The sequence below is a fragment of the Rhyacophila brunnea genome, unplaced genomic scaffold (assembly GCF_057557595.1).
Source record: "Rhyacophila brunnea isolate RB1 unplaced genomic scaffold, BYU_Rbru_1.0 scaffold_24, whole genome shotgun sequence".
Taxonomy (NCBI): domain Eukaryota; kingdom Metazoa; phylum Arthropoda; class Insecta; order Trichoptera; family Rhyacophilidae; genus Rhyacophila; species Rhyacophila brunnea.
In genome coordinates, this window is record NW_028232904.1 from 2,874,907 (window position 1) to 2,945,909 (window position 71,003).

At 35.0% G+C, this 71,003-nt stretch overlaps 1 protein-coding gene across 1 annotated transcript; it reads left to right on the forward strand.

Moving 5' to 3' along the window:
- Positions 1–1,111: 1,111 nt before the first annotated feature.
- On the forward strand, positions 1,112–51,599 carry LOC147068882 (ATP-binding cassette sub-family C member 4-like). Its single transcript, XM_085951466.1, has 23 exons — positions 1,112–1,423; positions 6,757–6,891; positions 9,566–9,779; positions 11,528–11,753; positions 14,562–14,659; positions 22,650–22,847; positions 23,810–23,993; positions 25,701–25,939; positions 26,927–27,091; positions 27,260–27,397; positions 27,866–28,033; positions 30,116–30,283; positions 32,432–32,637; positions 33,154–33,827; positions 34,576–34,806; positions 40,442–40,548; positions 41,623–41,746; positions 42,718–42,888; positions 44,734–44,861; positions 45,804–45,926; positions 49,668–49,790; positions 50,510–50,670; positions 50,967–51,599. Exons 1-23 carry the CDS (start codon positions 1,254–1,256, stop codon positions 51,322–51,324), a joined length of 4,509 nt encoding a protein of 1,502 aa, XP_085807592.1. The 5' UTR covers positions 1,112–1,253; the 3' UTR covers positions 51,325–51,599.
- Positions 51,600–71,003: the final 19,404 nt, after the last annotated feature.

Consider the following 71,003-nt stretch of genomic DNA (forward strand, 5'->3'; position numbering starts at 1 on the left):
AATTCCGGAGTGGTGTAGGTCATGGCTGGGGAGGGCTGACAGGGCTCTAGCCTGGGGGCTGTGGGGGGCCCGGCGTGTCGGGTTGAGCAGATAAGTGAGATAAACACACATCATAAATTAGCTTTAATAGTAAAAAAAATACTTCATGGTCATGAACATTGTCAATTACTTATATAATTGTGCAATATTTTTTTTTGATTATTATGTGTCGATACTCGACAGCTCCATTATTAAAGTAGATGTATTAAAAATCGCCAATAATTCACTGTATAAGTACCCTTAATTTGAACTAAAACACAATTTAAAAAACGTTGATGTAGTGTTTCACACTGCCTTTAATTTTAGCGGTAGGTAGGGGGCCCGTCAAATATCCTAGCCTGAGGGCCCGTTTCAGGATGTGGGGACCATGGTGTAGGTACATCGAGTGGAGTGGTAGACAAAAGACCGAAATTAGGCTCTGAAGAAGAAAAAGAGCCTATGAGACTAATTTACATTCTCCTCCTTGGGCCCCCCCAATATTAAATCCTGGGTGCGCCACTGCCGATTTCTATATAGTTAAGTATACCTAATGATTCTTCTCGATTTGCCACCCTTCGAGTAACTCACCTGCACCCTAGTCACCTACCCAATTACGATGAAAATAACCAATAGTCATGTTACTAACTGAAGCGTTTGTCAAAATGATACTCGTAACCCACGGATTTACTATATCTGTTGTTCCAGCCATGTTGTCTTTTAAATACGTATTATAATTATTATTTAATATTGTATGACGTACTTATTTATTTAATATTCATATCGCAGTGATCATAGCAATAACCAGTTGTCAGAATTCTTCAGATGTTTTCTCGGAACCCGTTTTTTTGACAGGTGCCAATTATTTATTTTAAAAACACAATGCACTATTAATATATGTGAATTTAATATGAGACTTAATTCAGCTTATTTGTGTAATAGGATTTCGTCGTGTAAACAATAAAAAGATTGTGATTATTATCTCACTTTACCAAAATCTGGTGGATAAATAATTAGTGGTGTGATAAAAAAAAAACCAATTTGTGGTTGTGTAAAAGAACTCCTTGGTTTAAACTATAAAAATACTGTGATCAATATCTCATTTGAGATTTAAAAGAATACAATAATTCGTGGTTGTGTAACCTCGTGGTTGAGATCCTGCCGGAAAATCCCGTACCCTGGCAGTCATCGTCGAGAAATGCGTCGGGGCCAAGCAGGCCGAGGCCGGCGCCTCTATTATGACGAGGAAGGCGAACCTGAGGAAGAATGCCAACATTTTCTCCAAGATGTTCTTCTGCTGGATGCTGCCGCTCTTCTGGAAGGGCATGAAGAGGGATCTGGTCTCTCATGACCTTGGCTCACCGCTGGACTCGGATCTGTCTGAGCCGCTGGGAGATAAACTAGAGATGTAAGTTTATTTTTAATACCAATTATTAATATATTAAAACGGTTGGTAAACAATTGCTGTGGGGCCATGGTAATTTTAAACCAGGGGTAGTCAACATTTTTATACCTACCGCCCACTTTTGTATCTAAGTTAGTAGTAAAATTTTCTAACCGCCCACCGGTTTCACAGTAATGGTGATTTATAAAGTAGGGCAGTAACTTTACTGTATACAATTTATAAAACAAACATTAAAAAAAAGCAAAGAGTTACAGCAAGTTAAAGCATATAATAATAATTACGGGAATGGGACGACTGGCCTCCGGACAATTGGACGCCGCACTGTCGTAGACACTTGTAGAGGAGGTATTTTAATCAGTTTCTATCTACTACTTAGTAGATTGAATTCATTTTACTCTTAACATAATGTATTCTTTATCGCGGATTGAGAATTACCATGCCTAAGGCTTTATATTAAATAAAAAACTCTTTTTTCGTTGGAACTTAAACATATGCACGATTAAATCATTGTTTACGTCTGCATATTTACATTCTTACCAACTATTAAATCATAATATAATCATTGAAGTACCTATACATAATAATATTGAATATATTTTTTTAAAGTACGTGTAAGTACCTAACGTCTATTTATTTTCGAATTCCGTGGCGTCCAGTTGTCCGGTGCCAAATCGTCCTAGACCCGGTTTCTTTCTTTGGCCATAATATGATTCAGTACTAAAGCCTGATTCCACAAAATATGAAATGAAGATATGAAAATTTAAATTGTCACGGCGAGTTTTATGAAAGCATAATGAAAATGTTTTTAAAACCTCTACCGCCCACCATGAAAGCAGGAACGCTAACTAGTGGGCGGAAGGGACCAGGTTCACTACCCCTTGTCTAAACTCTAAATGCTAGTGACGAAGGAGGCTCTCACTTCGTCAGAAAGTTTTAAAACCATTAAAATATTCATATTGTTTACAAGTTGAGTGTTTTATTGCAACATAACACTATTAAAGTAGTTTTACGTGTCTCGTTAATTTGTACGTATGCAGTTCGCCGTATCAAACGTGAAATGTTGTATCGGAAATATATGGTGGTATATTAAAAACTATCCAACCTCTTTGAGTCGTATAGTATGTACTGAGATAAAATTCATGTCTAAATAAAACGTTGATAAATTGTCGGTTTACAGGAAGCCAGCGGCGAACAAATTTTGAAAATAGCCGATATACTGGATTATTATAGGTTAGGTTATGTTAGGTTAGGTACATTATTGTGTGCAATTCTACTCGAACACCGCGTATTTTTTTCATCCCGGTGCTATTACAGAGATGACCGTATATTATACGGTCATCTCTTTCCGATAAGAAAGCTCACAGCGAACTATGCTACGGTGATATGTAATACGTACAATTTACATGTAACCGCGTTTAGTATCGAGACAAAGCATGATGACACTGACAAATAAGTACAGATAACCGATTTTGCAACCAATGTCTGCATTTAGTTTTGATTAAAATTTGTCCATATGTCAGTACCAGTGTCAAGGGATGGATGTAGGCTGTTAAGATTCGACATACATAATGCATACTAAATTTTGTCATTTATACTTATTTGTTGCCAATGAATTGAGCTTATATTTTGCCCACGATGGCCGCACGGCTTAAGCGTCGTTCAGGTTCAAATCCTGGGTCTGGCAAGTACACATATTGTTTTTCAATTTGTGTATTAGTCAGAAGTCAGAGTATGGACCTAATAGGTTGAGCAAGTGGCTGACATCCATTTCTCGTAATAAAAAAACAGAATCTGTTAATACAAATCTCCACTCTGTGGAGACCCACATGATCTTGTTGGGATTGGACACGGTCGGAAAAATATATTTTGCAGATGGTGCTTGTTAGCTTTTAAAATTTAATTAAGCCCTGCCTAAACCAAACCGTAATAGTTTAGGTATAGTTTGGGCGATACGATGAACACTTTTTCATTCACACTTATTGTTTGTTTTCATCGGATTAAGAATACAATATAATGCGTCCACAGTATATCGTTGGTTCATTTTTGTTTAATTCATTATGCCATGCCTAAACCAAACTATAATAGATAAAACATATTATTATATCTATAAAATATCCAAAGTTATGTATGATTTAATTGCCAATTTTTAAACATTTTATAGATAGATGAGTATTTCTTGACTATTATTTATTATGGCTTGGTTTCGCAGGGTTTAATTGAGTTTTAAAAACTAACCAATGCCGTCTGTAAATTTTAGTCTTATTTCAATAAAAACAAATACCTACATATGACTAACAATGTTTAATATGCACTATTTATGGTGGATCTTAACAGCCTACCTCAACTTTTCGCTACTGTAATACGTATTTTCTAATACACAAAAAATATATTAATAATGTATGCTCTAAAACTTCATTTATTGTATTAAATCAATATACTTATATAAACAAACTATTAAACGTCAGAGTGACATTTGGTACTTTAAAAATAAAAACAACGATAAACCATGATATAATTTAGTAATATAAGTTAAAGTGTATAGAAATAAACCAACGGCGTTCCAATAAGCGGCCCGTTTTCTTACGTGTGTAATTTAACAAGATAATTAAGAGATAATCGAAGAATCTAGGGTAAACAACGTATGAGTGACAAATTTTAGTGTGCATTGTTTATGACTGATCTTAACGGCCTACCTCCACCCTTCACCTCTGGTATATGGTAAGATCGACCAAAATCAATCCCGCGATCTAAAATGTTGCACACCCGAAAAGGTTGATTAGCACTTGTCTAATATACCATATCAAACCATAGGTTTCACATATATTGCAATAGTGTTAACCAAGGATGTCGATATCTCTATTTGTATCATTTTTTGCGTAAAGACCTACAAATGCCATATTTAAAAAAAACACATTTTCACATATTACTCACTATGTAGATATCCAATTTTAAACATAGAATTTCGCAATTGACTGGCCTCAAAAATCAGTTAAGGCGAAATTGTTTCGCAAAGTACTTACCTATACCCTATTATTATAACGCGCTAACTTGGAACATGTCATAATCATTGAAAATTGAATCAATCTGTCAGAAGTAAAATGATCTAAATCACGTAGAATAAAAATGGCGAAATAACATATTGTAAGAAACCGATTGATACTGTATCTGTAACTCCCTTCTCCATGATATCTCCCCAATGACAATAAATTATTGTCTTTTGTTGAATTCATCGATACCCTAAGTTGCTAATTATGTACTATTATTAAGGTGACGCATCAGTGAAACGCCAAATAATTTTTAACTGACGTGACGAAATTTTGGACTCGCTCGCCATTCAGTGAGAGAATGTCGAGCCAGGAACACGTCACTTTGCTGCGTGATGGCGACGGGCCAATTAATTCTAAAATCGTGTAAAGATGACTAAAAACGTTACCCATTTACTTTAAAAAGAAAACATGTCAATGAATATATTATTATTGTTACTAATAGAACATACGTTAAAGTGCCCACCACCACCCGTCATATATGCACAACCGTGGATATGCACGGCCGCTTTCTATATAAACAGAACATAAAATGGACGTATGTTGGATTTATATGACAAATAATATTTCGTTTGACAGGCGTCATTTGCACCCGCGACCCGCAATCCGCGCATCGCCTAGCAACGATCTTTTTAGACCGTGCCTCAACTAATGCACGGCCTTAAGTATATTCGATCGGTGTGATTTCGACTATTGCAATGCACCTACTCATTGCCGAATCAAGTAGAAAGCCGATACATTCACAACGACTGGTCCTACTTTTTCCGCCCCTCCCGTTGTTGTCTATGTATGAACTGTCATTGCCTGTCATTGTTCTATAGAGTGCTCATACTGACGCGTCTGTCGTGTTCACACAGGGAATGGTTTGATTTGAATAGATAAGTTACATGATAAATAATACACTAAAATTAACACACCTTCTACAAATGTAATGCATAGATCAATGCTACATATTTTTTGGAAATCGAAATTACCACCGGTTTTTGTGTGAAGGACTAGTCTGACTTTGACAGCTGATGAATAACAGGCATGTTTATTATTTATTAATAACACTGATAGTTAATAAATTTGATTTGAGAATTTTTTATAATTCAATTTGAAACGAGAAAGGGAGAATCAATATGTCAAGCAATCTGGGATCTGATTTTGACAGCTGAAAAGTGGAACACTCGTTGCTTGTGCAAAAAGTTATGCTCAGGCTTTATTAATCTAAAGATGGCGGTGACCTACTCAATATTATATTATCGATCAACCCCAAGTCATCCACCCTATCTAGCTGTGTTACTACACACATATAAACCCTTGTACATGAACTAAGCGTCACTAATATAACTTACCTCCTCACTATGTCATATTTATACTAGGCATTGTAAATGAGTCTGATATCATTAAACTCGGACCATTCAACTTGTTCAAACTTAACTCAGCTCTGCTCACCGAGTTGTTTCACTCCGGATCGAACTCTATAGAGAGCTCATAAGCGTGAGGTTCGATAGTATTGGCAGAAAATATGACGTAGTTAGAGCGACGCCGAGCGAGAGAAAACGATTCAATAGGTTTCGTGTAAGAGCAGTCGGAAATGTCAATTCAATTTACCCTATGTAATTCGTGCGCAGTAGAAGAAATCGCAAATGCGCAATTTCAAGGTTATGATGTTCCATTATAATATATTATATGTTTCTGAGATGCTAAAAATTATTTATTTTCAATAAAAATAATTAATAAAAAGAACTTTTTATAGGTATACAACGTTTTTAAATTTTCTGTTGTGCTCGTATGCTGTATTATGCTCAATATGCTCAAACTTGTATTTGATATGAAGTAAATAAAAAACAAACAAATATAGAATACTGAAATGTCATTTTGACATTTCATTTTGATTTCCATAGTAACGCACGTATATATTAATAATTTAGTTGCTAGGACCCACTTAGCCACCAATAATAGTCTTTTTATAGATTTTTCTGAAATAACTTTCCATACAAAACAGAATTAACTGAAAATGAATTCAATTCTGCTTAAAGATGGCTAAGAGTATTGAAAAAATGCATTGGCATCGTGTTCTGATATATTCTAAAAGTTTCAAATGTCTAGCTAGTCGGGAAGTTAGTTAAAAATCGATTGCAAGATTTGTACTGGACAAACAAGAATACGAGCTAATAAAAACGTTGTAATAAATAAATTATACCAATACATAATTATCATTGAGTTTTATTGTATCCTGGTAAAAGTCAATAGCTGCAAGTAATTTCAAACTTATCTTAATGTGAATGCTCTCTTTGTGCTTTCCAGAAGCTGGTTTCAAGAAATCGAGAGATGCAAGAAGCTGAAGACAAAACCTCGTCTACTGAGGGCGATTGCGAAGACCTTCATCTGCCAGTATATCTTGGACGGCCTGCTGGTTCTTATACAATATGTATGCTGCAAGTTAGTATTCGCTTTACCGTAACGCGAACTGTGATTTTACTGCCATATGCAGTGAACAACTACAACTGAGTAGAGTTGGGTATTTTCCGAGAAAATCTCAATCTCGAGATTCGGCATTTCCAGAAAAGAGTTCTCGAGAATTCTCGACATATCGGAGAATTTTAAAAAACCGATAAAAATCCTAAAATCAGTGTAAAAATAGACAAATTCGAAAAAAATATGTTTTCTTTTTATTCATGTAAGAAGACAAACAAAATAGAAGTAGGAAAACAAAAATAATTCAAAACATTACTTATTAAGACAGAATTTCAAAAAACACAGACTGTCAATCGATGCGTCTGACAATCGCGTACGCTTTTGTGACTCAAAATTCCCTGATGTTGCAAAAATTGCGCTCATTTTGAGTCGACGTTGGCTTAATTATGTCAAATTTGCCCGGATCAGTCTTTGAACGTTTTGTGTTTTCTGTCCACTTTTTTCATATAGAAAATCGTTTTTTTTTTCAATAATATTTGATAATGAAGAAATCTCGAATACCGGGAAAAGATTCTCGAGATCCGGGATTTCCCGAAATGTTACAATTTTCAATTCTCGTGATTCGGGATGGAAAATCTCGAAAATTTCTCGAGAATTCCCGAAACCCAACTCTACACCTGAGCCCAGCCTCCAAATTTAATAATATTATTAAATGGTTAATTCGCGCTTGCACGAACTTGCACTTGGTTATTATAAAATTTCACTTTTGCTGTCTTTGCGTGTGCCAGTAGCGAAGGGTGGAGGTAGGCTATTATGATCCGCCATAAATAGTGCACATTAAACTTTGTTAGTCATACGCATTTGTTTTTATTGGACTAAGACAACAATTATTTACAGATCGTGTTGGTTAGTTTTTAAAAATCAATTAAACCCTGATAATATGTGTACACAGAATAATGTAAATAGGTACAAAAAATATAAATTAGATTCATGGAAGTACACCGAATGAGCTAAGTAGGTCCCTAATTTATAAAATAACGCCCACCTATACTCATTCTCACGTAGATGGAATATATCAACATCCGAAGCGATTTGGTTGAATAGAGTTATTACCCTCCCAATTGGTATCACCAATGGCAGATTAGTTCTGCGCCTCGGTAGAACAAACAACTCATGCTCCCGATTTCTAAAGCCTAGTACCCACGTACGTTCTTGCTCGACGGTTTTGCTCGATCGAGCATGTTGACTTGGAAGCATGCTCGTCGTTGCGTCCACACAGTCGAGCACTAGACGCTGTGAGGCCACCGTCGCACCGTCACGACTTCGACCACCAGTGAGAGCGAGGCCACACTAGCCTTGCCGGTGCGTCCTCACTCCCTCACTCAAATTACATCATGCACGAATTACAGACCTTCAATCTTTTTCGGATAGCGCAATTTGTTCGATGTCGAACAAAAAACCATCGAGCCAGATGGTACACACGTTGAGACATGTTGGAATCAGCGTAAAACCATCGAGCAAGAACGTGCGTGTGTACTTACTATATTATAGTTATCTATCTTACTATATTATATTATAGGTCTCCACACCCGTTATGTAGGCGTATACCGTGGCATTACGAACTTTAGGCGCCCTTCAAATAATTTGTGCCAAAAGTATCCCAGGAGTAACTTCCCAAGACCTTGGTTGGCGTGCACTAGAGTGTGCGTGATTCCTACTTCGATATAATGTATTACTGTCAATTATTCTAGACGAGAAATGACCTTCTCGCTCGCCGTAAAATATCGCAAACTTTTTAAAAGCTGAGAAATTTTCCACTCGAAATAGACGACCGGTCCAACTGAGGGTCGGACGAAGAATGGCAGAAGTCTCATTTACACGGCGTATACTTCGGAAAAAATACGTGACCAAATATAGACATTTTCTTCTGTTTAAACTACATTATTCGGGTTACATGTAAGTTGTACGTATGCAGTTCATCGTGGGACACTTATTCGTGCACCGCAGTACGTGAAACATGAGTTCGTATAACATTTTATCAAATGACGAGTTCTTCGTTGAACATTTCACCGTCAAATACATTTGTACGTATCTTACAAAATGCGGCGATAGTTTACAAATAGTACTGTTCCAATTAGATTAACCCTAACCTAACCTAACCTCACCTAGTAAAGACATCTCATAAAATTCGCCACATGTTGTAGCATACGTACAAATATACTCCACGGTGAAATGTTTAACGAAGAACTCGTCATTTGATTAAATGTTACACGAACTCATGTTTCACGTACTGCGGCGCACGAATAAGTGTCCTGCGGTGAACTGTTTACGTACAAATTTCCGGATACGCATTATTCGTGGGTATGGTGAGAGAAGACAATAAGTCAAAAATTGGTTGTTTTGAGTTACGAATGCAGATCGATACATTTTAACACACTCATAAGCATACAAACTGTTCTCACGACAGTTCTTTGAAACGACCTACTTATGTTATCAAAAATCATTTGACAAATATCTAGTCATACAATGGTACCGAAGAGCTCCAAAACCCTGCAAAAGGTAGAGCAAGAGGCAGCTGAATCAACTCCTACAGAAGAACGTATACTAAAGAGAGTAATGCTAACAGCTGAGATGAGAATCCTTCACCCAGCAATGGATTGATTATAACATGGTCATTCACACGTATTTTTTCTTGCAGGTCCTTCCAGCCACTTCTGCTTGCCCTGCTCCTTGGCTACTTCACAGCCGGTGGAGCCACAGCAGGTCAGAACAGAAACTACGCCCTGGCATACGCTGGAGGAGTCGTGGCTCTTTCGCTGGCCAACGTTTTCATCCAGCATCACACCACTCTCAGGCAACAGCAATTGGGCATGAGGATCAGAATCGCTTGCTGTTCTCTCATATATAGAAAGGTACTTAATTATATTTATCATAGCCTTGAAGAAAAACGTTTTTCTACATATATATTTATATAGCATTTAAATGTAACATAAATTTAATATTATTTAAAATTGTCGTTTATAATATAGGATACCACACAAGTACTTGCTTGTACGATTTTTATCAATAATTAACTTTTTTTTTATTAAAAACCTAATATATACATATTATTATATCTGGTTGAAAAATGTTACATTCTTTTTAATATGAAGATAAAATTTTGAGAGGCATAAAGAATAATTAATACATCCATTAAAAAATCCTAAAAACGATTGTGAAGAAGTGACTGAGGTAATAAGATCAGCTCAAGATTGTTCCAGATTGGATGAAATGACAACGCTTCTTTTTCTTCTTGGTCGTGCACTCATGGCTGAGGATCGTGACCACAATTGCCATCCTTTGAGCGACCAAGACTTTCCATCCTTCTCGATCTTCCGCTTCTCTCAGGGCAGAATGGATGGTGCCCCCAGTCAGCTCGTTCAATTGGTCGCTCCACGCTCTTCCTCTGCTTTGTCTTCCCTGGAGGCTACCCAAAACTACCAGTCTCTCCAGGTTGTCTGAATTGAAAAACTGCAGAATTCTTCTCAGACATATTGTCGAGAGCCGTTCTTTTATCTTCAATCTCTGGATGATTGACTGGTTTGTCCTGTGCTCCATCCAAGAAATACGAAGCATTCGGCGCCAACACCACATCTCAAAGGCATCAATTGCCTTCCGTTCCCTTGCCTTCAGGGTCCACGACTCGATATCGCTTCTAATATTTCAGTATTCATCATCCTCAGCAATGGGGTAAATTGTTTGAAGAAATCCATCATGGCTCAAGCACTAATTTTTGGTTCCTCATTTCCACCCGTCATGTATGTACAACCGTGGATATTCAGGGCCGCCTTCCATGACGCTTCAACATGTGTCAAATAAAAGCTTTTACGTGCTCACTTTGTATCCCGATACGGAGCCGCACGGGATTGATGTAACAACCATGCACCATGGTTTTTAAAGAAGAATTTAGAGAGAAAAGAAAGAGGTCGGACTGACTCAGCTAGTCTCGGTAACATTAAAGCGCGAAATATAATATTATGGTGCATGTGGCGGACTATCACGTGACGTCACAGTAAGCTGCCGCTACGGGAACAAAATGTGTAATGTCGTTTTTCTTGGTGTTTAAAATGTTATCAGTCTGATGCTCCCATCCCGTAGCACATTTTGAACCTTTAAACGAATATTGTCAGTTGGCAAAATCTGCCGAAATCGCCAAAACAACAATGAGGCCACCTCACGTTCAACTGCACTGCATCGACACCTGCATGACGTTTTGAACGTTTTTACCATATTATACATGCCTGCACATTTTCGACTCATGTCAAAATCGCGTTTTTTTGTGTTTAGTGGTTGTCACTATGTATTTTCTATAATAATATTGTCTATTATCTATGGTCTGCAGGTTGGTTCTGCCCACGTAGAAACTGTTAAAACTAATTTAAATTAGCATGAATAATTATAATAATTCAAAATACTAATACATTAGAGTTGGCACTCTCTATAATTGAATTTAGAGAGGTCGTGATCGCTCAAAATATTCTGCAAAATAACGAAACCATAGAATATATTAGTCGCTGTGACAGCGTGGCAGTGACGTGACATGCATCTCAATTTGATCACAACTTAAGTGTCCTCTGTATCTAATCCAACAAAATAATTACTATAGTATATATTGTTCCAGATTCTTCGGCTGAGTACAAGTTCCTTGGGAAAAACGACCGCTGGCCAAGTGGTAAACTTACTGTCAAACGACGTGAACCGGTTCGACTCCGTTCTCAAGTTCCTGCACATCATTTGGGTCGTTCCCATCCAGATTGCGTTATGCTGCTATCTCTACTATCACCGTGTCAGCTCAGTTGCTTTGCTAGGAGTCGCAGCCATACTCCTGCAGACGTTACCCGTTCAAAGTTTGTACATTTTTAAATGATTTTTGTTTTTAAAGTAGGTACATATTGAGTATATAGCTACAAGTAGCGTAAAATCTATTGAAGGTAATAAATACCATGTTCACACGTGCGTGGATTTACTATTGACAACAGTTGTGAAGGGTGGAGGTAGGCTGATTAGACATATGTCGCTTGATGCGGCTTTTAAGATCTGGCAGCGAAAGTGGGACGAATCTACCAAGGGCCGGCACACATACACGTTTTTTCCAGACATACAGTGGCGAATGGAGATAACCAAATATCTGACTCCAGACCATTACACCAGTCAATTTGTAACTGGCCATGGAGGATTCGCTGGCAAGCTCTTTGAGCTTGGACTTGTAAGCCAAGTCCATGCGGAGGGGAAATACAGGATGCCAACCACATCCTATGGGAGTGTCTGAGTATGTGCTCCGAACGGGAGGAAATGCTCAGGTCGGTCCAACCAGCTGTTGGACCCATCGGCCCGTCCTACCTGGTTGCTACAAAGGCCAATTATCTTGCTTTTAAAAAAATTGCGGCGTCTTACTACGGGCGTGAAGATCTCTTCACATAAATTTTGCTGTCCGTATGATTAGCTTCGTTCTTTTGATTTAACAAACAACGTAACTTCATTTTCTTTTTAGTAATTTCCATGTGCTTTTTCTCTCCCCGGCACTTTGCATTAGATTAAACTCAGTAAACTCAGTCAGAGCTCACTCTGAGCGTAGCAACCTAAGTCTTGGGCATCTTCTCCCAGGACACTCCCAGTCCAATTGTTTCAGATGCATCACATCACCAATTGAAGGGTCCTGTTAAACTCTCGATTAAGACCGAGGGTGGTACGGGACGGGTTTTGGTGGAGGGCTTTTAACTTTTGTTAAGACATACGGATGTTTGTTAGTCATACGGATTCCTCTTTATTTAACTAAGAATACAATTTATTTACAGATGGCATTGGTTGGTTTTTTTAAATCAGTTAAACCCTGCTTAAACGAAGCCAGTGTTGGCATATTTTAGGCTTTACGATACAATTGTGCACACTAGAGATGGGAAAACTGGTCGATTTTGAAGATTAAGTATACTTACTACCATTATAAAAAAATACTTAGTAAAGAAACTTGTTCCAAAATACTTAATAGTATTTGGAATACTATATAGAGCGTTTGGCGTGCGTATGCGACAAAAGTTTCATACTCAACTGAAACTAAAACCAACTCCATATTAGTATTTGAAATACGTATAGGCTCAGGGAACTCAGACTGTGTATCGGCATCAATAGAATCGCTAAAAATACGCTGATCTCCGCTTGTCGAAAAGTCCCATTTATTATAAAATTTTAAACACATTTTAAATTTATGAGTTGTTTTTCTGTTAGGTTACAATATTCTTGTTTACAAAAATGAATAATAGTGTTTTTTTATTATTTTAAACATGTTTTGATCGGTCATGTAACAAGCCTAAGCCTATGCGCCATCGCACCAGTGTGCTGCGACACAAAATTTATGACCTATTATTCATACATTCGAACGCAATCGACAAATAAATTTAAATATAGGTACCTATATTCAAGTGCTATCTCGTTCACGCGCATTTAATGTCAATAGTGTTAAAAGTCTACCAACTGGCGAGTGCACAGAACAGCGACTCGCGATGACATCATCACAAGTTTTTTGGAATAAGTTAATTGGGCCACACATACTGAGTATGGGTAGTTTCATCCGAAACTTGAGTACACAAACTGGTGACAGTATTTCCAACTCACCTCTAGTGTACATTTTTTCATTCATATGTAGATACTAAAGCAAGCTCATAAGCTCTAAGATACAAGCTTAAAAGCCTGCCAGCGAAGCCACCATGTCAAGTCAAGAATTGACTGGTATAATGATCTGGAGTCAAGGCAGCACTGAATTAGACGTATTATAATAATATATTGTAAGAAACACCTCCGTTTTATGTATCAGTAAGATGGGAGTTCTTTGATATTTTGTGAAACATTTCTAGGGTTCCGCCAGATAAGGATTGTTAAAAACGCATGTGCAATAAATAATGTGATTCTTTGTATAGATCTGTTAACAAGAGTTGAGGCGAAGCAATCCTCACACAGACGCATTGTTTACAAACAGGGTATTTCAAATTTTTAATTCGACATCAACGTATAGGTACGCATATTGTCCTATTCTCACTATAAGCGCAATAAGCAGGCGTAAACAAGATAAATGGCTGTTTCTCGTATGTTGTGCAATGCCCGTTGCCTCATAAATGCACCAATACACACAATCTTCCGTATCTGTGTTCGCCTCAACTTTTATTTCGCGACCTATACTGCAAAGGTCACCAGCGGGTCTATTCTATACACATGGCGACTATCGACCGCTAAAGTGATAGTATTTATTACATATTTGTAATGAGGTATTATAATTTTTACAATAAGTTAGCCGTCTAAGCAGTCAAAACTGTCTATCTCGCTCTGAATTTTATCACAGCCAAGAGAAGTTTGATAATATTTATCACTTTAGCGGTTGGTAAGTATAGAATAGACCCACAGGAAATGAACGAGTCATAAAGATAACATGAAGTTTTAAAGACCATCTCTTAATTTTATTAAACTTATTATTACAGATGTTATTTATTGCCGTTCAAAATAAAATTATAATTGTTAGGGTAACCACCCTCAATGGAACCCATATATTTGAAGTGCTGTTTTCTCGAATGAGTCATTCTAAATGGTTATATTTCCCTTTTGAGGAGTTCACTTTAAAGCCAACCTTTTCTGATTCAATAATGAACGGGTATACTATTTATTTTCAGGTTATATCAGCAGAATCTCGGCAAGACTTCGTTTCAAGATCGCTCGAAGAACTGACGAGAGGGTCCGACTCATGGATGAGATCATTTGCGGTATTCAAGTAAGGATATAGTGGAAATAAATAATTATCATGTATCTGCGCCATGTATTTTGGTACCCAGGATGGCTGCCACCTGGGTGCCAGGCGAAAATTACAGCCCTTCCCACCCACATATAAAAAAATCATTTTTTCACCATTCACACATGCCTGTCAAATATATCATTTCTGAACGATATCGTAGAGATATTTGAAATATCCAAATCGAGGACATAATTAAAAATATTCAATGAGACGAAAGACAATTGCGTCGCAGGCGATTTTTTTCTTCTTCTTTGACCATGTCCGATCTAATAAAATCATATGAGCCACGACAGAGTGGAGGTTTGTATTAACATATTTAGTTTTTCACGAGAAATGGATGTCAGCCACTAGCTCAACCTATTAGGTCCATACTCTGACTCATACACAAATTGAAAAACAATATATAAACTTGCCAGACCCAGGATTCGAACCTAGGACCCACGACGCTATAGGCCGACGCTTAAGCCGCGCGGCGATCGTGGATCCGTGAAAGAAACTTGTAAAACATTTCTTTTCTTTTAAAATGTTGTGCCTTTATTACTAAGTTCATTTCCTGACGCGCTGTCATTCAACCAATGAAATATTTGCAGAAACACTATGTTTATTATGCTATGTCACTCACCCCATCCTATTGAGACTTTGAAAGAATGCTTTTTGCTGTTTTTTAATACAATTGTGATGAATTAGTCATAGATCAGAGATTTTACACGCCTTAATACGAATAATGATAATATTATTAAAATTGTATCTATATTTTGATTTAATTCTTCGATTTACCGCTGCGTAGTAATTGTCGCCCTACGGTAGTCCACGATGTACGTATGTATAACTAGATAATATATTTCATCATAAAATTATTTTTAAATGTGTTTTTCGGCATGTCCGGAAATTTATACATATGCAGTTCGCCGTATCACACTTCACCGTGAAATGTTGTATCGGAAATATATGGTCGTACCTATATTAAAGACCGTCCAACCTCTTTGGGTCATATAGAATTGACATTAAATTCATCTCTAAATAAAACAAGGTTCTTGTCGGTTTACACTTTACAGGAAGCCAGCAGCAAATAAATTTTGAAAAGAGCCAATACCCATACTGGATTATGTGTTAGGTTAGGTTAGGTTTTCATTCTTGAATTCATGAATTTTACCAAAATCGGCTATGAAAATTGAATTAATGTTCATATTGAATCTAATAAAATTGGAGACCGTATACGGTCATACTATCTTTCCGATAGAAAGCTCACGGCAAACTGTGCTACGGTGAATTTTTTTACGTACAATTTACATGACGTAACCGTTTTTCGGACTTATACCGCCCTCTGAATCCTACCGCCCGGGTGTTTCGCACCCCCAACACTCCCGCTTGACGTGTCTCTGTATCTATCCCAACGTGCTACGATTTTCGTCGGTCTTAAACCCTACGTGACGTCACCACCGACAATTTTCCTTCGTATTCCAACGTTGTAGCCGAGCTTATTGTAGAAAGGTATTAGGTACGCCTATTATCGAAACACAGTTTCCAAAATGAGATTGTTATCAAATTTATTCGTGCGTTTATGACGTGTTTGATGATTGCCGAACAAAATGGCGAAATAATCACAACAAACACGTTGTGGTTGGCACAATCAGAAAGCGATTGATTTATTTTTACCTTTGCACAGATTGCAGGGCCGTATCTGTGTCAGAGGGCTAAATTAACCATTTAAAATTATCTCTAAATTTTTTTCACCGGACACTGAATATGTATTCCGCGATGTGGACATATCGTCACTGTTCTGGCAGAAGACACTAATTCGAAAAAATGACATATTGAGTTAGTTATACCAAAATATTCCTTATTTCAAACTTTACCGTCTGGAAACCTTCTTAATAAATAAACAGTCTTTATTATAAAGTCATCCTTTTTACGATTACTTAATAAACTCACATGATAGACCATTTCAAACATTTTAACAACTTCAAAGTCAAATTACTCAAAACTAGTATTCTCCAGTTAGTGTGTTCTGCCAGAACAGAGACGATATTATGTAAATAATTGAAAAGCCATCAAATTTAGGTACGATTTCGGTCGTTTTTTTTCTGGAATGCTCCACTCCAGAGTACATATCAACTTTAAAGTGCGATTTTATACACAAGTGTGTGTGAACATGGCAATCGTGTATCGTAAGGAAAGCATGGAAACTCATAAAATATAATAATACTAGTGTGTATGCTGAGCGCATGTGGTAGAAGTGAAACTTTGTGTTTTGTTTTTAATGAAATTACTATTCAGCTTCCATTTTCCACAAATTGATTCGAGTTTAAATTCAAATAATAAGATTTCAAAACATATTATATCTTAATGGGAACGGTGCATATATTTTTTTTTCGACCATGTCCGATCCTAATAGGATCATATGGGCCTCCACTGGGTAGAAGTTTGTATTAACAGATTTTGTTTTTTACGATAAATGGATGTCAGCCACTTACTCAACCTATTAGGTCCATACTCTGACTCATACACAAATTGAAAAACAATATGTGTAACTACTTGCTAGACCCAGGATTCGAACTGGAACCCATTCTATAACGAAGCACACCTACATATTATAACAACTGATAATACAGTCAATTTTACCTCCCTACTAGCAAGGTCGTAAAACGGTTTGTCCCTCTTGAAAAAATTAATGAACTAAGTAGTGGGTAACAAAAATGTGTGTAGCATTTCCACTTCTTAGAATTGACTTAAATTATCTGGCAAATTATTTAGTAATACTTCTGTATATAAGCACCACATCGGTTTATTTAACTTAATCTGAATATAATATATAGTTACCCACTACTGATATTATACTGATTGCTTACCGTAGATAAATAATAGTGTGCCTGTGAGATTCACTATATTCTGGAAAGTGCAAAAACCAAGACGTCGGCTGTATAGTTTGTTTATGTATTTAAAGAACACAACATTGTGTGCATATTAAATCAGGACATTCATAACATGACAATTAAATCGAAAAAGAGCTGGCTATAATCAAGCAAGATAAATAGGTACTTAATAAAAAAAGTAAACTTTACCAACAGAAGAGAGAAGAAAAAAAACATAAATAATATTAAACAATAAAATTTCAAAACTAAATACACGGTAAGTACATTACAGATATTAATATATTATATGTCTCTGGGAAGCGCATTGACTAGTCTCGCACCCACAGAACAGATTAATAAATATAATTCCTATAGACTATACCCCCAATACACCACATGTTGACGCAGGGTATTAAATGTGTGAGTGTCATATGAAAATGAATCACGCATTATAGACGTGCAGTGCGTGTTGCAACCTTCAAATACACCAATATTTAATGAGCGTCAGTGCATAAACCGAGAGCAGTTGTCAGAATGGAGAACAAGCATATTCTTGACATGTATTTAAGTTTATCCAATATTATTCCACACTCGAGATCAGTTGCCTGTTACTTCACACCTGTAAGGTATTTCAGTTACCTTTATTTATGAATTCCCTGGTCGCACCTCTCGCTAATGGTGCCTGATGTGGCTAAAACGAGAAAACAGTTTTGATTCATAGAACGTAGGTAATTGACAGGCGCATATTATAAATTCATATTATTATAAACCATTCCTCGTGGTGATACAAGCAATACCGTATACATACGATTAATGATTACACATATTATATTTGTATGTATGTAATAAATGCGTGTAATCATTGTGTAAAAAAATAATTGAATATTCGTTAAGTCATTTTCGGCATTGCATTAACTTAATTCACTCCTGCCTGTCACTTGACCATGTCTTCGGAGAAAATTGATTACGTCACATTTGACAAAAAATAGCACTGATTCGGTTGTTGAAATATTGGTCACAGTAAATTGTTTTCCTCGTAGTTTATTTTGTCTATGATCTCCATCTGCGCCAGCATTCTCCAAAGTGTGGGAATATTCAAGAAGGTGCTATTAGTAAACAGTGAAAGGTTTTTTGTTTTGATTATTTTAAAAAGTGAAAATGATTCGATTAGTACAATATTTTTTGATTGAAGATTGCTTCCTGTTTGTATTCGCAAAATTTGTATAAAAAAACTAGACAAGCTGCAAAATAGTTATAGGTCTGTTAACGAAAGTTGAGGCGATCACAGATACGAAAGATTGTGTGCACTGGTGTATTTTTGAAGAATACAGTTTTCTTTTACATGCTGTTCCTTTTTTAATTACTTCGATTTTTCCCCTAAATCAAAACAAAGAATCTCCTTTTTCAAAAGTCGATTTAAAAATTTCAAACATTCCTTTTGACATTCTTAAAGCAGCGTTTACATTCACATACCTACACTACATTTTCATCATAAAACATATCAACATATCATCTCTTGATGATGGCCTCTGCAACGAGCCCGAAACGTCGAGTAAAGAAGGAAGAAGGACACACGGTGGAAACCCAAAAATCTACTACGATGAAACATCCCTGTTTGTAAACAATGCGTCTGTGTGAGTATTCTGGTCACCTCAACTTTCGGTAACAGACATTTACTTATACTGGGCATATACTCAATTATGTCACAACCTTGCAAGTAGGGATTGCAATACCGGTATTCGGAAAACTGAGATTGCGCTAGTAAGTTATGTTGAAATACCGATTTTAAAACTCTAAAATACTGGTATTTTCAGTATTGAAGTAGAGAAATTAACAATACCATCTCTTAAACGATTGAATCATAGACACATATAAAACAATAACAAAAAAGTCACTAAAAATATAACAACTACTAGTTAAAATCGTCGTAATTTGGTAAGATGTCCGTAGCTTAATTGGAAAAGCATACTGGCGCGAATCCAGCAGATGCAGGATTGATTCCTGTAAATCCCTCGAAAACACATCACAAAACTATACAGACTTGATAAAATCGAGCCCGGTATGGAAAAACCAGTGCCTTACACTTTAGATCATATTCGTTCTTTCGTTTGCCGCCCCTAAACAACGCAGCGCCTGCATACCCCCACATGACGTCACTGAATCTATGTCCGATTAAAACCGGTTGGTTGGTGGCAATATTTAATTATACATACATACTTATTTTAAATCTTAAATTAAACATAAAAAATGTAACGCCTTGCGTTTAAAAAAGTTTGAGAAGCACTTTAGTTATGTTATTGTTTTGTCTATAGTTTTTCCCGCTCTTTTTTACCGTTAGCGGCGTTCATTCATGCGTTTGTGACGCAGTGTGTCACCCGTTATGACGTCAAAGAATAAATTAAATTTCACAAAATCTATTATTTGAAATGTGCATTACTAAATTTTCTTAATAATCTATTTTTCCTCTTTTCTATCGCATCAATAAAAGAATACTGTTTTTCTTTTCTTTAAGTCTATTGTGTATACCAAAAAACAAGTATTAGTACCAACTACAGCTTATAAACCAGACGAGGGTTTTTCGTGGAATGGCATTTTTTCTACGTACCTATCCGATAAATAATAAATTGTATGTATACAGTTCGCCGAATACATTATCGCCGTGAACTTTTGAACCGATAACAGATGACATAAGTACCTAATAAATAATAATTGTACAACTAATAACTCGTTTACATGTGCATGGATTTACTTATGACTACGTATTAAGGCCTGTTCGGACTGTTCCAGTGATTTAGTAGAGTGGCGAGTGATTTAGTGAATTAGTAACAGAAAAGTGTCCGAACACAGGGCATTAGCGAGTGACATGACAAAATGAAGAGAGCGACGGATATTTCAAAACGGACACCATTCGCGCGACACGAGAGTGCTGCCGTCTGCAGATAAACTTGTAACTTCAAAAATAATTCAGAATACAGAATAAACGGAATAATAAATGAATATAACTTATAAAATAATGTGTACCTCTTTACCTATCCTCAATAACAACAAGCTTTCTGTGAAATATTGCCATTTATCTACGGATCTATCAACACACGTTCGCGACGGTTTGTCGCATTGAAGTATAATAACTGTAAGTTATATTATTTCGAGTAGTATCTTCGCTCCAACGCTGTGCCATCTCTGCGGCAGTCGGCGACTAATGAACTCGCCTGTTCAGACTTGTTTTGTGGCTTGTTTAGTATTTAGTGAGGTGGTGGGGGTCGCTACTCGGCCGAAATAATAGAATAAAATGGATTGACTGGACTGGCGATTTTACTAAACTACTCGACTAAATTTGCACTCGCTACTCTACTAAATCACTGGAACAGTCCGAACAGGCCTTTATCGAGGCTATAACAATAAAATGCACGTATAAATACGTATTATCGTGCAATTTGCAATATTGCATGCATCATTCAAGAGTTCAGTTTTACTTCAGAATTTTCACGCGACAGTTGGAATTTTTCCGATATCTAGAACGATGTTGGCGAATCTGCAGGGAAAAAATACGAACTATACCGCGCAAAGCATTTTGTCTTTTCAGCGCTCGAAATGGGAAAGTTTACGAATCGGAGCGCTCAACAATTTTCTAAAAATATTAACATAGTTATCAAAATTGATGTGTATCTTACAAAAATAAGTGTGTTAGATTTTTTGACAACCCTTCTAGCTCAAGACGGTCAAATTATTTCTTCCACGAGACGGAGCGATAATATTACCGATTTTACAAACCGGAACGGGGTTCCGGTGCGCTCTGGTCCATTTCGAGCCCTGCTTTACCAATTTTCACAGTCTGTGAAATATCACCATAATAACAACAACGCGTCGAGCTAACGTTCGAAGAATGAGATTTGCGAGACAAACAGCACTTTTTCGTGTTAAGGCTATACCTCAGTTGAGGCACGGTCTAAACAAATCGTGGTTAGGCGATGCGCGGATCGCGGGTCGCGGGTGCAAATGACGCTTGCCAAACGAAATATAATTTGTCATATAAATCCAACATGCGTTCATTTAATGTTCTGTTTATTGTTCTATTAGTAACAATAATAATATATTCATTGACATGTTTTCTTTTTCAAGTAAATGGATAACGTTTTTAGTCATCTTTACACGATTTAAGAATTAATACCCCCGTCGCCATCACGAAACAAATTTACGTGTTCCCAGCTCGACGTTCTCTCTCCGAATGCCAGCGAGTCCAAAATTTCGTCGCGCCTATAGTTGAAAATTATTTGCCGTTTCACTGAAGTAGTATCGTCTATCACACTATTGGTGCCAGTGAGTTCATGCACATGTAGGTACTGACAATTTAACGCGTACCTACTGACTGGAATATAGACAATTTACATTAAAATATGTGTATTATAGGTGTAGTTTGACGTAGGTACAAAGTCGTTTATCCTTGTACCTTTGTCATCACTTCCCATTATTTTTATGTTCATTGATCCACAGAAATATATTATTACCTATCTACATATTATAATAATTACAAGATAAAAAGAAACTTTTTATATACCACGTTTTTAAATTATCTGTTGAATCATATAAACTTGATAATTCTATGTATTAATAATTTAGGACAAATAAGGCAATTTTCAACAAATCATTTTTTTGCTATTTTGCAACAAACAAACAAATAATATAGAATACTGAAATCTCATTTTGATTTCCATAGTAACGCACTTATATATTAATAATTTAGTTGCTAGGACCACCCCCTTAGCAACCAATAATAGTGGATTGGATTACGGATCTCTTCCGAAATAACTTTTCATACAAAACAGAATCAACTGAAAATGAATTCAATTCTACTTAAAGATGGCAAAAATATATAAAAAGAATGAATTGGCATCGTGTTCTGATATATTATTATAAAAGTTTCAAATGTCTAGCTAGTCGGGAAGTTAGTTAAAAATCGACTGCAAGAATTGTACTGTATAATCAACTACCGGACAAACAAGAATACGAGCTAAGAAAAACGTGGTAATAAAAAAAAATAAAAAGATTCATGTTTTAGACATTTGCAATTTGAAAAAATTCGTGGAAATCCTGATCAAAATCTTAATCATTGTTTCCAGGTGATAAAGATGTACGCTTGGGAGTGGCCCTTCGAGAAGGCGGTGAAGAATGCGAGGAAGACGGAGATGGCGAATGTCAGCAAGGCGTCCTGTCTGCGAGCAGTCAACGCCAGCTTCCTCATCTTCGCCGAGAGGACTTCGTTGTACGTCGCTCTCCTTGGCCATGCTCTTTTGGGACACGTGGTGGATGCCTCCACTGTAAGATTAAACTATTCACACATTATAATATAGATTCGTGGAGTTACTGCCAATAGTTGGTAAGTCTAGAAATCATGTTATGGAGTAATTATAATTTGAAGTTTGAGATGCCCTCTAAATCAAATTATTTGTGCTTTATGTGGATGTTCTATATATTGGATGACCTCATATTTATATAGTACGTATTTTTTTCGACTTATACGAGGTATAAATGAGAACTCTTCCATTTTGGGCAGTGTTGACCTGTGTGTCCCTGATAACTATTTTAGAAGTAGGGAGCATCAGTTGTTTATTCTCCCAAGGTGCAGAACCATCCTGCCACTGGTAATGCCAATTGGGAGGGCGATAACTATGTTCAACCAAATTGCTTCGGCTGTTGATATATTCCACTTGCGTGAGGTGAGTTTAGGTGGACGCTATTTTATAAATTCTTTAAATAGGGTCTCCTTAGCAAACTCGGTGTACTTCTTTAAACTTCTATATGTGTATAATTGTATTTTCACTGCTTTTGTATGCTTATATTATGTTCTCTTTTTATATATCCATTTTTATCGTTTTATTACTTTTTCTTTATAATTATGTTTCATGTCATGTTGTGAACGTCTTAAACGTATAAGTTGTAATGTCCACAATATGTTAAAAATAAATTGAATTGAATATAACACATAATACGTTGTTAACTCTAATTACCTAAATTATCGACTTACCAACTTTTGGCAGTAACCCATGAATTATTACACGATTTACTGAGAAATAAGCATCTTTTTAAATAAATATAAACATAGAATGTAATCATTATAACTTATTTCGAGGCCCGAATCGATTGCGTCAAGAAAATCCCAACCGGAACTGCACACCCAGTACCTATCCACCATAAGCATCTGTTACCAAAGCCCAGCTAAACTCCACATTGAATGTATGACTCAGTGCATTGCAGTGACTTCTTGTTTTTTCTTCCTCAGGTGTATTCTCTCGCCCAGTTATATAACATGCTGCAGACGATGCTGGCGTACGTCTACCCCAACGCCCTGACAGCCTCAGCGGAATGCCTTGTCAGCATCAGAAGAATCCAGGACTTCCTACTGCTCGAGGAAACCGACTCGCCAAACTTACGAATACCCAGAGACGCCGGCATTGAAAATCTGTGTGAGTTTACTAATTAGTTGAAAATAAATATTTATAATGAATAGAGAAATAAATAAATAAAGTACCTACTTAAATTATAGCACAACGTCACCTCACTAGTAAGACCTCGTAAGTCCGATATTCTGGAAAAATGAAATTTGTTCGATAAAATTTAAACAAAACTTTATTTTAAATTATTTTAAAACCTCGGTTCTCTCTCTAGACTAGTATGCTATCCATCTATCTACAAATTTGAAAAACTCGTAAGTCTCGTGGTTTCAAGCATGGTATTAAAACCTCGTATTTCACAACCAGTGTTAGCAGATTCATCGATTAGAGAGGTGTTTAAAATATGGTTTTTATTAAGTTTTTTCCTTCCCCTCAACATTCTTCTCAAACAGACTTACGAGGTTTTAATAGTAAAATGACGAAAATTCTTGGCGTCATACGGCGAGAGAGACTGTCTCCTCTTATCTAAGTTCGGCCGAAGAAAAACAGAATTGAAACTAGATATTATTATCCTGTGGATAAATAAACATTTTTTTCAATCAACGAATAATTCATAAGATAATACGAGTATTATAATGGTAACATTCTTTATTAAGGCGATATCTTTACCTACCAGAAGCACCTAGCGGAAAAATACGAAGCTTGCAATTTGAGACATTTTTTTAATAATTTACAGTTTTAACTGTATTAATTAACAAATATGTATCTGAAAACATTAAAAAGAAAAACGTCAAAGATAAACTTACAATTGTAAAAAAGTGTCCAAAAAAACCACATCTTATTATTACATAATATTATATTTTATGGTCATATTTATTATTAAAATTTAGTTTATTAAGTTTTCTATGCTTAACATAAAATATTTTTAACTAATTCATAGTTTTAATATTTTTTTTATATATTTTATTTTAAAAAACATCGATTTTTATAAAAATATAAATGTGTATAACTTGAAATCCAAGCAAAAAAAAAAAACAAATTGCAAACTTCGTATTTTTTCGCAAGGTGCCTCTGGTAAGTAAGACATCGCCTAAAACATACATAGTTTGAAAACACCTCAGAAAAAATCCATTGATGGGAGTTGAAGTTACCCGCCTGTGCCCTAGCTAATAGTCGTGCAACTGAAGCGCTTTATAATTATCGTTAATATTGGCGATAGGCTTTTGTGGTTTGAATCTAGATCCTACCTTGATGACCTTGGGTAACGTGTCGGCTTAAATATCGTTGGTCCCGAGTTCTAATCCCGGGTCTGGAAAATTCACACGTTGTTCTTTAATGTATGTGCAATCAGAGTAGACCTAATAGGTTGAGCAAGTGGCTAACACCCATTTCTCGTAAAAACAAAATCTATAAATAAATCTTCCACTCTGTAGAAGCTCATATGATCCAGTATCGGACATGATGAAGTAGGAAACTTAACTTGATTACTAAACACAAGTTAGCGTCAGGATTTCTCCAAATTTTAGTCATTAACTGACTAGCACTTTTATTCAAGTTTTTCTCTCCTTAAGCCTCTGAGTTGTTTTCAAAGTATGTATGTTCAATAAACTTGGTTTGGTTTAAATGTAATATATGGTATTATGATTACATACATACAGTTGCTTTGCTGAGGGATTACGGATCATTTGAGTAGGTACCTATTTGATGATATAATATCATGATATCGTGGTTGATGATTCAGTAGTATTAATGATACGACTTAATTTTTTTATTCAACAGCGTTCGAACCAAGTGATAAAGGTCCGTTACCAACCATGGGAACAGTAGGACGAGGTGACCTGAAGAGAAGCAGTCAATCGCAAGGACAGGTAACCGAATCTCTGGCCTTGGAGCTCCGAGGAGTCTACGCACGCTGGTCAGAAGTGGAAGGTGGCTACCAGGATGTCCTCAGTGACGTTTCTCTGAAGATACGGCATGGAAAACTGTACGCTATCATTGGATCTATTGGGGCAGGAAAGGTGTGTAAAAAGTATTAACTACAAAGGTTTTAACTGAAGAATAATACAATATAATGTATTATTGTAATAAATGTCTGCTACTCGTACCGTAAAGAAGTTCCATAAGTCAAGAAGTCGTTTATTAATGACTGACCGAATTCCTACAGTACATATTATGTTATATTGTTAAATATTATAGCAACTAATGTTTTTATATAAATAAATAATGAGTATCTTTAAAGTGCTGATTATACTAGATTAGGATTTATTGTGTAGTATCATGGATTGTGGCCACGGTGGCCGCGCGGCATAAGCGTTGGACTATAAAGCCGTGGGTCCCAGGTTCGAATCCTGGGTCTGGCAAGTACACATATTGTTTTTCAATTTGTGTGTGTCAGGGTATGGACCTAATAGGTTGAGCAAGTGGCTGACATCCATTTCTCGTAAAAAAAAAAAAACAAAATCTGTCAATACAAACCTCCACTCTGTGGAGGCCCATATGATCGTATCAGGATCGGACATGGTCGAAAAAAAAAAAACATGGATTGTAATGTTCACATCATAAAATCTATAGTTTATGATGTTTTTGTGGAACATCTGTTGTATAGGGGAGTTAGAAATTTTCACGGTGACCCTAGTCCGTGGGAAGATATCACTAGTACAATAGATCCCTTTTCAGTATTCTACCTAATATATTGAGCATGTAGTCAATATAAGCGGGAATTTATTGATTTCAATATAATATTATCACGGAATGAATACATGCTTATTTTATTCTCGAAAAAAAATATTGGAAGTATGTGTTTTCAAATTGCAAAATGTAAAATTTAATTAAAAATTAGTATTCAACACCATAAAATATATGCCTAAACTAAATAAATCAATAAAATCAGGCGGTATTGTAAAGAAAATTAATTTTTAATTTTGAATGCCAATTTACATTTACATGCTTTTACACAAAAGTCCACATATTTTTAGCTATGCTATGATATCTTTTTCCGTTTACAGAGTTCCTTGCTCCAGTTGTTACTGAGAGAACTGGCACCCAGGCAGGGCACACTGCACGTGAATGGAACCATATCATACTCCTGTCAGGAACCTTGGCTCTTTGTGGCTACCATCAGGAACAATATACTCTTCGGACAGCCGTACGATCCTAAGAAATACAGAGAAGTAAGCGAAAAAATCTTACCTACGATTCTTTTGATCTTTCATCTCTCACCATGTCAAACCTGTGGCATATAGATTGCTCTTATAGTATCGGATTGTCAAATGTATACCTCTTTAGCTTTCTAACACATTTTATATATTTAGCTCTACACTGTTACATTTTCTTTACAGGTAGTTCGTTGCTGCGCACTTGAGAAGGATTTTGAGCAGTTTCCTCGCGGAGACCAGACCCTTGTCGGAGAGAGAGGAGTGTCACTATCTGGAGGACAAAGGGCTAGAATAAATCTGGCTAGAGCTGTGTACAGACAGGTAATATAGCAATATTATATGATCGTTATATTCATATACATTCAAAATATCCTTTTTTATGGTAAATATAGATTTTTCTTAAATAATATTATATTATATAATAATATATTATATAATAATAGAATATTTTAATTTATAATAATATATTAATACTATGTAATATAATAGTTACAAACATTTGCATAGTGACAATGGTAATTTACAGAGCTTTTAAAAATGACTTGCAACACTGTATAATATCAGCACGCAAAAATCACATGACATAATACTGTCAGCGCTGTGACGTACGAGACTTGATATAAAAGTTGGATACTAGAGAGATTAGATATTGTAAACTAATTATACAGAACTGTACTTAAACACCGCTCTCCGCCAGACGCGTTGTATGATTTCTGAATTCGCCCTTTCACTAGACGCTAACCTGAGGTCCTTATAAAATTACATTCCTAATGGGATCTTTATTTTCAGGCGGACATTTACTTATTGGACGATCCTTTATCAGGCGTAGACGGTGCGGTGGCCAACCATCTCTTCCACTGCTGCATGAGCGACTTCCTCAGAGGGAAGACCCGTATCCTGGTGACGCATCAACTTCACTATCTGAAATCGGCTGACTTTATCATTGTCATGAATAACGTAAGACATAATATTTTATTATATAATGATGTTTTATTCTTTTTTAGTTAGCACTACAACGGGCCGTGAGGCTCAGTGCCAGTAGTACAGTAATAGAAGCAAAACAATCACAACAACCCAAACTTTGAGAAAATAACATAAATATATTGTGAACCCAATGGGATCGAATCCGGAGCCCCTGTATGAAAGGCCAGCGCTTTACATATTACTGCACGTCAAGGCAGTGGCGACGGGTGGAGGTAGTCTGTTAATATTCGACATAAACACTGCACACTATACTTTGTCAGTCATAATTATTTGTTTTCATTGAACTAAGGATACAAATTACAGATGATGCTGGTTAGTTTTTAAAAATCAATTAAGCCCTGTTTTACCAAACCATATTAGTTTATGTATGCTATGGTCGATCTGACAAAAATAGTGCACACTTTTTCAGTCATGTTTATTTGTTTTCGGTGAATTTTTTTTCCGACCATGTCCGATCCTAATAAGATCAAATGGGCCTCCACGGAGTGGAAGTTTGTATTAACATTACAATTGTTATTAAGATTTTGTTTTCACGAGAAATGGATGTCAGCCACGTGCTCAACCTATTAGGTATATACCCTAACTCGTACACAAATTGAAAAATAATATATATGTGTACTTGCCAGATCCAGAATTCGAAACTGGGACCCATGACGCTATAGGCCGATGCTTAAGCCGCGCGGCCATCATAGACTGTTTATAAAGAATACATATTACAAATTGTGTTGGTTAGTTTAATAAATTCATAAAATAAATTTCAATCATCGAATTATTCATCGTCGATTCAATTCAATTCGAATTCATTGTCTATCTGACGGGCTCACTCGAGCCCTGAATCGAGTGTGATACTGATATAAGTGTCTAAAGCAGTGCTCCGCAACCGGTGTGCCGCGAGACGATGCTAAGTATGCCGCGGCACATTGTGTCAAAAAATGCAAATAATTTTGTATTTTATACAATACTTACTTAATGGCCAAATTTGCGTGCATGGCTGGTAATATATTTGAGCACCTGAATAAAATTAATAAAAAAATGCAAGGTCAGAATGAAAATATATTAATATGCTTCACTGCCATAGGGATATTAAATAAATTCACTACCATTGAAAACAAGCAATGAATTTTGGGTCCGGCCCAAAAGCTTATAACTTTGCTGCAAGAGAAATTTCATCATTACTTTCATACAATCAATACAACTGGATTAGGAAACCCTTTTGCAACCAATGCCGGAAATTCTATAGAAGCACTATAATTATATTCGTGAGGAATTTTGTTGAATTGAGGAACGACTTGACGCTAAAAATGAATTTCGCCGATGTTCCATTGGGTATTTTCTGGATTTTGGTTAATAAAGAATATCCTCGGATTTCCGACAAGGCTATCGCAGTTCAGTTCCCATTTTATACGACATATACCTATGTGAGCAAATTTTTTCAACTCAACCTATAATTAAAAATGATAAGCGGTCATACTTGACGGGTGATAAGAACTTCAGGTTTCTCTTTCGTCAGAGCTCTAGTCTAGGGGGCCAGGCTCAGGGGGGGCGTGAAGGGGGGGATAAATACAAATTACAAATTTTCTCTAATGATTAAAAAAAAGATATTACTACGCTGATACTAATATTTTTGAATATCCGAATGGGGAATGTTTGTATTAATAAATACAAAAAATAGCTAAACATACAATGAATACCATTAATTTTACCTCGAATACCATTTGAAAAACACTACCTACTTTAGAGTATCACACTGTCTTTAACCTTAGCGATAGGTAGCGGGCCCGCTTCAGCATGTGGGTCCATATTTTGATGTATAAATTGTTTTACCTGTGGTGTGCCGCGGAATTCTGGGAATACCTTTGGTGTGCCATGGGTGAGAAAAGGTTGCGGAGCACTGGTCTAAAGGACCAGATATTCATGGTACAATTTGGTAAACGAGTGTGTGCCTAGACAGAACCGCTGTCAAATTACATTGATTTGAAAGAATAGAAATCGAATCAGTCTGTTTCTTCGCTAGTAGATACTGAATAAGGTTTAAAAGGTTCTGTTGTTTTCCAGGGGAAGATTGAAATAATTGGTACTTACGAGGAGCTGATGCAGTCAGGGAAAGACTTGGCCGGCTTGCTGGGTACGCAGACGCCTACCATGAATTACGATGACAACCCTGACAGCTTCTTTGTACCCACAAAAAGCATTCGGGAGATCTCCAGACGGATATCAATTGCGGTATGTAAAAAGAAAAACGTTACCGATCGCAGGATGGATTTTGTTCAATCGCACCATAGCTCATGAAAATGTAAAGAGTGTGTATATTCAGTTGTAATATAATACGATTTCATTGAGATTTTGAAGGGAAGGCATTAACTATTCTAACTATTTTATTTCATTAATAAAGTCGTTTTCAAATTAACTATGAGAATCCCACGTGAGCTCGTTGTATCACGTGATTCGCATTGCATCACTCTCCGCCTGCCACAGTAGTGAGTGAAAGACCAGATGTTATTTTCGGTGCTTTGAACTGAGGTACATTTTAATTTTAGAGTCGCGCATTAGGCCCGTTTCAGACAGGACACCGGTGTCACGCTCGATATAACATAGGAAGCCTTTGTATTCGAATAATAGGGCCTTTGTATTATATTTATGAACGCCCCAGAGCTAATGAGTCAACGCGTGTCCGGTACACTTTTCCGTCAACCACTACATTCTCAAGCCGCCGATACACTTGTTTTTATTACCGCAGCCTGTTTTATGTTCTAATTCATAGCGCGAAATTATGCGTTGACTCATTAGCTCTGGGGCGTTCATAAACATAATACAAAGGCCCCTTTATTCGAATACGAAGGCCTCCTATATTATATCGAGCGCGACACCGGTGTCCCGTCTGAAACGGTCCTTAGGCTCGTTGCACAGTAAAAGAATATTGTGACGATGAGTGTCCAAAAAAGAGCAAATCTTATCATTCTCACGGCGAGTTTAATTTAAAATGCCTCTGAGTCTTCAGTAAAATTTAATACCTACATTTGTTTCAGTTGAATAATGACAATGGGAGAATGTAATAAATGAGGCGTCTAATTCCAAAAAGCGATAAGTCCACATTTGGTCAAAATCGAAAAAAAAATACGCATGTATTCTTTGTATAATTTTACACAATATGTATTGATCTATAAATTCCAAAACGCGATATAACCCTACGAAAAAAAATATTTTAAGTTTCAATTTATTACAAAAAGCGCCAAGTCCGTGTTTCATATTATTTAAAGCTTGGTTGATTTCGCGCGTGTTTACGTCAACCAATAAGGGAACGTTCAATATATTGAAAAGGTCGTCTCCCATGCTGCAGCATCTGGTAAACTCATGACAGTGCCATGGAAATATGTGCCTAATGCGGAGTAAATTAAAAAGTGAGATACAAATAGCGCTAGGTCCAATTTTCTTTTGCCTGTATTTATTGCATTTAAGAGTTTATCGGCTAAAATAAATTGCCATATGGTTCTAATTTCGACATAGAATACGACGGAAAAAATAATCTCACGTTAAAACAGATAATTGAAGCTTGAAACATAAAAACGTTGTTTCCCGAAAATTTAGTATGCACTATTTATGTCGGATCTTATCTTCTTACCTCCACCCTTCGCCACTGTCATCTGATTTCACAAAGGTTTAGGCATTTTAATGTTATTAAAACTCCACACTATATCAAACACACACTGGATTATGGGCACGGGGAATGTAGTAGGGGGGAAAGTAAATGCATACTGAGGGTATTGCTTCAAGAAATCACCATGACAACATAGAATACTTTGATATTATAGAAGTTGCACTGTATAATATTGTTATTGGAACTCGAATATTATAGAATACTGTTTTACCTTCTGTACTGTCTGGAACATTTCTATGGTATTTATTGAATGTTATACAAGTAGATATTTAAGTTATATTATTCTTTACTAGATGTCTCTGGTCAATAATATAATCAGCAACTACATTAATTCTCATTGAACATTCATAATTTTGAAAAACACTTCTGAGAAAATATATTATAACCAATAGAAAAAATCAAAATCATTTGGAAGAGCGCTGATGAGCAGGTATTAAAAGGCCAATAGTTAAAATTTGTCATAATTAGCCTAGTAGCATAGTGGACAATGTCGTAAACCCAAGAGATGCAGGTTCAATTCCTGCCGGGTGTCTTTTCTTTTTATAAAGATTTTTTCTATTGGTTATAACATATTTTCTCAGAAGTGTTTTTCAAAATTATGTATGTTCAATAATTAGAATGGTACATCTTTAAATTTTGTGAATTATTCGTTGAATAAAAGAAATAGTTAATTAAAAATTCTCATTGATTCAAATATTTCGTCTTTTCCATCACAGTCGACCGCAAAGTCAGAATACGAAGAAGAAGAAACCGTAGCGCAGGAGGAAGAGGCTGAGGTGATAGCGTCGGGAAGAATGAAAGCCAGCGTCTACTGGAAGTATTGGAAGTTTGGCAGGAGTCCGTGCCTACTCGCCATGATGATCTGCGTCACGGTGCTTAGCCAGATGTCTGCCAGCTCTACCGATTATTGGGTTACTTACTGGTAAGTTTTTGTTAAGCTCTCAAGCCGACCGTCTGCCACGATTGAAAGTTACCTTTAAGTCGTTCCCTGTAGTCGAGACTAAATTGGGACTATTCCTATTTCTTGGGCACGATTTAGAAAAGACTTACCTTGAGCTTCCAGGTATGGCTGCATGTGGAGTGTCCTGTCTTGCGTTTGACATAACATCACATATTTGATGTTTACATAATGAAGGCTTTATTGATTATTTTTTTTATAGAGAATAAACAAAACAAAAATAATATCCTAGTAAATACAATCAGCAACTTGTCTAAATGTCATCTCCAATAGTTTCCATTGTTTAGTGTTGCCACCAAGCTGGCCAATAGATATTTTTTGAATTCCAATTGATTTGATTATTGTACTATTACATTTGAGTCATTTATTGCAACCCGGCTTTTGCCTTTGGCATCTTCAGGCACCTGCCTGCATTATCTACTTTCTTTTTCAGTATATTAGACAATAATAATACTGTCATTAATACCAAATATGTTCTAGGACAAACCAGAGAAGTCAGCAGCTCCTAATACAAGCCCGCCAGATGGAAGAGTTATACCTAACGGCTGCCGATGGTAACTTAGAATCAATGTACGGCATCTTAAACTATGAAAAGCTCGCCCACAAAAAAAACAGGACTTCTTTCAACGCCATCCACGCCAATGCGACTAACCAAATGAAATTGCGGCACAACCTTCAGAACCTGATCGATTCGATTCCTCACGACAACGCAACAGCCAATTTAAAAGATGTCATAAAACCAAACGTAAATAACACAATTCTGTACACTCACGTCGTCGATCTGCTGGCCTATTTGATAAACAAAAACGCAACAATATCTAATATGGAACTTATAGACAGATTATACAAACTGAAAGAATCCAATGTTACGCTACAAAATATCACACATGCGCAATCATTTGCTAAAAAGAACAATCAAACATACAGCGAACAGGAGAGGGTCCTGGCGGGGCTGTCAAAATTACTTGGGACTTTAACCACGGAGCAGTACCTCTATGTGTACACAGCATTTGTTCTTTCGTGCATCGTCTTGAGTATCAGCAGCTCAGTGTTATTCTTCAGGGCGTGCGTCAAGTCTTCGCAGGGTCTGCACGATCAAGTGTTCAGCAAAATACTCAGGGCGCGGATGAGATTTTTCGACACAAACAGTTCAGGTCGGTTCATTTTCATTTTTATATTGCAAATTAATTAGTAATAAAATGTAGACATAACATGACAATTAACGAGTTTGAACTATGATCGGACTATAATTTCCTGCAGCAAAGCATGTAACCATGTAGATTGTACGTATTACATTTTGCCGCATCATAGTTCGCCGTGAGCGGTCATACCGGAAAGAGACGGCCGTATAGCATTGAGATCAAAAAATCATAAATTGTTACTGATGCTTACGAGTACCTACTTGCTATTTCTAATCACAATTCAGAATTTTATATAAATATATACGATATGATTGTATTTCTAATTTATTTACCTACTTACCTATTTTCTTCTTTCATTCCCTTGTATTCCGGTGGTTCTTATTAGTATTTTATTTAGACATGAATTTAATCTCAATGCTATGCGGCCATCGGTTCCGATATGACATCTCACGGTGAATTGTGATACAGCCAACTGTAAACGTAAAATTTTCCAGACACAAAGGAATGTACGACCAGAATTAGTCACGAAATATAAATTATCAGGGTATCATGGCATGCGATGAAGGGGGACATTAAAGTCTTTTCAAATAAGAACGGCGGGCAGAGATGGGGTAGCGTTAATCTCATCTGTATTGAAAAAAACCTGTGAAATTTCCCGACATACGATTCAAATTCGCAAACGACGGATTTAAAGGCTAACACTCTGTGAACTACCATCGGTGTTCTTGTAGTTATAATATTCCGTATTGTTATTCTGTAGGTCGCATCCTGAACCGCTTCTCAAAAGACTTGGGCTCCATCGATGAACTACTCCCGAAAGACATGATGGAGGCCGTCCAAATTATCATGTTCGTCATCAGCGCTATGATCATGGTCAGCCTGACGAACCTGTGGCTCCTCATCCCGGCAGCGGGTCTCCTGTTTCTTTTCTACTTGTTGATAACCTTCTACCTTAGCACGGCGCAGGATATTAAGCGGCTTGAGGGAATCAGTATGTATAATTTTATATATCACTGGTACGAGTTCCTCTTGATTAAAACTGTTATTTCGTGTCAGGTTTATCAAGCACCATTAGTGAAGGTGAAGGAGAGTCAATGCACTTTCAGAGACGTGCAGAGATGTGAGACTATTTAGTGATATGCTATGTGTTTTTTTTTAATTTTTTTCTTCTCTTCTGAGGTTAATCTTTCCTTTACATTTTTATTACTTGCTTTATTTTAACCACTTTTAAAAGAAAATTAAAAGTTATATCCCGTTTACACATGCATGGATTTACTGTTCACAGTAAGAAAATATATAGGAAAACATGTATTATCCTGCAGTTGGCAAGATTGCGTGCATGAATCAAACAAGTTTGGAAGCTTCTGAATTTTAACGCGTAAGTAAGATCTGCGCTTGCGCAGTAGAATGACAATGGCGAGCGAACCTGCTAAACCTTGTAAAAAAACGAACTACTCAATTGAGGTTAACCGATTTTCAATACGTCCTGTCAAATAGTAGTATAAAATGACAACATCGTGTCTCGCTTAAGCGTCAATTACATTGAGCTTCTTTACGAGCTGTTTATTGGCGAATTTACAATCTGCCTGTAAAGTTGCCCAGTTTAATCATCGAACAAGCTAATAAGCAGGTTGTAAACACTCTACCGAGAAAAGTTGAAAGCCGGTCAACTATACACGCTACACGCCGGCATGTGGGCCTACTGCGTCTGTGCAGTAGAGCGCAGTAGCAACCCCCCGTAAAAAAACTAACTACGTTCTGTAAAAATAGTAGCTGGCTTGTGGCTTCTCAGTGAATGGAAAGTTTTGTGTGTAATCATCAAATCGCAGTAGCTGAATCGCCCGCTTTTAAATTTGCCAACAAACAGCTCATAAAGAAGCTCAATGTAATTGACGCTTTACTCTTGAAGAATGAGAATAGAGAGACAGTCAGCACTTTTACGAGTAAACAGTTATTGTCACGATAGTTTAAAATAGGCACTAATGCCGACAGTAATTCCATGCACGTGTACAGGCGCTATTATACCCCGTTTACACGTGCATAGATTTACTGTGCACGGTAAGAAAATGTATGGGGAAACATGTATTATCCTGTAGTTGACAAAATTGCATGCATAAATCAAACAAGACTGGAAGATTCCAAATTGTGATGATTTATTGCGCGCAAGTAAGATTATTTTCGATCTGCTCCTGCGCAGTAGAGCGATAGGGAGCGAGATAGCGACAGAGAACATGCCGGTAAAACAACGAACTATTCATTTTGAGCTTAACCGATTTTCAATACAACCTGTCAGATAGTTGTATAAAATAACAACCTCGCGTCTCACTTACTCTTGAAGAATGAGATTGGAGAGACAGTCAGCACTTTTACGTGTAAACAGTTCGTCGCTATAGGATTTGTTTCCCGAATATCCATTTTTGTCGAAATCGACATTTTAATGCAGTTCAATTTCTTTTATTGAACTCTTCCGAAATCATTTATAAAAACAATATATTTTTATCTAGGAACAGAGATATTTTTTTAAAAAACCCGAATACGCCATGTTAAGTTACAATTACTCCGTGGTGTTCTCCCGAATGTCCAACTATTCGTACCTGAATATCCAAGTTAATTTCGGTCGAAATATATCTCTGGCTGAGTGTTTATTTCCCGAATATGACTTTAGCCAATCAAACAGCGCTCACGCCGTGCATCTCGCTCCCACATTCACGCTGTCTAGCTCTAAAACAATCACGCCCACTTTTATATTTTTCGGCCGTCCGGAGACTTCTTTCAAATTTCGTCTTATTGATATTGTTTTTAACGTTACTATTGTTTTAATAGTGAATTCATCAAATTTGAAGAGATCATTTATAGCTGATACATCACCAGTTCGCCTTGAACTTACAGTAAAGTTGTGGAAGTGAGTATTTTAACCTAAATAACTGCATTTTGTTTTGATAAATGACACAAAATCCCAACGGTTATATGAATTCTACAGTATGACCCGGCAACTACTATGACGTAAAAAATAATTATTATTTCAAATTATTATTAATCAAACATTGTTTGTCTTTATTTTACTTTTAATCTAGGTATTTCTATGAAAATAAAGGCGATGCTATTATTTATTTTTGAATGCGCTGATAGTTAATTTAATTTAATATGTATGTTAGTAACTATTTATTTGGTGGATATTATATACTTAGGATATTGGTACCTACCTAATATTAGCAGCCAATGGTAATTAATTTATACATGCTATTATTTTGTGTTGTTATTCTTTACAATAGTAAATATATAATATTTATTTGGTGGTTTGTAATAAGTTTAATTGTCAATTATAGAAATATATAGATATAATAATATACAGATATATATATAAATAGGTAGTTGTTTTTTTTTTTTAGTATTAATATAAAATTGTTAGCAAGTACGAGTAAGTACCATCATAAAATATTAGAGAAATGACCGTGACGTCGGTTAGTTTTTGAAGTATAATATACCTTATAATATATTTTATCAGAAGTGATTTAAAAAAAATTATGTAAGTATGTTCAATTATTAGAATGGTACATTCTTAAATCTTGTGAATTATTCGTTCAATAAAAAAATAGTAAATTACTTAAAAACTATTTTATTACTTAATCCGAAAAAAAAAACGAAAAAGCGATTGCCGCATGTTATTATTACATACGATCTTGGGTAATTACGATCATTAAGTATTTAAATAGTAGAGGTAATTATTAACAATTATCGTGTAAATAAATATAACATTTGAGGCGCGTACTTTTTGACCACTCAGTAATCTGTGGGCCGTGCAGCAATACGCTACGGTCTTAAATCCCGAACGTCCATGTTTTGTCCTGAATATCCATTATTCTGAGAGAGCGCTAAAAATTTCCCGAATATCCACAGTGTGTACTTGTAAATAAAATGCATTTTCTGTGCATTTAATGATTTATACCCGTATATTATTCTTGGAATCTATTTTTAGATAATGTTGCAATCATACAGTATAGAAAGAATGATTGATACATCTACTGATATTAAAATATACGACAGTGAAATTTGTTTTTCGTTTCCTGTAAAATTGACATTTGGTCTATTCGGGAAACAAATCCTATAGCGACGAGTTATTGACATGATAGTTTAAAATAAGCACTATTGCGGACAGTAATTCCATGCATGTGTACAGGCGCTTTAATGCTATGTATTTTGTTTATTTTTTTTTTCTTCTCTTCTGAGGTTAATCTTTCCTTTACATTTTTATTATTACTTGCTTCATTTTAACCACTTTTAAAAGACATTAAAGTTATATTGTGAAGAAAATTGTAGAAAAGGGCAGAACTATTTTTAATTAGTCATGTTTGTTTAATGATGGAATCAGAAGGAACAAGTGAAAAACTAACTCATTTGTTTCAAAACAAATAAAAATAATAAAAAGTGACAGCATGACTCAATTGTTTTATGAAACAAATGAAAATGCAGTAAACTGCATTACCATTTGAGCTTTCATTTATTATTTTCGCCAACTGATGTCACTACAGTTGGGAATGTCCTAAATTCGTAATTTAATACAGTAGAACCTCGATATAACAGACTTCAATCAGGTCAAATGTGAATATTGTTAAAAACGTCCTGTTAATGTTGTACATGTTTAAATCCAAGTGTCACCGCTTGTAAACAATGTTCTGCGCATGATAATCATGTCATACCTCTCACATTCAAATTCGAGTCACAATGCCATCCTGCTCTTAGACTAAATGTAGCACTGACGTTTGCAACGTTGGCCGCTAATTCGCATAGCTGCACAGCAGTTCAATTTGTTTACTCAAAGTGAATAGATGCAGTTATTATTCCATTTAATAAGTTTACAATTGTTAGAAGTAGATGAAGGTGATCCTGGGTTTCACATCATGACTGAAAGTGAAATAGCATATGAAGTTATGATCTTGGAAGTGAAGATAGCGAGGAAGAAGAAACAACACGCCCAAAAGCAAAGTTATCAGCGACAAGATTGCATCTCGATGATCGAATAATATTTATTGACTATTCGTCAGATAAAGAATACAACTATATTACTCATTTTTGTAATTTTAGAGAGTTGATTATTAAATAATTACAAGATAAAAAGAATTTTTTAAATACGTTTTTAAATTTTCTGTTGAATTAATATGCTCAATATGCTCAAACTTATACTTGATATGAAGTGAGTAAACAACAAACAAACAAAAAAATATAGAATACTGAAATGTCATTTTGATTTCCATAGTATATATTAATAATTTAGTTGCTAGGACCACCCACTTAGCAACCAATAATAGTGGATTGGATTACGAATTACTTCCGAAATACCTTTTTTCATACAAAACATAATTAACTGAAAATTAATTCAATTCTACTTAAAGATGGCTAAAAAATGTAAAAGAATGCATTGAAATCGTGTTCTGATATATTCTAAAAGTTTAAAATGTGTAGCTAGTCGGGAAGTTAGTTAAAAATGTCTGGTCTGGATAAACAACCACCGGATAAATAAGAATACGAGCTAATAAAAACGTTCTAAAAAACAGCAGACTTCAAAAGTGCAAACAAAACTTGATTCTTTTTTCAAAGCAGTATTATCGAAAGCATACAAGTCGATATCAAACATTAACGTCACTCCACAGCTGGTGTGTCTGGATATATCATCCGAAGACGAATAAACAAGATTTTGTTAGTGTTTGTATATAACGGACATCCCTTCATCCGCATCAGTCCGTTATATCAACGTTCTACTGTACTTGGAAAAATTACATTATTTATAATATTTATTTATTTATTTATTTAGAAAGAGTATTATGGCATTACAGTGATTGGCCAATGCGCCATAATACATAATTAATACAAAATTATAAAAATGACTTACATGAATGAATTACAAAATAACAACCAGTATAACAAGAAAGTAGAAAAGACAGTATATGCTTATGTAGATATTAGAGTAAAATGATAAATACAATTATAATTCTAACCTATTTAACACGTCCACAAACATGACATAGTTAATAAAAAACAAATCAACCTTAATGGTGCCATCAAATCAGTTCGCACAATACACAGCATCAGGAAACATCACATCTGTTTTGCGACGAGGTATCATGAAGACCGTAGTGTTACGAGTGATATTTTTGGGAACATGAAAATTAATATTTGCCAGTAAGTATATACGGATTGTAAATGAGCCCATGAGCATTGTTTCTCAATAAAAAGAAAATGGCAGCCTGCTGTTGACATCAAATATGTCTGACTGACAAAGTTTAGTGTGCACCATTTATGTTGAATCTTAACCCAATGTTTACGGGCTCTTTTAATTATTTTTTTAATTAACCTGTTAATTTGCATTTGAAAAGCAATTAGCAAAAACACAATTTTGTGCGGCCCGTAAGCATTGGGTTAATAGTCTACATCCACTACTCGCTACTAGTGTAAGGTATAAGTACCTATTATTTAATTGGATTTTTTTCACAAAACTTTTGAAACATGAAACAATATATATTGCAAATATCTTTCATTGTTCGCAGTGTTAAATATAGTTTCATTATCGACCGTTGCTTCTCTAATATTTTCTATATTATAAATAAAAGATATGGTCTGTCACGTTTCAGCTCGCAGTCCTGTATTTTCACACACCTGCGCTTCAATCAAAGGAATTTCTACAATAAGATCTTCTAAAGCACAATATAGACTCGCCAAAGAATTTGACTCTCACCAGGTAAACAATTAAATATATAACATGAAATGCCACAGGGGCGCATTATCCATGAAGAACAATAGGTGTCTAATGTGTCTAGGACCGACAAACATTCTACGGGCTACCAACCTTTTAGTGACTAATAATAACTAAGTTAAGCCCCGTTTACATGATTCACTTCAACGTTCAACTGGTTCTACTTTTTGATCACTTTGTGTTCACTGTGGATGATTCCAAAAGTCCTGTGCATGCACACTGCGCCCATGAGTTCTGTCATCATAACCCCTGTGATATTACGTCGCATTACCCATGTATATGATTTTATCCACCAATGACTCTTTTTCTTATTCCTCTTTCTCTCGATGAAATTTCTGCATTCATAATATAACAAACAAGCACAAATTGTTTGAATTCCAACCTGCACCGCAATTTCACTTGACGCTATTTAGGAATGAATTAAGTATTTCACTTTCAGTGACACGTGTAAACAAAAAATGAACGCCTTCCTTCAATTCACTGCGGATGATCATCCACAGTGACTCATCTAAATGAGCTTTTAATACATAAACAATAAAAAAAATTCAATGATAGAGAAAAATGCTTTATTGAAAACAATTCGTCTACCCGCATCGGGTATTGCTAATTTGAATTCGGCAAGGGCCTATGAAACCGCCTTGCAAAAACCCTGGAAAATTCTTGTAGCGCAAGGCGGTGGTGATTCTGATAAATATCTCGTCATATTCTTTAGGAACTGAGAACTGCGATTTATAGCCACGTTTTTCCGTTAAAAAAGAAATATCGCATAGGACTAATCTTCTGAACATAATATACTTATCCTAACTTATATGACTACGATCACTGGATCTGAAAGGCATGAATCATTGTTATATGTCATCGTACAGAATACAGAAATTAAAAAGGGCACCTCTTCTAGCCTCATTTGCCATGATCCCCAGAAAGTCTCTGATGTCCGCATCTGCCATCTGTAATAAAAAGTTCAGATTGTGCCGCTCCTTGCCGAAAATTGGACAATCGAGGAGTAAATGTAGGGCAGTCATAAGGTGACAATAGGTAGAATAATATTGTATATTTCAGGATCTGCACACGACATCCTGGTACCAGTTCCTGGCAAGCCGCAGTACTCTTGGATTCTGGCTGGACATAATTGGGATCATGTTTGTGGCGTGTGTCTCATTTTCATTCATCATCTTTGATGATGGTAAGCCAATTTTCTTTGTTTACTTTAGATATTGCATTTCTCACTCATTCTCACTAAAGTGGAATATTTTTATTAAAAATCTGAAGCATTTTTGTTATATTATTATATACCCTATTGGTAGACTGTGACCCATGAAAAGGGAAGCCGGCATGTCGGTTACAGTTCTACTGTAACTATTGCTGTATTTTAACACTAAATAACGATGGCCGCGTTGCTTAAGCGTCGGCTTATAGCGACTTGGGTCCCAGGTTCGAATCCTGTTTCTAACCTACAAGGTTGAGCAAGTGGCTGACATCCATTTCTCGTAAAAACAAAATCTGTTAATACAAACCTCCACACTGTGGAGGCCCATATGATCTTATTAGAATCGGACATGGTCGGGGGAAATGGCGATTAATCACAAAGACAAAATGATCAAATAGGGGGCATTAAGCTATCAGGATCTCGGGTATTATCACTGGCATTAATCTCATTGAGAATATCATCGGAGCACCGTGAGCATTTCAGTTTTCAATTTAATTGAGCCGGCCTCCTTCTTAAGCATGTTGAACTCTGTCATTGAACCCACGTGGATCTATTCATTACGAAAAGTGCTTTACGATCAAGCTCCTTAAAGCAGTAAGCTTCCGACCATGCCAATCATCATCAACCTGTATTTATCCATTGGCCTCTCCAAGTGTTGCATTGTAATGTGCTTCTTCTTCAATCCAATTGCCTCTGGGTGCGTACCTACCTTAAAACCGTTTTCCGTCATTTGGATATCACTAGATGACTAGATTTGTTCAGCAATTGTCTTATCTTTGAGATATATCCATTTCAATAGTTCAGATAGTACCTAAAAAATACTCATCTTAGGTGATATGTGTTTAGATACAGATTTTTAGACGAGGTTTCTCGATCACAACCTTTAATTATGATGTGTCCCTCAATTGTTTCGCCAAGTATTATAATTACTATTACATCACCAACAGGCACGGCTCTGTCAGGCAATGTGGGGCTGGCCATCTCCCAGTCTCTGATCCTCACTTCCATGCTGCAGTTTGGAGTACGCCAGGCTACGGAGGTGGTCTCCCACCTCACCAGCGTTGAGAGGGTCCTTCAATACACCGACGTGGAACAGGAGAAGGGGCTACACACTGGAGGTGAGAACATAATAGCAGTATTATATTATAAACCACATGATAAATAAATACTTACAAGAGTTTAACATCAAACAACCATTTTGCAGACGTAATTACAGTTAGATGCCAATCGAGTTAATAGTGCGTCAGAAGCAACCTTGGTTGGCGTATATTAGAGCGTACTTGATTCCTGTTTTAAGTATTGCGGTCAAGCTGTGAAAAGACTTTTTGATCATGCACGCAGTTGAGTAGTCAACTCACCGTAGAGCGAGAAATACATAACAAGAGGTGATGGATCCGGAACCGAATCCTAGAAAATCCCTCAGTTATTAAAACTGGAATCGATAGTTTTGATTTCAAATTTCGACTACCAAACTGGGATCGAAACTGCTTAAAACTGTCGGTGAAGTACCAACCTCTTTGGGTCGTATAGTTCTGACATAAAATTCATGTCTAAAAAAACACGGTTCTTGACGGTTTACACTTTACAGGAAGCCAGCAGCAAACAAATTTTGAAAATAGCCGATATACTGGATTATGTGCTAGGCAAGGTTTTCATTCATGAATAATTAATGAATTTTGCCAAAATCAGCTATGAAAATTGAATATCAATAATATATACCGATAGATAAATAGAAAGAATAGTATACGGTCATCTCTTTCCGATAAGAAAGCTCACGGCGAACTGTGCCACGGTGAAATGTTTTACATACAATTTACATGCATAGGTTCCTAAGTATATTGCGTTTTTAAAGAACCAGAACCAAACCCGGAACCGAACCTTTAAAAAAATTGTACATCTGACAGGTCTAAGCATCTGCAATCTATTACACAAAGGCGGGTATGTATTGATGCATAATGCTGTCATCTATTGATACTCAATACAAACTATCAACAATAGGAGATAATAATAGTCCTCCAAAATCGGCAGGATTGATAGAAGTAATATTGAATAGGCACGGTGATAAGATCAGAATAGAATAAGGACGTAAAATCTTATTCCAGATGGAGCCTTCAATGATTTCTAGTGTAATTTTTGTGTAGAAGAATTAAACAACAAGCAAGATAATCCGTAATAAAAGTCTCTATAAGAAATTAGTGCAGTATTCCCACAGTAAGTTGTATAGACTCCAACTCTATAGAAGAATGATTTCTTCATTATTTTTTTAATGAAAGAAATCAATTTTTGGATCTCTGAAATATTGTGGTCGAAAATATTTCAAAAAGAGCAGTGGACTGTATGAAATGGGGTGTAATTCCAACCGCGCGGAATGGGGTGGAATCAGTCTGGAGAAACGAATAGACAATAGGCTGGCATTGACCTTGAATATATTACGGTGGCTTCTATGGACGGCTACCATATGCCACGGATGAGCATTTATTCTTTAACTTATATTTAAGGCACGTACCTCATCGTAGGTACCCAGTTTGTTTGGTAGTAAGATGAATTTTTCTGACATTTAAACAACACTAGAACTAGTGGTGTTTAAATAATGAACAAGGGCCTCAAGCAAACGTTTGTTGTAATGAATGCAAAATTAAAATGACATTTGAAAGTGACAGCTGAGGCAGCCATTTTTAATGGCGCTTGACGTCAGATTGCTTACGTCCCAAACAGTGCTATACGCTATTTGATGGAAAATCGGTTAAATAGCTTATAAAGAATTTGGGAATCTCATACATACGGCCCTAAATGTCTGAATTACATTGATCCACTTTAAGTGTTTACTAAGTCACTTCTATGTGTCCACTATAGGGTGAGGGCTCTCTTGCGGAAGGAATTAAATAAAGCAAATGGTTCATCATTTGTACTTTGTCCATTATACCAAGTAATAAATTGTTGACTTGTCTTATTTTGATTCACAGAAAAGCCCACACCACAAAACTGGCCGTCGGGTGGTTCTCTGACGTTCAAGCACGTCTTCCTGAGCTACTGCGAAACTGACAGACCTGTCCTGGAAGACCTCAGCGTCCACATCAAGAGTGGGTGGAAGGTAACAATTATTTCTTAATTGTAACTATTACATATTATATTATACAACAATACCCAGAAAAATGGCGACTGTGCGAACTCAGATGATATCCTAAGCACAATAATTAATTACATTCTGAAATACAAACTCTCTAAAAGTTTCTATAAGACAGTTTAAAATCAAAATAGCCATATATGTCAAGTGACAATCATGTCAATTAATATTCCATAGACACCAGGAAATAGCGCACTCTATGAGAATTTGCTTTACCAGTGGAGCACTTTTAAATGTGATTACATGTAAATTGTACGTAAAACATTTCACCGTAGCACAGTTCGCCGTGAGCTTTCTTATCAGAAAGAGATGACCGTAAGTAAAACCGATAAGTCCACAGTTAAAAATTTGTAGTAGACGACGTTTTTGTAATTCAAATGTAAATGATTGGTTTTAACGTTATACTGGAATCATCTACAGCGGCACCATGGGCAATTCGCATGTGTATATTGAAGTGGCGAAGAGTGATATTTGGGGTTACATGTAGATTGTACATAAAACATTTCACCGTGGCACAGTTTGCCGTGAGCTTTCTTATCAGAAAGATATGACCGTATCTCCAATTTTATTAAATTCAATATGAATATTAATTCAATTCTCATTGTTGATTTTGGCAAAATTCATGAATTAAGGAATGAAAACGTAACCTAACCTAACAAATAATCCAGTATATCGGCTATTTTCAAAATTTGTTTGCTGCTTGCTTCCTCTAAACTGACAAGAGCCGTGTTTTATTTAGACATGAATTTTATGTCAGTACAACACGACCCAAAGAAGTTGGACGGTCTTTAATATAAAGCCATTATATTTCCGATACAACATTTCACGGTTAAGTGTGATCCGGCGAACTACATACGTCCAAGTTTCCGGACACGTTTAAATATATTGTTATTTTTTTATTTGTTTTAGGTTGGTATTGTTGGGAGAACGGGCGCTGGAAAGTCTTCTCTCATTGCAGCCCTCTTCAGATTGGCCAAAGTGGAAGGATCCATCATCATTGATGGACTTGAAATGAAGAATATTTCACTTCAGGTATTAACCTGGCACTCGCGGGCTATTGTAGTATGACGAATTCACTCTCCGCGGTGACGGTTTTTGTTTAATTTAACTTCTGTGTTTCATAATAAAAATGGTAATAAAAAATGAGTTTTATGGCTCTTTAGGCGCCTAGACATGTTCAGATTATTTTACAACATTAAAAAACCGTAATAAATCAGTCATAATGTCAAAAATATCCGAAGAAATTAATTCTATACAAAGACTCACCATTTAGAAGATTTCCGCCATTTTGTTTTATGTATATGGAGCACTGCAAGGCTTGTATTTTGTTATTCGTCACGCTCGTGCTTGACGCGAGTATAGAAACACTTCACAAATGGTAATAAAATCACACATAATGTTTTTTCCCTGAGTAGGGTCGTAAATATAGCACAATAATTTTAGACTAAACAAACTTTTAGGCAGACACTTAAACAGCTATTAAATATTATTACTGAGTTACATATTTATTTTTACTTTTCACATTTAAAATTGTTTTGAAGAGTGGTAGATTTTATAACACGGACTGAGACATAAAGCCACATTGCAAATACAACACATATATCTAGATAGAGATGTTTTTTTTTTATTAATTTTTGAATTTCCGCACACATGACAGCGTCTTCTGGGCTTTTTATTATTTGCCGTGGGCGGAATGTGTTCCGGCAAATGATCTGTTAAAGTTCTAGGTAACAACCTCAATGGATTTTCACTAGTCGATGGTCTGGGTTGTGGAGTTTTCGTGATTTTCACAGCGTACTTAGCAACTAATTGTTTTATCACGACTAACTGAAATTCTCCTAAAGTTTTTTTACAACCAGTAACAGATTTATACATATAGAATGAATTTAATAAATAGAGGTCAATCATGTGAAATGCTACTTTTTTGTACCATTTCACAGATTTCCTCATGCACGACAAGCTGCTGAGCATCATGTCGGCCTTGTCGACAGTCCCCATATTTTTATTATACTCTAAGATGCACTTTGGCTTCATAATGGGTTCTCCGGTTCTAAAATTAGTTTTACCGGTTGGACCGAAGGAGTCATCGTGCATGGTTGTAAGCATGTGGACATCTCTTCTGTCACACCATTTGAGAGCCAACAGTGGGCTTTTTGACTTTGCCTCTGTCTCCCCCTTTTTCAGCTTTTTGAAGCATGGCATTTCTTTGCGATTCTTACGTACAGTCCCACAAGCATTGGTTTTATTTTCATGGAGGTGTTTGAATAACTGTGGACCGGTGTACCAGTTATCGCACCACAACGAATGCCCTTTGCCCAGATACTCGGTCAGCAGCGTTGTCACAACAGCTCCGGAAATTCCAAAGTTTTGGCTATCCACTATGTCTGTCCCGTCACCACAATAAATAATAAAATCTAAAATATAACCCGTCATAACGTCACACAGCACGAACATTTTGATACCGAAACGATGACGCTTCGATGGAATAAATTGTTTAAAAATAAGTCTCCCTTTAAAAACAATAATGCTCTCATCGATACAGAGATTTTGATGCGGAATCATCGTGTCTTTGAAAATTTTGCGTGTATGCTCTAAAAGTAACCTAATTTTATTTAGTCTATCTGAGGTAACACTTGTTGGATCGGAAAAATGGAGCATTTGGAGCAATAACTCATATCGGTCTCTAGGCATTGTCTGACCGAAAATGGGTGCACTTAAAAAACAATCCGTACTCCAGTGTTCTTCTAGTGACAAATGTTTGTTTCGTGTCATGAGCATTGACACCGCAAAAAATGCATATAATTCTGATACAGTTGTATCGATCCAATTATGAGAACGTGATTTTGGTCCAAGTTCTTGAGTATTATATTGATAGTGAAAAAAAATGTTTGTTTGTTGGACTACCTTCAACATTATATCACGGTTTAAAAAATGTTCAAAAAAAAGACACTCAGGCGAAGTCTCAGTCAAATCGCTGTTTGCTATGCCGGATTGAAAATCATCAAACTCATACACGATCGGGACATGGGGTCCGGATGTCCATGTTCTCAAGTGTTCAATTGGCTCTTCTGATATATCTACATCACTGAGGTCAGATGGTTCCAATTCTTCTTCAGACATTTCGTAATCGGAGTCCAATTCCTCACTTAAACCAGCCATATTGAAGTTTGAAAAAAGTTTTCAACCAAACACTCACACGATAACAAAGGTAAAATAGTCCAAAAAAATATAGTCAAAACACCTTATAACAGTTTAATACACATGAATGGAATAGTTAAAAACACATAAACAATAACACAGACAAAATATTTATAAATATTATAATAGTATTCACACAATACAATAGATCGCGTAAAATACGTAATATTTTGTACGGAAAAACGACAAGAGCGATTCCTTGCACAGTCCTCTCACAACAGTGATATTACGCATACTGCGCAAACGCAGTAAAGTGGCGCGATGTTTCAAGCCAAAATTAAATGAGCGTAGATTGACGGCCTGTCGAAGGCATGTCAAACATCGAAGTTTTAGTACTGTAACATAATTTATTTGACAATATTATATATATGTCACCGTTGGTAATGAAATAAGGCAAATTATGGTAGAGATTTCAAAATCATGCGTCATGTATATTCTACATAATCGACCGGCGCATTTTTGCGTACAACATTGGCGACAGAAGCGCTGTAGCCCCGTGGTTTTGCGCAATTTCGCGTACTACTTTCGTGACAGAAGCGGGCGCCGGGTTAAAAAAACTTTAATATCTGCTTTCCTTTTGCTTCATAACCAAGAATCCACATTCGAGACAGCTTCCATCCAGACATGGAATTATAAATCTTCGGATTATCACACAGATTGCAAACTGCTAAAAAAAACTATGAATTAGTCAAATATCTCTTAGGTGATGCTTAGAAAACTTAATAAACTAAATTTTAATAATAAATATGACCATAAAATATATCGTCTCTGTTCTGGCAGAACACACTAACTGGAGAATACTAGTTTTGAGTAATTTGACTTTGAAGTTGTTAATATGATTGAGATAATGGTCTATCATGTGAGTTTATTAAGTAATCGTAAAAAGGATGACTTTAAAATAAAGACTGTTTATTTATTAAGAAGGTTTCCAGACGGTAAAGTTTGAAATAAGGAACATTTTGGTACTAACTCAATATGTCATTTTTTCGAATTAGTGTCTTCTGCCAGAACAGTGACGATATGTAATAATAGGGTGCGGTCCGATTCAACAAATTCACATTTTATTACATTTTTTACAATTGTAAGTTTATCTTTGACTTAAAATAAATAATATTTTTCTTTTTAATGTTTTCAGATACATATTTATTAATAAATACAGTTGAAATTGTAAATTATCAACAAAAAAAATCTCAAATTGCAAGCTTCGTATTTTTTCGCTAGATGCCTCTTTAAAAACGGCTCAGTAAAGACTTCACCTTAAAAATATAAAATAGTTTTACTATTATCTATTATGCATTGGTTTAGGTAGGATTCTGCAATCATTGTAGTCTTAGTTCAATGAAAACAAAATACATTTGACTGACGTCAATTGTGCACTATTTATGTCGAATCCAACCTACCTTCAGCCTTCGCCATTGGTGTATAATAGATATCATAATAAACATATTATCTTACGAAGAATTAGAGTAGAGAATGAAGGAGGATTCAAGTAAACATCTTAATTTTATTAATGGAAGATCGACACTTGACTGTATTTGATCAACGAGTATTGATGTTCTATTGTCTATGTTTTAGGATCTCCGATCGAATATTTCCATCATTCCTCAGGAACCGATTCTGTTTTCTTCGTCGATGCGTCATAATTTGGATCCCTTTGAAAAGTACGACGACGCATCCTTGTGGAGTGCTTTGGAATCTGTGAGCTATAGTTTTTCTAAATAAATATATTATAATTCAAATATAAATAGTACAAATCGCACCCTCCCAACTAAACCGCCACAAGTCCAAATTACGTATTTTGAGTTAGTTACTACGTTTCATTGTCTATCGTTCATAGTATATGTACCGAAAATTTCATATCTCTAAGTCATCAAATTCAAGTCAAAACTTCATTCAATATCTAAACATATTTCAAAAACACAGAACAAAAATGCGAAAGGTAAAAACTTCAAAGCTGATTTTCTCTGTTTGACGTTTTTTGGATTGTGGCAGTTTAGTTGCGAGGTGCGAAATATGATTAAATTTTGTACAATGATTTCCCATGATTATGTTCTACTTTACACATTGTTATTGTATAAGGAACTTCTTGTCCTGTTAGCGAATCACCTAAATCTTGTTCTTTTTTTATCAAATTGGGGATAGCGGCACCTGTCCGAATTCAAGCGAAGCTTTTTTATCAATGGTATAAATTACTATTTTGTCACATTAAATCCCAAACATAATGATATGATGTATTATTCCTCTGTCTACTGGAGAAGAGTGGAGAACTTTGGAGACCTTCAAAGAGCTTCGAGGCGGTCTTCATCTAACTGTAGATCGGCCCCGTCTAACAATGATGATGATAAGAGTTCTTATTTAATATTTCGTATGATCATAAACAAGTATGTCCAAAGTAATATGTTTCATTTTACATTCAGGTTGATTTGAAAGACTCCGTCCCATCACTGGATTACCAGGTATCGGAGGGCGGTTCCAACTTCAGCCTGGGCCAAAGACAGCTGGTCTGCCTGGCACGAGCCATACTCACCAATAATCAGATCCTTGTGCTGGATGAAGTCACCGCTAATATGGATCCTCAGTATGTATTTTTTGCCCTGTGAAATTAAGAACTAGTGAACTAATGAGCTATGTAGTCAGGAAACTTTGAATGAATAATAATGTGTCTATTTTTACATGTTTTGGAGAATATAACCACAAAAGGTATAATATCCGCCAGTATAAGTTGTCCGCTGAGTGAGGGCGCCACATGCTAACATTTGACAGATCATTCAATACTTTTTATACTGCTTGAGCTTAGTTCTAAATTCGAACACCTGACAATTTATGATGGAACATCTTTAGGTACCTACAATTTAATATGATTTATTCTTGCAGAACGGACCACTTCATTCAACAAATCATCAGAGAGAAGTTCTCTCACTGCACAGTTCTCACGATAGCCCACAGACTCAACACAATCATGGACGCCGACCGAGTCCTCGTCATGGACGCCGGAAGAGCAGCAGAGTTCGGCCACCCTCACTTACTCCTCAGAGACAGCGAAGGCTACCTCTTCAGAATGGTCCAGGAGACCGGAGTCACGATGGGAGCCAAGCTGCAAGCCTCAGCGCAACGAAGCTATAACAAGAAGAGAGCGATCCAGGCTAAGGAGAGACATTCTCAGTCGCAGTATTGGGGAAAAGATGATGAAAGTATCTCATATGGAAGTATGTCGGATGAATATGATACCTGAAGGTATACGCTAGATAACTGATGCGTTGAGAATTATACAAGTATAATTGACATCAAATTTAAAAAAAATTGTTAGTGGCTGTTTTCACATAAGTACATATTTATGTGTGAAACAAAATTCAAAGATGTAACTGCTTTGTATAAACTGTATTTTATTCCTAACATTGAATTATATAATATGAGGGCTCTGGAAACAAAAACGGTAGTCTCCATTTTCGCAATATGTTGGCAAATCATTAAAAATGTCTTACATCTTTTTTATAGGTACAATTTCTGAAAAAAAAGTATTATAACATGTTGTATATTATTAGTATACAAACAACATTTCAAAATACTTTTTTTCATATAAGAAAGATGTAAGAGATTTTAATGACTCACTAACATATTACGAAAATGGAGACTGCCGTTTTTGTTTCTAGAGCCCTCATATTATGTAGCCTGTTATTATCATCATAGCAACTTGAATGTTTTGAGATGACATCTTCTTTAAAATACTAAAATCATAAAGAAATATCAATATTTTTACTTGGCATAATAATAATGAATCATTTAAGAACAAAACCTCATTTATGGAAAAATTATGTTAATTTCATACTTATTTAATGTTGAAGCCGAATTATTTAACCCGGTTAAAGGTGCACTTATATTCATTGAATCCTCAGCACCTCAATTAATATTGTAAATAATCTTATAATAATATAATAGCTAGAACACGAGTGTCGTGGAACCTAATTAAACAAAAACGGCTCTAAGGTCGTTTTATCGTTAATTATACAGATAATATCCCAGTGATCCATAAAATTCGTATTCTGCCGAAGAGTTGGGGAAACGCTGGTAAAACTAAACATGATAATTTCTCATGTTGTAAACATAAAATATCTGAATCGTATAGTATCAAAAATAGTTAAGTCCACTTTTTCATGAAATGAGTTAGTAAGTCTTATTCTAAAAAAAAATATTCAAATTCAGTCATTTCCAAACATTGTCAAGTCCGCCTCTGCGTTAGAAACAGAAGGTGTTGATTCCATTGTAACCTAATATAATAACAAGAAATTATATCATTATTTGTCATGTGACTTCGGTATATAATTTGAAGGTTTTCTCTATAATTTTAGATATTTTTAACCTTTCAATCGCGACATAAAATTCTTTGTTATGTTGATTTCATAATAGCTACAGATCTTTTCTCATTATCTCATCTGTCTTGTAATTTGATGAGTGTATTATAATTTTGTTATTCCAGTACAAGGAAGAAGCATGTTATGGATATTGACGAAGATATTGCATGTTGTAGATAAAAAATCGTCGTAGTAGTGTATTTTCAAATTCAGCTAACTCCATTATAAAGGCTCTCATTGATAAATAAGGAGTTAGCTGATATTGACATTGCATGACATATTTTTTTGTACTTTATCTTAAGAAAGAAAGTATTTTAATGATAATATAATTTTAAAAATATATTTAGTAAGCGAAACAAAATACAAATAGTTTGTTATATTTTTATATACGTAGATGATAAATATTGTTATAAAATATTAATAGTGGGAAATTATACATTGGCATTTATTAATGCCAAAATAATAATCATTCTGAGCATTCATGCATTGCAACTAAACTAAACCGACGACTCAATTACACGGAGTTACTTGAATTTGTTCGACAAATCAAGGTGTTATCTCTGTTTGTAAAAATATTAAATCATCCGTATAGTTTTAATAACTAATATAATTCATAGAAATAAAGCTATTTTAATCCTAGTTTGTTAAATGTAACGTTAAACGTAACACACACTGTTGGGTTTATAATATAAATATATTCTTGTATATTATACAAGAATATTTATTTAATCCTGTCGATCCCAAAATACATTTTAGCCAAATATTTAATTTGATTGACAAATAATTATGTAATATATCTTTTGGAGAGATCATTTTTTAAATAAATTAAATTTTAACTGAATTCCAAGAACACATTTTGTAAAATGCTAATTTTTTTTAATAATCTACCCTATCCCCATCTTCATTATTTTATCATACGAATGTGTGACATTCATAAGCGTCTAATTCCAAAAAGCGATAAGTCCACATTTGGTCAAAATCGAGAAAAAAATACGCACGTATTCTTTGTATAATTTTATACAATATGTATTGATCTATAAATTCCAAAACGCGACATAACCCTACGAAAAAAAATATTTTCGATTTATTACAAAAAGCGCCATATCCGTGTTTCATAATATTTAAAACTTGGTTGATTTCGCGTGTGCTTAAGTCAAGCAATAAGGGAACGTTCAATATTGAAAAGAGCGTCTCCCATGCTGTAGCATCTGGTAAACTCATGACAATGCCACGGAAATATGTGCCTTATGCGGAGTAAATTAAAAAGTGAGCTACAAATAGCGCTACATCCAATTTTATTTTGCCTATATTTATTACATTTAAGAGTTTATCGGCTGAAACAAATTGCCATTTGGTTTTAATTTCGACATAGAATACAATGGAAAAAATTATCTCATGTTAATACAAATAATAATTGAAGCTTGAAACATAAAAACCTTGTTTCCCGAAAATATTGAATTGTGGACTCATCTACCTATTTATTAATGATTAATTTATAACCAAAATATTGTATACCTAGGTAAACCTACCATTATTAATTTCATAAATATGTTATAATAACTACAAACCTCAGCGAAGTATGTTAATACTCTCTGCTTAAAAATCTAATATAGCTTTGTCCTATTGGAGTCGGCAGATTTTGAAAAAACTGTGTGTTATCTGAACAAAATCTTTGTTTGAATGTAACAAATATATTTATGGGTCTGAAATTAAAATATTGCAATACAAAAATCAGATATTTTGTACTGTAATATGGAGTTGGAAGATATTGAATCTAGAGGCTTTCTTTTTTAAATTAAATATCATCTGTCAATAATAATCGTGGGGTCACTGCCAAAAGCTGGTAAGTCTTAAAATCATGTTATGGCGTAATTATTACAATTTGAAAGTTTGACATGCCTTATAAAATTAGGCATAATGCTAATTTCTTTGTGCTTTATATGCATGTTATCGGATGACCTCATAATATAGACACATAATCTGTTGTTAAATCTAAATACCTAAATTATCAACTTACCAACTTTTGGCAGTAACCACAATAATTAATTAACAGTTAATGCAATAAAAGAAAATAATTAACAATTAATTGTTATTCAAATTAAACAAAACACACCATAGCTTTGTATGTCTTTGCTTGGAGATATAAGATTGGTTTTCTCTGTTGGATACGTGACGCATCTTGTTACTTAAAGTTCAAAAAAAAATATTGGAACAGTGTTAGCATTTTTAGAATAATATGTTAATGTTTAAGTAAACTAAATATATGTACTCAAGTGTTTTGTACTGAAAATAACTATAAATTATACTTATTTTAAAAGGTATGTATTTATGGCTCAATTTAATGTATTTCATATTTAACAATGAAACTAGTTTCAATTAATGCGTTCGTTGCAATGATTAGCGGAACTAAATAATATATACTATCCCATGAACACAGTGCTGATTACATGATTTACCAGTGGCGAAGGGTGGCAGTAGGCTGTTAAGATCTGACATAAATAGTGAACATTAATTTTTCTCAGTCAAACATATTTGTTTTCATTGAACTAAGGCTACAATTTGTAGTGTTGTTAGTTTTTAAAATTCAATTAAGCCCTGCCTAATCCAAGCCACAACTCATTATGCTATTAAACCATACATAATTTTAGATATTTTATAGATAGAAGAATATTTTTATCGATTATGGTTTAGTATAGGCAGCGATTAATTGAATTTAAAAAAATTAACTGACTCCATCTGTAATAGTATGTATTCTTCATTCAACGAAAACAAATAAGTATGACTGAAAAAATGTGCGCTATTTTTGTCAGATCGCCCATAGTATACCTAAACTATTAAGGTTTGGTTTAGGCGGTTTAATTTGAATTTTAAAATCTAACCAGCACAATCTGCAATTTGTATTCTTAGATCAATGAAAACAAATAAGTACGACAAAGTTTAGTGTGCACTTTATGTTGAATTTTAACAACCTACCTCCAGCCCTCGTCACTGTGATTTACACACAATGCTGTGATATGGTGACTAGTTTTTCCCAGAACACCAGCCCGAATTGCCCAGCTTTGTGAAATAATCCTGAAGCCTAGTTGTAACGGTCATACAACAATTGTATTTCAAAATATCGCAGATTGGGCGAGTAAACAAATTCAAAATATATTTAATTTTCTCCACCGTCTTATAATAAGCATGTTGTACTATTTCGATTTCAACCCTCTATTGATGGGGTGACGCTAACAGGAAAGAAATGACAAACTATTATAGAACGTACCTCGTCTATAGAGGGTTAAAATAATTATTGTTTATAGAATATATATATTATATATAGAATATATAATATATAAGGGCGGTAATATGATAATTCTAATAATTCGTGGGGTTACTGCAAAAAGTTGGTAAGTCTCGAAATCATATTGTTATGGAGGAATTGCCATTTGAAAGTTTAACATGCTCTTTAAAATCAGGCACAATGCTAATTTCTTTATGCTTTATGTGCATGTTATACGTCTTTGAATCCAGAAAATTGTATAACTCCGTTTTAATCGAAAATTGACTTTGAATGCCATCTAGAGGCCATCTATCCACCTTGCAAATTTTGTAATTCCAAAAAAATTGTAACATTGTTAAATCATGGATGATTAACCATATATTTGTATAGGAAACCATAATGTTTTTTGTCTCTCCTGTAAAGTAGTGTTTTTGGAGTTACACAATTTTCTAGTTTCAATGACGAATATCGGATAACCTTGAATTTTTTTTTTAGCATATATACTTAGCACATATCCATTGTTAACTCCACCTAATACCTAATTTGTAGACTTACCAACTTTTGGCAGCATCCCCACGATACAATATCATGTCCTTATATACTACATCAGGGATGGCGAACCTTTTTCTAAAAGTGTGTCAAATTAGCTCGTCGGATATTAATTTATTTATTCGATGTTCATAATTTATTGAAGACACGGTTTATAAGAAAATCTGACTAGCGTTTCAGTGACACCATTGGCAAGGCGGTGTTTTACTTTCATTTTCAAATAAATGATTCATCGATGAAAATAGTTGTTCAGTCATACGTTTACACAAAGACGGTGATAATAGCAGTTTGCTAATTTTTTAGTCAAACTACTAAACTTTTTCATACAAAATTTGAACTTTGTACACGTGTCAATGAGTGATACACGGGTCCGTAGGTTTGCCATCCTTGTCCTACACAATTGATGTATTTGTAAATAAATAATAGTAATTAAACAATGTGGGACGATGTTCGACCTACCCAAAACAAATGTTATATTATTAAGGATTTATTTCCAGTGTTGCTAGCTTTCACACTTTTTATTAAAGTTTTAAATATAATCATTACCATTGTTCCTTGTTTTTAAAATAATGTAGATAATAAATATTATGAATCTTTATAAATGCTACTGTGATACATTGCAGTTAATAAAGAATACGTTTATTCAATTAAATGTTTATAATTTCATATTGTAGGCTGCATGCATACTTCGAACATATTTTCCAGAATGAGATTCCAAACACACAAAGTAGAGGGCAACACATGCGTAGATAGAAAATGGAATCATTTGGCTACGCAACCTCCACAAGGTAGAAGGCAACAGAAGTGTAGATAGAAGGAGATTCATTTTGCTACGTAACATCCTTAAGTGGCCCAATGTCCGAGGAATTGGGGATTTGACACGACTGACCCAGGATAGTGATATGAATACAAAAGGACCCTCTGTAGACGTTACAAGGGAGGTAGTTAACGATGTAATTATCTCGATCTGACTTTGATAGTCAAATCTACCACTAGACAAAGGATGCAGACCCCTTGACAAAGCTAAAAAATAAATAAATATGTATAAAGTCCTACAGCTCAGCTCGACAGATCCAAACAACCTCTCAAGGCGAGCTGTAGATGAGCGTCGGTCATAAGGACCATGAACATATCGTCACTGTTCTGGCAGAAGACACTAATTCGAAAAAATGACATATTAAGTTAGTTATACCAAAATGTTCCTTATTTCAAACTTTACCGTCTGGAAACCTTCTTAATAAATTAATAAACAGTCTTTATTTTAAAGTCATCCTTTTTACGATTTCTTAATAAACTCACATGATAGACCATTTCAAACATTTTAACAACTTCAAAGTCAAATTACTCAAAACTAGTATTCTCCAGTTAGTGTGTTCTGCCAGAACAGAGACGATATAGGTAAATTAATTATGGTAACGGTAAAAATAATAAAAAAAATTTTATGTTCAATTTTAGTATAAAGATGTTAATAACTTTGAAGAGGTATTGTTTTGCTTAATTATTAAGCACGGGTTCCCAACCTATGGGTCGCGACCTGGAAGGGTTTTCTGTGTCGTCAAATTATACAGTCAACTAAAAAAGATATTCAGTATAATGCAATTTTTATTTTTAATGGTGTCTTGAAGTTTGAATAATTTCATAATTTTTTTTTAAATTAAAATAAGTGTAATCTAGGTACGCTATTCTGTCATAGTTGGTTAAAGGGTCTAGGACGATTTGGCACGGGGACAACTGGATGCCACGGAATTCGAAAATAAATAGACGTTAGGTACTTATAGGTACTTTAAAAAAAATATTTAATATTATTATTTGTATTTAAATGATTATATTATGATTTAATAGTTGGTGAGAATGTAAATATGCAGACGTAAATAATGATTTAATCTTGCATATTATGTTAAGTTCCAACGAAAAAAGAATTTTTCATTTTATATAAAGCCTTGTTAATTCTCAATCCGCAATAAAGAATACATTATGTTAAGAATAAAATGAATTAAAACTACTAAGTAGTAGGTAGAAACTGATTAAAATACCTTGTCTATGTTCTGTATACGTGTCTACGACAGTGCGGCGTCCAATTGTCCGGAGTCCAGTCGTCCCATTCCCTGGTTAAAACATCTGTAGTTTGGGAGTAATGATGAAATGCCTCTATTGTTCACCGGTATGCCCTTGCCAGAAAACACTCTTCCAACTCCTTTGCAAGAGGTACTTGATTCGCTGATAAAAATATGGATAAATAATCTGGTAAATTACATCAAATCTGGAGCTCTTAACACTTGTCTGTTTAAAGAACTGTGCAAAGACATGGATTCTGATCACGAGGTTCTTCTTTTATACACTGCAGTACGCTGGTTGTCGAAAGGAAATGTTGAGAATCGTGTCTTTGAATTGAAAGATGAAATCAAGTTGTTCCTGGAAGTGCAAGCAGTGACGTCCCGTGGGGGTAGGCAGATTGAGCGTCGTTTGGGGGCAGCAGTTACTCGAAGGGCGGCAAATCGAGGATAATCATTTGGTATATATAGAAATAGCTACCTACTTAAACTTAGTAATAACGAAAATCTTTCCATTAAAATTCAGCTCACTGGTTGGAAACAAAATGTATTAGTTAACATAAAAGATTTAACAGGATTGTATTTGTCGGGTTCGCGATGTCTAGTTTACTTCCGTTGCCCTTCTATGTCCTTGGTGACCAGAAACGACACGTTCGCGGATGACGAAAAATATTGTATAAAAAAATGTGGCGGCATTTTGGCGCCGTCCAGGGCCGGCATTTTGTCTAGGGACGTCACTGAGTGCAAGTGAAACATGACCTTTTGGTATACTTTAACGACAAAGCTTGGTTGAAAAGAGTAGCATATCTAGCAGATTGTGATAGTTGATACCTACTTGAGGTCTATAATACCTAAGTAGTCGTATACCTAACTGTCACTTTGACAGTCGGCACTCGCGAGTTTCCTTTTAGTTGATCAGTGGTTCTTCAAGTGGGGACTTGACCCTGACTTTCAAAATTCGGACATCGGTTCCCAACCTTGTATCTTAGTGGTCTCCGCCCTCATGCGATCCTGTGTGCGACCATGCAGTTAAATTAGAACTTTTAATAATATTATTTCTTTGTGGCCTTGCATCAAACATTAACTTTTGTTTGTGTGAAACTACTGTTTTTATTTTTTATGACTTTTTATTACTGATAACTTGGGGTTAGGATTTGTAGGTAAAATATGAATAATAAGTACCTAAAATATGTAGATATAATAATTGAAAAATATGTTATTAAAATTTCATAGTTATGTACTAAAAAACAAAAATAGGTGCTAAAAATTTAAGTATTACAATAAATGATATATATTTAAACAGTTTAATTTATTATTTGTTCACAAACAAAAAACGCTTTATTACATTAAATGAGGCATCTAATTACAAAAAGCGACAAGTCCACGATTCAATATTTTTGGGAAACAAGGTTTTTATGTTTCAAGCTTCAATTATTTGTATTAACATGAGATTATTTTTTCCGTTGTATTCTATGTCGAAATTAAAACCAAATGGCAATTTGTTTCAGCCGATAAACTCTTAAATGTAATAAATATAGGCAAAATAAAATTGGACGTAGTGCTATTTCTACCTCACTTTTAAATTTATTCCGCATAAGGCACATATTTCCGTGGCACTGTCATGAGTTTACCAGATGCTACAGCATGGGAGACACTCTTTTCAATATTGAACGTTCCCTTATTGGTTGACTTAAACACGCGCGAAATCAACCAAGCTTTAAATATTATGAAACACGGACTTGGCTCTTTTTGTAATAAATCGAGAATTAAAATTTTTTTTTTTTTTGTAGGGTTATGTCGTGTTTTGGAATTTATAGATCAATACATATTGTGTAAAATTATACAAAGAATACGTGCGTATTTTTTTCTCGATTTTGACCAAATGTGGACTTATCGCTTTTTGGAATTAGACGCCTCAAATAATAAAATAATGCTTCAAATTTTCGAAAGTGAATCTTTGACGATTTGATGTTAGAAAATTTATATACATGGAAAAACTTCTTTCCACTTCTACAGATGTTATTATTGCGTATGTAAATGAAACTATTTCTGAATTAGAAAAAATTGAAACATCGGAGGCATCAGATGGATTTTCCAAAACAGCTTTAATGTTCTGCAGCGTTTGAAGTCCAGTATTTTTATTTAAAACACTATTTTTAATTTTGTACTTATTTTTATTCCAATTGGTCCAGGAATATTTTCTTATTTTAGCAGCAGTATTGTTTAAAATATTAATTTGCTCCACTAGCAACTTTGTAGATGACAATTATTGTGTTTACCAGATGACCACAATTTGAAGTGATGAATGCTAATTCATTTTTTATGGAACGGTTTCCCATTATTTCTTTTACTTGTGAAATAGAGTCACAGATTTAAATTTTTGAGTTTTGGAATTGAAATTTTGTGTTTATGTGAAAATATGTGCTTAACGGCCCACATGCTCAGCGTAAGTCAAAATGGAGCTTTTATAGTATTTTCAGAGCATAACCCTGGACATTCCTTAAACGTTGTAGATAATCTATTTATATAATTTTGAAGCCTTATTATCCTTTATATTTATTTTAAACATTTGATGACTGCATAAAGTATTTTTATTACATAAAATAGTATTCTTTTAAACAAACCTCTTGCTCTAATGTTTTAGAATATAGTCATATTTCAGTACCTAACCGATTTTTTTTTTAAAATAGTACATGTTCAAATACGGGCGTTACCATGATCTTACTCCCTTCTTCATTTATCGTTTGTCAATTTATGGCTACGGCCGTATGCTGTAGCTTAACCACTGGGAAATGCCAATATAAATGGCGTATTTCAAAAAAATACTACCTTATTCTTAGGTCAATAATTATTATAAAGGAATCATTATACGTAAGATGTTTATCACATTTAAATGGTCAAAGATATAGATTATAATCAGTATCTTTAGAATTATCTTCAAATGTGTTAGTAGTGCCCATTTTTTGAATAATAAAATGCCTAATTCTTGTCAAATTTGGGATCACAAAGATTATAAAATATAATTTTTTATCGTAAATATGTCACTATATGATGTTAACATTAATTTTACTAATTGTTTTGTAAATGCGTTTAAAAATTAATAAATCTAAAAAATCTCAACACCACTGCACATGGATGTACTGAAATATGACTATATTCTAAAAAGAGCGAGAGGTTTAAAAGAATACTATTTTATGTAATAAAAATACTTTATGCAGTCATCAAATGTTTAAAATAAATATAAGGGATAGTACGGCTTCAAAATTATATAAATAGATTATCTACAACGTTTAAGGAATGTCCAGGGTTATGCTCTGGAAATACCATAAAAGCTCCATTTTTACCTACGCCGAGCATGTCGGCCCTTAAACCTAGAATATGTAAAAACATGTAACATATCCAAAAATATTTAAAAATAGGTGCTAACAAATAGGGCTTAAATGTTTCAAAATTGTCTGAAACAGATAGACATTTTTGATATTTTGTTGAGGGGCTGCCCAAAAAAAAAATTTAAATACCTAAGAATCCTAAGCCTACTGATAATCCTTTATGAAGGGAGTGTTAATTAACTAAACAATATATATTAAATAATTTTATAATTATTTTTATACAAATTTTTACTGACTTTCTAACAACATACGAGTTCACAAGTGTCAATCGTGTTTTATTTATATGACAATAGTGATACTACTTTCCAGAAGACTACTACACTGCTCTCCGTCAATTAGGTGACCTCCACTCCCATCATCAGAGCTAGTCGAGGGATTCGGAGGCTAACAATAGGGAGGTGTACTGTAAGTCGGTCGCCAACCTTTAATAGAAGACGGTATCACCAAAATTAAAGATGATAACATTATTACCATACATATCAAAACAAAGTAAGCATTTCAATATAATTTTAGATTCACTCAGTCAGTTTACAGGAGAAGAGGTTTCAGATCGCGTCACAGGCTTTAGAATTTACACATTTATTATCCCAAACAAGTTTGCAATGTTTAGATAAATTTGATTTGTAGCTACGTTTGTAAGGCAAATTGAGTACATTGGTATCAAACTGGGACATACGTCACACTCCACTAAATTCATGTTTTTATTGATTCTGGTAGTTTTAGTGATGCTCTTTTCGACAATTACTTTGACACTATCAAAAACGGTCGTTTTCATAGAAATTTTTGTGTTTAAAGGTTGTGTATAATATCAAAAACGGACACTTGCAAGGGACATTTGCATGCTATCCAATCGCTGAGCTGGAATCTACTCAAACTGTCATGGCTGCCGGGATTTCGGCATTAAACTTTCGGTCAAAAGCGGACACTGGCGGACACGTACGGCCGTTTGCGTATCAAACACAGACACAAATGCAAAAATTTGTGTCAAAAGCGGACATAAGCAATTTTGAACATATTTAATATTTACAATATGAATTTCTTAGATTTAACTTAATAAATGTGATCCTGAATCTCTAAGCATTACTATGTATATTTTTTATATATCGTCGGTGTTTTGTAAAAAGGGCGAATCAACCATTACGACGAAATAAAAAGCAAATGTAACATATTAGGCCTTTTAAAATATTATATAATAATACCTATTATAATGACAGTATTCTTTCTAAGCTTAATTATAAACTTTTCAAATATTTATAATCATCTACAGGTAAAAAACAAATACATGTCAAAAGTTAAAAATCCTCCTCCTGTAAAGTAGCATTTTGGTTAATTCGCACTTTTTACAAAACACCGACGATATATTATGTTTCAATATTTATATGAAATGAAAAATCACCTCTCCTGTAAATTATTGCAGATGGCTCACGTCCCACTTTGATACCAATGTACTCAATTAATGATAATGCATAAAGGAGAAAGGGGATGACTCGAATCGATGTCACTAAATTATTAAATTTCATATAAAAACATAGAAGTTCCCCAAAACCAACAAATTCAGGCAGTGATACTGAATTATGATGATAATGCTAGTTATTAATTATTACCTTCAAATGCAAGCGGTAACCTGTTCGCAATAAATAAAGATTTTTAATTTCAGATTCATTTAAAGACATTTACAGACATTTTGTTTTCAAAATTCATGAGCAAATAACTAGCACTACCATCAAAATTTACAGTTTCGTATAAAGGTTCAAATACATTATGTGCTGTCACAGTAGCTGCCGCTACAGGAAAAAAGTGTGTAAAGTCATTTTTCTTGGTACCTATTTAAAATGTTATCAGACTGATGCTCCCATCCCGTAGCACATTTTGAACCTTCAAATGGACATTGTCAGTAGGCAAAATCTGCCAAAATCACCAGAACAATGAGGTCACCTCACGTGTACCACGCTGTATCGACACCCGCATGACTCAGTGAACGTTTTTTATCATTTTCTTGATTTGGCACTATGTATTTTCTGTAAAAATGTTGTGTATTTATGGTCTGCAGGTTCAGTTCTGTTCAAAGTATTATCTATGGATGCAATATCGCAAGTAATTTTAACGTACGCACACCCAGAAACTGTTAAAATTAATTGAAATTAGCATACATAATGAATAGTTATTCAAAATACTAATACATTAGAGTTAGCACACTCCATCATTGAATTTATAGAGATAGTCTTCTTCTTGTTGTGCCATCCCCTAGCGGAGGTCGGCCACCATCAAGGCGATCTTAGCTTTGTCGTCTGCTACCAGGAACAGTTCAGTGGAGCTGCACTCGTACCAATCATGGAGGTTCTTAAGCCACGAAATGCGGCGCTGTCCTCTGCTATGCTTACCATTGATCTTTCCTTGAATGACAAGTTGGGAAATACTGTACTTTTGTCCTCTCATAACGTGGCCGAGGTACTGTAGTTTCCTAGAACTTCTCGGTCCTTCCCCATTCGATTGAGAACTTCAACATTTGTCACCCAGTCAGTCCAAGGAATTTTGAGGATGCCTCTATATAGCCACATCTCGAAAGCTTCAAGTCTTCGTGACATCTCTTGGTTTAGCGTTTATACTTCCATACCATAGAAAAGAATTGAGAGAACATAACAATGTACCATACGCAGTCTCAGACATAGGTTAAGGTCTCGATTGCTAAGGAGGCATCTCATTTTGATAAAGGCACTCCTTTATAGTTTTTATTTCCTGAGACAGGTCCCATTTCTCATTGACCCTAATGTTATTATTAATATTGACCTAAATATTTATAATGGGTCACACGTTCGATTGGTTCGCTGTTAATGACAAAATTTGTGTTGATGTCTGGTGTCACTATGTTTGATACTAGTAATAGTTTTGTTTTCTTGAGGTTCATTTTTAAACCATAAGAAAGCTCGTTTACCCTTTCTACCAGTTGATGTCTCTTTAAGCTATCAGCAATCAGCACAGTATCATCGGCATATCGTATATTGTTAATATGTTTTCCATTAACCAAAATACCCACCGATTCACCTTGTAAGGCTTGAAAATAGCTTCCAATACATGTTAAATAGCAGAGGTGATAATATACACCCCTGTCTTACACCGTGACGAACTTTTACCTCTCCACTGATTTCGTTTTCGATCTTAATATTTGCTGATTATTTCCAATATAAGTAAGCTATCAATTGAATGTCTCTTGCATCGATGCCTTTCTCCTGTAAGAGTTCGAGAAGTTTAAGATGCTTAACAGTATCGAATGCTTTCTCGTAATCGATGAAACACATATCAACATCACCATTAACATCTAGGCCAGTGGTTTTCAAACTTTATGTTACTACGCCTCCCTTTTAAAAAAATCTAATCTTGGCGCCCCCTCCGCTTTATTTCAATAAATAATAGACACCTTTTTAAATAGTCAAAAATGTACTAATACAAAAGTGAAAAAAGAAATATAAAAATAAAAAAGGTTTTATTTACTACCTATTTGAGGTATATTCATTTTTAAATTAATTTGTTTTTCATGCGATGAATGTGCTTGTTTATTAGCACAATCAATTTCAATAGTAGTCAATCCAAATTCATCATCGTTTATCGACAAATGAACTATATTATGGGCCCACATTCTGAAGTGGGCCCCCAGGCCAGGATCTTTGGCAGACCCACCTACCTATCGCTGAGGTTAAGGGCAGTGTGGTGCTATAAAGTAGTGTTTCCTAAATTATACACGGGAGTTATCATTTAAGTATATCAAGCATCATAAAGGTATCAAATCAAATTGCAACACACAACCACATATTTAAAATATATAATAGTTTTGGAACAATGCAGCGCCGCAGGCAACTTTTTTTACTATTAATAAAATAATGTGAAAAGTGCATTAGCAAACTATCCAAGAACTCGGTAAATAGATTTTTGTTTGCTTCAATATATCTGGCGCAGAAATCATTTAAAAGTGGAAACATGGCGAACTTATTTTTTTTGTAATTTTGATTTCCAAAGCTCCAATTTTTTATGAATGCCTTCACTTTGCCTTTTTAAATCAGTAAATGCATTAGTGGTCCTTGCATTGATTTATTCACTCATATTTTTTTAATTTCAACCAAATATACAAGTTTAACAACAAAATTATCGTTTCTAAACAAATCTGCCTAAAATTTCAACATTATGATTTCACCTTTTTATTAATTTTTTTTACAAGATAGCCAGCGCGCTTCACAATAGTATAGAAGTGAGGTATTATAAAATGAGACTCCATATTTGCAGACAGGTTTGCAAACAACCTTTTATAGGACTGTTTTTTTATGTAGTTTATGACTAGCGGCCTTTTTATAAACTATGCATTTGTAAAATGCAAACCTGTGGCTACATTAATTGTGTTTTTTCGCGCCTCCCTTTGCAACATTCCGCGCCTCCTAGTTTGGAAATCACTGATCTAGGCATCTTTGCACTAGAACATTCAAGCTGAAAAGTGCTTTGCGAGTTGCTCAAACCACTACTGAAGCCAAAATTGTGTCATCCATGTCTTCTTCACATTTTCGAAAAATCCTATTATAGATGATTTTTAATAAAACTTTTAACATGCGGCTCATCAAACTTATTGTTCTAAACTTGCTGCACTCCTTTGCATTCGCCTTTTTTGGTAGACTGATGAATGTCGATTTCAACCAATCATCGGGAATTATGTCCGTTTCGTAAATTTTATTAAACAAATCAACGAGAATTTCTAATTGATCTTCTTCTAATAATTTTATCATTTCGTTGTAAATATTATCAGTGCCGACAGCTTTACCATTTTTAGAATTTCATATTGCGTTTATTATTTCTGCCTGGGGCTTGTTCACATTCATTAAAAGTATAGCCAATAGGTCCCCTATCATCATCTCAAACAGATTGTCAATATATGTCTTTCAACGAATCAGCTTCTTTTCTATATCTAATATAATACGCCCATCTTCGTCTTTCAAGATGGTTAATGAGGTTCCTCTCGTAATTCCCAATGTTTCCTTTATCTTCTTGTGCATATTAAAGAAATCATATTTTCGTTGGAGATTTTCAATTTCTTTGCATTGGTCAAACATCCATTCTTCTTTAGCTGTACGAATTTTTCTTTTTATGGTGTTATAATTCTCCTATATTGAGTTTCATTTTTATTTTTCCATTTTATTCTTTCGTCCATTAAAGACAGAATCTCATCTGTCATCCATTTTTGCTTCTTAGCTGTTCTTTTATATTCTAATTCAGTGCTGTCCAACTTCTTTTAGGCCGCGGGCCATTTTTTCTTTAGCAAACATTTCGGGGCCAAAGAGCATAGGTAAATGATAAGTCAGTTAATGTCAAGTCAAAAGTTATTCTTTTATACCAAAAAAAATCAAAAATAACACAACTAGAAATAATAAAAACAATAATGATTACAGGATGTATCGAAAATACAGAGGGGATGGATACGGAGGAGTAGCGATTCTGGTGCATAAAACACTGGCGTCTAAAGAAGAAATAAAGAAAGACGGAAGAGCTAGGCAAAATAATTATAAAGCTATTTAACAGAATAAGAGTGAGGACCTGATCGACGGATCCCCTTCTAGAAGAGAAGAGGCGATATGACAGCGAGTCGCAGTCAAAGCCTCGGTAAAATCACAAAACAAAAATAATATTAAGTTATTTTTATTTTGTAAAAAATTTTATTCATTATAAATTAATAATGGGAGCATTGTGGCCTTAGTTGTTAAGGCTATACGTCAGTTGAGGCATGGTCTAAAAAGATCGAGGCTAGGCGATGCGCGGATTGCGGGTGCAAATGACGCATGCCGAACCAAACATAATTTGTCATATAATTCGAATATGCGCCCATTTAATGTTCTGTTTATTGTTCTATTAGTAACAATAATAATATATTCATTGACATGTTTTCTTTTTCAAGTAAATGGGTAACGTTTTTAGTCATCTTTACACGATTTAAGAATTAATACCCTCGTCGCCATCACGAAACAAATTGACGTGTTCCCAGCTCGACGTTCTCTCTCCGAATGCCAGCAAGTCCAAAATTTCGTCGCGCCTATAGTTGAAAATTATTTGCCGTTTCACTGATGTATAATTTCTTTTATGTCAATATCAACAAGCAGAGTTATATATTTTGATTTTATGTATTTCATGTCAGAGATAGCTCGCAGATATATGTACTTCTGAACATAGAAATGATTTGAAGTCCAAAATCTCTCATTTGTGGGTATTTTTCTATATCTAAAAGTTTGAACCAGTTGCTCCACTTACTAGACGCAATAAATGAGTCAGCCTGAAGGTCGCATAATTCCAATTGATTTAGGATCAACAGAGCTAATATCAATATTGAATGGATCACTGAATAAATTAATACATACTCAGCTTAAGGTCATCAAATTGAGAAAATCTTGTATTAAAATCTTCAATCAGGGTATTTAATATAGGTAAAAAAAATTCGAAATTCAATTCTCTATTACATTCCTCCATTTCACCGTGGCAGCTTAAGCGTTGGACTATAACGCCGTGGGTCCCAGGTTCGAATCCTGGGTCTGGCAAGTACACATATTGTTTTCCAATTTGTGGGTGTCAGGGTATGGACTTAATAGGTTGAGCAAGTGGCTGACATCCATTTCTCGTAAAAAACAAAATCTGTCTATACAAACCTCTACTCTGTGGAGGCCCATAATATGATCCTATTAGGATCGGACATGGTCGAAAGAAAGAAGAATTTCTTCATAGAACTCTTTGCAAGATTCAAAATGAAATAAATTATTTTCCTGCAAATTTAACTTCAACAATTCGCGAGCCGAATACTACAAGGTTCTAAGTGTTCGTCCTTGAAAAAACAAACCCAACAATAAAGAAGTATTCTAAGCAGCCTCATTGTTACTTTTGTTTCTCCAAGGACAAATACTTAGAACCTTGTAGTTCCCCACTCGCGAATTTCAGTTTGTTTCTAAATTTATTTATTTGTAATGCAATATTTTAATTCTCATCAACAAATTTATGTTTTTTTCAAGCTGGAAAAATTAAGCAGTATATTTCTTTGTTTTGAAAAAGTATTTTTAATATTCAGTATTATAATGAAATATTTTCATATTTTAATGTATGATGGGTAATTCTCTCTCCAATGTTTGATGAAAAATTTTGGTGGGCCGCATGTGGCCCGCGGGGCCCAGTTGGACAGCGCTGTTCTAATTGATTATTAAATATAGAGAACACATCTTTTATCCTGTACCACTTGTCTGTTATATCAGAGGATGTAATGACTGAAGTTTTTATTTGTTCTATTTCTGTGTTCAGTGCACTTTTCACTTGTTCTTTGACATCGGGATCTTTCAGTTGATTGATCATGAGATAGTGATTGTTCAAAATATTCTGCAGAATGATGAAACCATATACTAAATTTGTCGCCATGACAGCATGTGGCGTGCATCATAATGTATTCGAACCATAAAGTTGTGATCAAATTGAGATGCATGAGTCGCATACTGTCACGGTGTAAAATTTATTTTAGAGCAGAACATTTTGAATGATCACCACCTCTGTAAATTCAATGATGGAGAGTGCCAACTCTATTGTATTAGTATTTTGAATTATTATTTATTATGTATGCTGATTTCAATTAATTTTAACATGTGTGCGTACGTTAAAATTACTTGCTATGTATCGCATAATATTTTAAACAGAACCCATCTTGCAGACCAGACAACCATACATAGATAGTGCCAACTGCTAAAAACAAAAAATACGCAATTTCGACGTATGTCGAAAATGTGTAGGCATGTAGAAAATGATAAATAAACGTTCAAAACGTCATGCAGGTGTCGATGCAGTGCAGTACAACGTGAGGTGACCTCATTGTTGTTCTGGCGATTTCGGCAGATTTTGCCAACTGACAATGTTCGTTTAAAGGTTCAAAATGTGCTACGGGATGGGAGCATCAGTCTGATAACATTTTAAACACCAAGAAAGACGACATTACACACTTTCTTTGCGTAGCGGCAGCTTACTGTGACTTATTTCGCGCTTAATAGTGTGCCTCAGAAGTTCCCATACAAAGTTGTTTCTCCGACTTCTGGATCTCTTGAAATGTAGTAATTTTAGACTTACCACAATTTTTCTTTAAATAAGGACAGAGGAAATTACAGAAATAAACAACGCAGGTAAAAATACTTCATCGTGTATTTCATTATATTTACAAAATTTTATGTAGAAAACACATTTACTACAACAAAACAAATATTTAGGTAATTAAGGCTTTAAAACAAAATACTAAGTATGTGATCACACTACATACTTCTACTAAATTAATATTATTACATTGTTAACATTATTTTGTGCAAGAATTTAATTACATGAAATTAATTATTTTAAATAATTAACCGGTTCTATGCCTTCGGCTCGTGATCGACAGGCCGCATATCGATGGTCTAATGTCAATACCCCGTATCTGACCTATATGACAAAAATGACTTTTTGATGTACTAACATCAAAAAAAATACTGCCCATCGACTGCGAAATTCCCATATCTACCATTTTAGTGTAATTTCCCGTATCTGAGCATTGCAGAAATAAACCTGTGATAGTCCGTATCTTGCCTCTAAGCTGTCAAGCGTGTTGCATGACGTGTGTTGAATTCAACTTCAAAATGCCACTTTCGAATTATTTAAAAGCTAAAACAGTAAGTAAAATAACAAATATGGATGTTTATCTTTATATTAGGCGTTATGTGCTTTGCTTTACCACTTTTTACGTTACGGGTTATTAGCATGCTATGTAGTTACAACATGATTGTGTAAACTATTAAGTCAGATACGGGATATTAAATATTTAGTTTTATCAACTTCCTGTACAATTTGTAAAAAGTCACTTACGGGATATTAACATTAGGCCATCGATATAAAAATATTGCGAGTTATCTCGTCTGATTTTAAACTCAAATTACTAGCCACTGTTGATTGATTTGCATAATAGAAAAAATTAAATACACAGTGACATCTGTTTGAATAATAATGAAATACTAAGCCACAGATTATCGGTATTACAGCGAAAGCTTCGCTCTACATTCAATGTGTTGTCAGATACTGCCATAGTAATATCGTGAGGCATAGAAAAGGTTAACAGCAAAAAGGTGAGGAATGCGAAAAATGCAGAACTTCTCTGTATTTGACAAAAAAAAATACATTTCTTTAATTAAAAACCTACTTTGAACATTCCTTATATACATATTATTTTTATGCCCAAATAATGCATGCGTGGGTCGATTCACAAGCTTATTCAAAAATATATCACCTATTCA

What these genes read in the sequence shown, in the direction of transcription:
- LOC147068882 (XM_085951466.1), top strand. Translation starts at nt 1,254, where the DNA reads ATGACGAGGAAGGCGAACCTGAGGAAGAATGCCAACATTTTCTCCAAG. An exon ending in CGCCGGCATTGAAAATCTGT is followed by an intron (nt 23,994 to 25,700) that starts GTGAGTTTACTA and finishes TTTATTCAACAG; the next exon opens with CGTTCGAACCAAGTGATAAA. An exon ending in GAAGGGGCTACACACTGGAG is followed by an intron (nt 42,889 to 44,733) that starts GTGAGAACATAA and finishes TTTGATTCACAG; the next exon opens with AAAAGCCCACACCACAAAAC.